The following is a 72,089-nucleotide window of genomic DNA, read 5'->3' on the forward strand; positions in this document are numbered from 1 at the left end:
ATATGACTCATTTAGGTGAGTGGGTGGATGAAAAGGATTCAAGGATATGCATCTACATTGATCTTGAGGAAAGATAGTAGAGGGAGGAACATAAGGACCCAAGATGGATGATGAATTAGGAGAGTTGGGAGGGGAAAGAGAAGGGACATAAGGATCCAAGATGAAAGGAAGACTTGAAGAATTTATTTTTGGTGGGGGAGGTCCAAGGATGGATGTGGAAGATGCAAAAGGGTAATCAATAGGTTTATCAACATTTATATGACAATTAAGGACACCAACATCTCTAGAGTGAGTACTAGGATTTTCAATAGGATCATGAACATCTTGAATAGGAGCAACTTCTTTTATAGGAGTACTTGAAGCTTCAGAAGATTTAGGAAGAGTAGAAAGTGCAAAGGAACATGGAGTGGTAGAACAAGAATATGGAAGACTTTGATCTTGACAAGGATCTTTGGATAGCATAAATGTAAAGTTTTGCTCTTGATTTTCAATAGGCTTAACATTGGAACTAACAACCCTATCTTTAATAACCTTAATGGAAGTATCATCTTTGGAAGGTTCAACCATATTAAGGTCATTTTGATTGTATATTAGATCAACGATGTAAGTAGTATCTTGATCTCTCTTAGAAGAGGACTTAAGACATGGTGGAATGAATGAGGAAGGGCATAAAGGATCAAAAGAACCATGAAATGGATCAGATACATCGTAAAAATAATTGGATGACATGGAGGGCTCTTGATCATGATCTTTCTTTATATTATTTTCTTTATCATTTTTAGCATCCTCTTGACATGAAGCCACTCCTAAGGAGAAGGAAGTATGTTGGAATCATATGGAAGACTTTTGAATAGATGATGAAGGACTAGCTGAAGTAGGCGTTATAGTGCATGAAGGCTTAGGCTCTTTAAGTTTAGCATTATCAAAATTATTTGCAGCCAAGTGAAGGTTAGCTTGAATTTCTTTGAGAGGTAGCCTTTGAGGATAACTATAGGGAACCACATAAAAAGCATTAGGATATTTGTTGGATGAAGGATTGGTATGAGATTTGAGAGAATCGAAATCTTTAGGGGATGTATGGATAGTGGATGAAGTAGAAGATGGAAGGGGAGCATCAGAAGACAAAGGTTAAAAATTAACATGATCTTTCTCAAAAGTGTAACCTTTATATTCCGTGTGAGGGTTCTTAGAAGAGGAACTCTTATGCCATTGATGTTCTATTTCAGCACACAAAAAATGCTTTGTCTTCCTCAAAAAATGTAGATTTATCATTTAGGTATTGTTCACAGAATTTATTAATGTTGTTTTCAAAATTTGAGTCATATGGATTACCATCAATATCTTTATGTGAATCATCCCCTTTAAGCACAAGCATAGGTCTAGGAGGACTTTTAGGACTCATAGGAATATAATAGTCATCATCAACATAGTTATTGTCACCATAGGCATTATAGATAGGAATATCACAAGACTTTTCATCTTGTTCATTGTGGCATGTCTCAATAAGAGGAATAAGACTCTTGGTAGAAGTCGAGGAAGAATGATATCATAAAGAAGAGGTAGGTGAAGACCTACATGAATGATATTTAGAAGAATTGTGCTAAGACTTGGAATATGAAGAATGTGAATGATATTTAGAAGAATCATGATAAGACTTAGAAGATGAAGAATCTAAATGATATTTAGAAGAATCACGATAAGAATTAGAAGATAAAGAATCTAAATGATATTTAGAAGAATCATCATAAGACTTAGAAGGTGAAGAATTTAAACAATATTTATAAGAATCATGATAAGACTTAGAAGATAAAGAATTTGAATGATATTTAGAAGAATTATGATAAGACTTAGAAGATGAAGAATGTGAATGATATTTAGAAGAATCATGATAAGACTTAGAAGATGAAGAATCTAAATGATATTTAGAAGAACCATGATAAGACTCGGAAGATAAGAAATATTTGGAAGAGGGATATTGTGATATGATATTGCATATGATCCTATTAAGAACATCTGATTTCTTCTCTTTTTCCATCATTCTTGTCACAAGGTTGGTATCCATATATCTATTGGTGTAACAAAACTTTTCAAATTCAATAAAAGGACAAGTTCATCTATGCTCAAATGATGGTCCCTAAGAAGATATTCAAGATCCATGGTTCAATAAGAAGAAGAATCAAGAATGGAAGAAGAGAAAGGATGCATAGAAGAAGGTAGACCATATGATAATAGGAGGAAAAGAATCAATAAGACATGAAGAAGAGGAAGTATGGAAATGAGAGACTATAAAGATATGAAAGATGAAAAAGAAGGAAGACCAAGAGTCATTTTGTGAAATTTGATACCATTTGAGTTCATTTGAATGTTGAGAAACATGTAATAGTTCTTGTAACCAACATGAAAGAAAATGTACTAGTTGATAGGATAACCCTAAGAAATGTTGGTACCAAACTAGGGTAGTAAAAGAACTGACTTGTCCAAGAAAGGCATGATAAGATAAAATATTGCAATAGGCATAAACCAACACTACCATAGAAGTGGCTACAACTTTGGGTGAATACCCTAGCATATATGGACAAGAAGGATGATTTATGAAAATTTTAATTAATTAAAATTGAATTTTGATGAAAGTGGATGGACACGAGATTAGTAATACTCTCCAAGCATAATAACAAAGGATCCAAAGGTATATCTTTCTCAACAAGGATGGTCTCTAACTCATCGACTCCAAATATGGTCACTCGTGAAGTCAATGATTACTAATTCAAGAGGTCAAAGCACAATAACACAAGGTGCAAACAAGCTTCTAACAATGGGGTAAGTAGTCTAATCTAAACTAGATCAACCTAAGGAGATTGGAAATAATAGGATAACAAAGCAATTTGATCTTAAAGTCGTGACTTAAGAACTCATATTTTATTCATATTAAATGTCCAACTAGGTGTATCAATAGATTTTTAATCATGAACCAGGCACACATGATAATAATCAGGGATTTCAAAAAAATGTCTTCAATCAATGAGTAGGGGACAAAGCAACCTTGAACATGAACAAGAATAGTGTCATAGTATCAATCTAATCCATAGAATTGCTACTATGTATGTTCTCAAAATGTTTTCTAATCATGCACATAGTCCTAGAAAAGAAAATTTGTTAGCACTATGATTCTTAGTAATGTTCAACTTTGCAACTTTTGCAATCTAGAGTGGGTGAAATCCAATCCTAGTGCACTAGGGTTTTGAAATATTCTGAGAATTTAATCATGCAAAGATACTAAGGAGATTTTATAACCCAAAAAAAGACTACACATATGAGGATTTCCCCCACCAAGACATTTATATAGCAATTTCTACTACCACATCAAAAATGGCTATTATCGCTTAAGGTACCATCCATATGGTTGACCCAATAAAGGGAATTTCCACTATGGTTTAATCCTCTCTAATCAAGGAAGACTCACAAAGTTGTACCACATAGAGACTTGGTTTGGATTCAAGAGTTCCAATTTTCTGATGTATCCAAGAGGGAATAGAGCATACTCCTCTAGCCTCTTCACCTTACCCAAAAAATATAGCAAACAACATTCTTTGACACACTAATTTGAAATCACCTAACCAAATTTTTGGAAAAATCCAACAACAAACACCTCCAATCTCAAAAGAGAAAGCACTAATGGATGTTGAGGACAAATCCAAATGGAATAGTGAGATAATAAAAAATACCCTTCCCTACCTACAAGGGGATCTGTCATCAAGAGGAGCTTCACATGTAAAGCAAGTGAATGAAGTTCAATCTCTCATGATTTCCCAAATAGTGTTCATAGTGCCCAATTACTATGTGAAACACAGATGTGTGATAACAAATCTAGATCCAATTTTAGAGCACCAAATGAAGTGTGAATCTATGAAAACATGTAAAAGCACTCAAGCCAAACACATGAGAGAGTTCATTTTACTTCCAAATCCAAATATTATAGAGATCCAACAAAATACCTAGTAATTATTGCAAAAAATATTTTCTTTGTTGTAGCTTTCTTTTATGCTTGAATTCTTGCTCACAACAAAGAAAGCAATAAGAAAAAGAAGCAAACACAAGATATGCAATATATATCCAACTTATGCAAAACTAGGGTTGGATCCAAAAATTTAATTTTTAAGAGTGATAATAATCAGAAAATAACCCAAATGAAAGCTCACATCATGCATTGATCCGTTGTAAAAATTAAATGCAATCTATTCATTAAATGCCCCTTTTTATTAATTTTTTGACCTAGTCATCAAGATTGGACCTATATGATATGAACTCAGATCCAAAACCCTAAATGAAAAAAGTTACACCTGTCAAAAATCAAAGAGCTTTCCAAAAATGTTAAAATTTTGAAAATATCTTTTCATTTGTGCCCTAGGGAGCTATTTTGTCAAAACAGACTAGCTTTTGCAAATCAAATTATTAAGCCCCTCTAAAATCAAAACGCAAAGAACCAAATCTATTTATAATTTAGAAAGGTTTCTAAAAATGTAGACTTTTCCAAAAAAAATTCTAATTTTCTCTTTATAATTATTTTCATTAAAAATAAAGAAAAAAATTTTTAAAAAAAAAGAAAATATGTCAAAAAAATCTAAAAATTGGACTGAAGCTTGTCTGATATGTCACCACCTTGCAAAAACAATTTCAGATCAAAATACCTAGCTGTTTGGGAGATATGATCAAATATTTTAGATTTAGGGTTTTTTTGTCTCCAAACAAATCTACACAAGGGGGATCAATCTTAAAATGTCCACAACCAGGAAGTAAAGGTGGGTTGCCCCATAGTGGGTACCAAAACTATATGCCTAAACTATGGGCACACTATTATGAGTCATTACATCCAAGATTTCTCAAAAATGACATCTCAAATGGGGGCTCATAGCTCTCTATTCATGGAGTGCAAGGGTTTTTAATGGAGGCCCTCAATTTGACCTTGTTTGTGCCCATGCAAGTACACCATGCAACAAGAGATTCAAGGATCTAAAATTCATGCAAGTGGAGATGAAAACTAGTCTATATGATAACAATGCAAAACAAAGCATGAAAGGAAATGTAATAACAATGCAATACTAATCTATTAAAAAATATGGATCTAAGCTAATATGAAAATGCAAGGATGAAACCTGATGATGGAAGCCATGGATGCATGAGAGAAGAAAACAAGAAGATAGAAGTTCTCCACAAAAAGCTCTAGCATTCAAACTCCTTCAAAAATCCCTCTCCAAACCCGCAACATAAAAATAGCATAATAATGGATGTCAAAAATAAGGAGAGGGTTCTCCCTTATAAAGAAAAATGTGGAAGTCTCAAAACCATTAACATGGGATAATAGAGTTTGATCCATGTAAGACAAACTTCCACCAGTGAGAAAAGAGGAGGAAAATTATATGAGGGAAGGAAAAAGCAATTTATTTAATTTTTATTTATCTCATTTCCTTTTTCACATGGGATTTTATTTAATTAAAAGGGAAAGTTCTTTTAATTAAATAAAAAATATTTAATTAAATTAAAAAAGGGGTTTTTCTCTTAATTAATTAAATGTGGATGAATTTAATTAAAAGAGATGTTTTCTTTTAATTAAACAGGGACTTATTTTATTTAATTAAAAGGGAGATTTTATTTTAATTAAACAAGACTTAGGATAAAATGATCAATATTAGAAAAATAAATAATTGAATTTGATCACAGAAATTGATTAAAATTGATTTAATAAAATAAAACAAATCATTGATTCAAGAAATTGATAAAATCATAAATTGAATAGTCGGGGACCATAGCTTAGGTGACCATTTTAGGGTGCATACATTAGCTTAAGCCATGATGAAAAAATTCAAGAATACTCCACTTGAATTTGACACTACTATGCCCAAGGATTTATATTCAATTGTTAAAAATAAATGGCATTATTGCCTAAACATGTAGAAGGAAATAAAAGAATCCGCATTGGCACAAGTGATGCCAAAATTGTCTAAAGTGAAAGTAACAAAGGCAAACAATAAACATGGCAAAAAGTTTTCACCAAGGTATAAGGTATTCAACATTCTTCAAAACAAGATTGAAGATGTTTTCAAGAAGTCCACTCAAATGTGGAAGCTAATATATGGGCTCACTACTACTAAGGAAGGAGAGGAGGATCCCTTTGAGGGAAGAAATAATGAAGAAGAGGAAGAGAATGACAATGAAGGGGAAGTTGAAAAAGAAAAGGTAGATAACATAGTCGAGGAGGGAACAAAAAAAAATGATGATATGGAAACTGCTGAAGAGTAACAAATAGATCAAAGTGTGCAAGACACACAATTGCCACCGTTAAACCCTCCACGTGACACCAACACACCTATAAATAAAATCAAAGTAAATGATGTTCCTAGTAGCTCAAGTTGGAAACTCAACCCACACATTGTAGAGGATCTAAAGAAGATCTTTGACCAATCAAAATTATAGGAAAAGTTCTATGACAATCCAATATTGGTCAGTGTGGATGAGTTCCAAAAAGTAGTAGCTGATCTAACTAGGGACAAGGTGACTACACAAGAACCATCTTTTGCCATCCCTATAAACTACTGGTGGAGAATCTCAAGAGAAAACATCAGCAGATACATTAGCTAAGGTTGATACCATAGTGAAAGTTTTCATGATTGAGCAGCAAACCAAAACTACCAAGGAGCCCATAAAGGAACAAATAGGATAGACATATGCTTCTATTCGTACTACACAAACTCAAGGTGCACCAAAAATAATTGTTATTGATCAAGGAGGATCATAAGAAGATAAGGAGATTCCAAAGGAAAAGGAGTAGGAAACAATTCAAATACTGCTTAATCTACCAACTACTAGAACTCCTACAAAAGTTCTTTAGAAGCCAAACACTGAAGCAGTGCCACTTCAAATTTTAGTAGCAATCTTGAGCTCTAAAAAGTTTGCAAGGGTACTTCACTATGGAGACTCAACATTAGATGACTAAATTATCATACCAAAGTATGATTATGCAACCATGAACAATGAATAGATCAATGAGATGGAGGAGGCATTAGAAAGGAAAAAGAACCAAGAGATACTTAGAAAGGAGTATAAGAAAAGGAAAGAATTACATAAAATCAAAGACATCATTCTAGATGCATTTAGCTTGCAAACACATGATGAAACCAAGTGAATATTGGAAAAATTGTCTAAAATTGTTGAACATGTGACAAATGAAGACCAGGAAACCAATGAAAACCTTATGGAATGGTATGAAAGGAAGTTCCAAGGAAAGATAAATGAAAAAATATCTAGTGTAATAGCACTATCACAAGTGGAATTGGCTAAAAATATAGAAAAGGTGAAGAAGATACTTGTGAATATATTATCACTTTACACCAAATTGTGTGATCGCACACTCTTAACACAAGAAATGAGCCAAAGGATTTTGTGTCTAGAGAGAAACTTGAAAATATATCGTATGCAATTACCACAAAACCCAACTCAAAGTGAGAAGCATTTTCATTCCATGCTTCACACACAAAAGGAACAAGTTATATTGATAGCAGAAGAGGCTAATACAAGAGCCAAGTTAGTTCAAATTCAAGGCTCCTTGACCCCAGACATGGAAATCTTACAAAAGAAATTAGCCCATGTTGAGATAGTACTCAAGAAAGATCCTAAGCTTTCAATATTAGATGTCTTAGTTCACTTTGCAGTAGAGAAAACCATCCAAATCAAATCACTAGATGTTGTAGTAGACAACAGGGATGTTGCTCTCAAAATTGTTATGGAAGTTAAGAAAAACTTCTTTGAGAAATATACACTTAGCGTATAAACCCTTTGAAATCACTATCAAAAAGGGGAGAAAAATTTATCCAAGGGGGAAACATGTAAAAGGGGGAGTTATAAATTAAATAGAGAAAAGAAAGGGGGAGCAACAAGAACAAGAAGAAAAGTAGAAATAGGGCATCATATTAGAGAAAAATAGATAAAGAGTATTAGAATTTAGAATGAAGACAAAGGAACTAGCAAAGGAAAATCTACTTAGAGAGATTTTGGATACAAAATTGACATATTAGCTTAGGGGGAGTTATAAAATTTTGAGGTATATAGTGCTTTATAGAATTTTAAACAAATTTTGAAGTTTTGCATATATGCTAAATTGGATATATATTATACTCAAGGAGATTAGATTCATCATGTATAGTTAAGTGTTTTTACCACTCATGTCCAAGGGGGAGATTTCTAGTCTCAAAATTGGTTTTGATAGTTGAGTGTCAATACACTTAAGAAATTTGCTAAGTTCTTGCAAAACTAGTAACATATGCCAAGTATAGTATGTATAGATATCAAGCTGCAATGAGTGATGAGTCATATATGTGCTGAGTAAAAAATAAGTGTCGAGGAAATAGATAGAGTTGAGAAAGTGCCAAGTGCCAAGTGAATAGACGATGTTGAGAAAGTTCAAGTGTCGAGCAAGATAGAATTATACTATGTGCTGAGCATCAGTATTAAATAAGTGTTGAGTAACACAAAATTGACTTAGTTGTTTGTGATGGCACAAATAACTATGTAAACCATTTTTGAGCCAACATATGGATAGATCTCAAAGCTTTGAAGATAAAATTGAATCTATTTGGATTTCCTATACGATCAACATGCAACCAATTAGAAAATTGGAGAGAATTGAGTGGGAGAGTTGGGTGAATCCCAATCATAGATTCATAACTAACCCTAAGCAACCAAAGTCTTTTTAAAGGGAGATGAAGCCACATCATTTAGTAATATGTGAGTGAGAGCATTAGAGAATGCATGCAAGAAGCTAATGGTAGTAGTGAAAGGGGTGAAGTGATCAGCATACATTCAAGGTGACTTAGAAGAAGGACAAAATTGTAGAATTAGTTAGTAGAATAGAGGATCAAAGTTACAACAATTTCATATCAGATCAGAGAGGATTGAGATGAACTGAATTGGGATCTAAAATTAGCAACATCAAATTGTAAGTGTATCAGATCAAAGATTCTATTGTACTTTCTAACAACTATATCAATAGGATGAAATCCTTTGTATCAAGGTTGATTTTATAGTCATTGAGAAATCCTTTAACAAGGTAGGATCTAACAATCCTTTGTAAGCCTTCAACATGATAGGCCTCTCATAGGGTAGATCATGAGAGTGGTAAAAATATATAACCTTAATAGGTGAACTTTATTGTTGTAGTAGTGAAGAATTTTAGGTGTCATCCCCACCCCAATTTTACCCTCTCATTGGAGGGTTTCTCGGTAATCATATCTGGTGTCAACAATTTATGTGGATGCATTTACTTTACATGTTATTTCAATATGTTTATACATGCATTATTTTAAAGTTGAAAGTTTTATTGGTTAGAGTTTAGTACTTTTGATTCACAACCCACCCCCACAACCCCCCCCCACAACCCCCCCCCCCCCCCCCCCCCCCCCCCCAACTCCAACTCGCAGAAGTATGCATTTCCCATTTGTAATTCCAACACTATTTTCTAGTAGGACAAGTTCTTATAAGATTGAAGTACTATCACTTAGTTGATTGATGAGGAGGATTTGATCAATAAGATGTAACAAAAGCACCTAGAGGAAAGGTTGAGTTATGATTATGTAATGAAGTACAATGATCAATTAAGACAATGATGGCATGATAAATTGATCATCTACTTAAGGCTACAAATATTGGCTACACTTAGAAAGTTTAGAAGAACAAGTCAAATGAATTTTGTTTTCCAAGCTTGACTGTGTGGATAGCAGGTGCCAAGCAAAGTTAGTGCAAGTTGATTAGAAAGTCAATTGGAGATGAGTAAAAAAAAATTCTAGTGGATGCCAAGAAAAATAGTTGATGCCAAGTAAAGTCTAGTTGATGCCAAGCATCAGTAAACTTTAGTTGATGTCGAGTGGTTTCATAGTTGATTCCTTGCAACGTAGTATATACCAAGCATCAAAAGATTGATAATGCCAAGTTGCTACATTATGATAAAATTCAAAGATTTTTTGAATCTAAGCCAACAAGTTTGTTTTCTTGAAACTTTTGAACTAAAAAGAAGAGAATGTTGATGAGTTGGTGGCATAGAATTTGATATAAACCATTTTTAGATGAATTCAAATGGATTCTAGGAGAAGTTTCTAGAAAAAGACAAGATATGGGGTATATACATTGTATCATACCTAATCCATCTAAAAACCTAATTTGGATGATGGATAATGAGATAGAAAATATTCTAATTTCCTATTTATAGGAATGTCTAGTAATAAAGAAAAAGAGGTTGGTGTGATGTGCGAGAACCTAAGGAGAAGAATGAATTAAGGGTTTTTCTTCATCAAGTGACCCAAGATAAGACTTTGCAATGGTATGTTAATAAAATAAGGCTTAAGGAGATGAATTCTTTGAACAAGCTATCAGAGCTGTAAAATATGAAAGCCAAGTAGAATTGAGGACTAAACAAAGATATGTAATCTACAAGAGAAGTTGTAAGTTGTATCAGAATAAATCTATATTGTTACTCTCTAACAATTGTATCAGAGTATGGTAAATCCTTTGGAGTAAGGTTGACCTAATAGTCATTGGTAAATCCTTTAATAGGTTGGCATTCTAAGTGAATGGCCTAAAGTCCTCTAACAAGGCTCACTTTTAATAGGGTGATTGAAATCCCTTAATCAAGTCACATTTGAAAATGTGTATTGTAACCTTTAATAGGGTTTTCCTTTCACAAAGCATCACTTTAGATGAGTGAAAAGGAGTAGCATGCTGCCAGTGGTTTTTCCCAAATTGGGTTTGCACATAAATCATTATGTCAAGTGTGTTGATGAATGTGTTGTGTTTCATGCTTTACATTTTCGTAAATTAATTTGGTAGTAACATACAAAGTTTTGGTAAATACACAATGGATTCATGCATGGACATGAATATTTTATGGGTTCACTAAGTTGTGAAAAGTTTTATTTCTACATTTGGACCTTGAATGACTGATCTACTCCCCCTCTTAGTTATTCTAAAGTAATTCCAACAAGACTTTCCTCTGTAGCTTCCTGTTCTCAATCCTTATTATCTAGATTTACATCTTTTGTTTCCACATCTTCTTCATCATCATTTTCATCATCTTCATTGTCATCTTCATAATGTTTATCACTAACATGAATAACAAAATCACTAGGTTGATGAAGATTGTAAATAGTATTCCATGTGGTTGTAGTTATCTTCACCACATATTGAATGTCTTTCATCAATATCATACATGTGTTGAATTTAAGAGTGAGCTATTCTTCATTTTTTCCAAAGACTCTATCACACCTTTTCCACTGATACTTAGAATGAGTTGCCTCAAAGTCTATTCAAATATTTTTTTTGCAATCTTATTTGTATGGTCGCATCTAGGTTTAATTTCTTGCATAAGCTTATTAGGAATTTTTTGTACAAGCTGATTAGGAGAGTATTTCTATTTTTCCAATTTTATCATCATCATGTCCTCAATCTACTTCTTCTCATTTGCATTCCTAGTTTCATATCTGAGAGATTTTAAATTTTCCATTCTAGATCCTATTTCCAATTCCTTTAACTTTTCTTAAAGTGTAGGTGGAGGCTTTTTGAAGATAATCCGCTCAACATTTTCCTCACCTAACTTCAATTTATTCCTCAATTTTGATGCCCTTCTTGAAAATATAGTAGTGGATGACTTAGTAGGTTTGGTTATGATAACCTTACCTTTCTTTCTTATAGGTTCTTCTTCCTCAAATTTAGATTCCTCATCTTCTTCTTCATACTCTTCCGCATCATCTCCTTTTCCCTCTATTAGTAGGAGAGTAGATCTTGCTTGTTTAATTTTTTCTATCCTCTTTCTTCCTTCGTTAACTACATGAGGAATCCTAATTTCAATTTCTATCCTTGCATTGGCTTCTTCATAAGTTCCAAAATATGGTAACTTAGGATCCATAGGCTCATTTAGTAGAGCCTCAATGATATGTTTTGTATCATCAATGTTAACCTCATATTCAAGAGGCTTAACACTTGCCACACTTAGTTTAACTACTTGAATGTACATTCTATCATAGTTTATCATACAAGTTTATTTGGGATCCTATATCAATTTTTCATCTTTTCTTTGAATGAATCAAAGTATTTATCCATTATACTATCAAAATTTTCACCCATCTCTAGTATGTATTCATTAAGTTGATATAGAACAGGTACATCTTAACTCCATAAAACTGTGCCTCTAGAAGGGAAACATTTTTGTACAAAGAAAAATAAAAAAGTTATGAGTGAAAAAAACTTACACATATTGGTCTTAGAACATCTAATGCTTTCCATGTTCTTATTGAACTCATTCAATAACAACTTGACAAAGTCAAATGACATGTCATTTTTCACCACCTTGAGGGCCAAATCTATTGCCTCACATGACACACTATTGAGATGACTAGAGATGTATATTTTGTAGGAAATGACACGAATATCAAACTTCAATTCCATGTATGTGATTTTACTTATCTTCATTCATCTTTGATCCCACTTAGCAAAATTTTTCTTCACCTATTTATCCCATCCAAGGGTTTTGGTTGTCTTGGCTTTGTTTAACATTGGAAAGCTTGTGATTCAATGAAGCATCCTCCTTGTGATCAAAATGGGCTGATCCAACCATAACTTCCCATTGTGAACTCTGCTTAGAATGAATCTTATCCATTTTGACTAAAAATTTCATTTGCATATGCAAAATATGCGTTAAGCCCTTTCCTTCCAAATGTCAATGCTCAGGTTTTAGAGTGACATTTACACTTAACTCATTTAATGCCTCATGCATTTCATGTGTGCCTATCGCTTGAATATTGCTTTTTTAATATGAGTGTATATTGTGTAGGAGTAATACATGGGGAGGAATTTTTAATTGTGCACCTGCTCCATCGAGTGATTTGGCAATTGTTAGATTGATTTTGAATGTTGGAAGCTCACATTTTGCTCCTCGAATTAACATTTATGTCCCTTTATTTTCTTTGTTGCTGGAAGAAGCCATTCTCAGTAGGGTCTTGTAGGGTTTTGAAAAAATTCAATAATTCCTACAACAACAAACACATAGATCACTTCGAAGCACATAAATCACTCTTCGCAAATAGCTCTCAAAAATTCATGGTAAAGAATGAATTGAATTTTCTTCCTTTTAAACAATTTTCACTTTTGAATCACCAAAAATTCATTGGTGCAATCAATTGCTCTGTGAAAGACTATCTTCCACTCAGTTTTATCTTTTAATTCTTGGAAAACATTTATAGCTTAGTAGTCTCAACATTACTTGATAGAGTCTTCAACAACATGGTGTTCACACATAATAGTTTAGTGTAACTAGACCTTGCTTGGTAGGGTCTTGTGACCTACACTAGCTCGATAAAGGTCTTGAATTTTCACAACTACTTGGTGATCCTTGTGCATCTTGAATGCTGATATGGATTTTTTCTTCTATCTAGCTAGAATTGATGAAAAATGTCTACTTCTTTGTCTTAGTTCCAATTATTCTTATGGGAGTTCAAGTCCATATGCTTGAGTAACCCAACTCTTGAGTGACATCTACTTCATTATTCAAACTTTCATTCTAAGGAGACTTTGTTATCCATTACTACTTCATTTTGGTTCTTCAAATTTTCAACTTTGGCTTTCTTTTCTTCTTCAATTCTTCTATTGTTCATATAGCTCTTGTCAAGGTGTCCACGTTCTATACAAATGAAACATCTCCTAGTGGTGTCTCTTTTCCTCATGTGATTTTTCACACAATATTCTCCAATGTGCCCAAATTCTCCATAGTAGTTTCATCTACATCATGTGTTGTAGTCCCATCCAAATATAGCTTTTACAAATTTTTCTACTAGATTCAATATCTTGGTTTTGCATTCAGAAGATTTGTGTCCTTGTTTCTTGTAATTATGACATTTACCTTCAAAATTAGGTTTCTCCTTGCATTCACTTTCTCTATGACCATGCTTATTCTAGTTGTAACACTTTCGATTTTATTTATCTTTACCATTATTCCAACATTTTTTTTGATGTATGAAAGATTACTTTCTATTTTCTAATACTGGATATGTATTTTCTAATATTATTTTGATGTATGAAAGATTACATATCTAGTATTTTCTAATACTGGATATGTATTAATATAAGATTACTTGAAGAGTATAATACTCTTCCTCAATATTTTAGGGAGAACTTTCATTTCAAAGATTACATTTAGGGATATTTGCCTAACTATGTGTCAGGGTAGCAAAAACCATGGGTGCGTTGGCTGCATTTGGGTGAATGATTATGATATTTTTTTTTTTGATGTATGACCTAACTTACCGTGCAATAATTGAAAATAGGCCTTTGATTCTTTTGAGCTCATTGCTTGGATGATTCACCCTATTCTATGTATCCTATTCATGCTTTGCCTTTTTTTCTATATTGACATATCTCATTAAACCAATTCATTCTTTCTTGAGATTTAAATATTCATTCATTGGTTTTCTTTTCAATGTTTAGATCATTATAAAGTCTTTCATTCTTTGGTCTTAGATTCATGAGTTCTTCATTTTGATTAGTGAGTTGATTAATGAGTTTTTTATCCTCAAGGGATAGATGTTGAACTTCATTGTTCTTTTCCTTTATCTCTTCATTGGCTTTGTCTTTTTCTTCCATGACTTCACGTAATCTTAGTAACTAGATTTCTTGTTCCCTTTTCAGCTTTCTAACTTCCTCTTGAAGATTGGAATTCTTTTCTCATAGGTATTTGATTGCTTCATCAACTTCATTTGAAGTTCTTTCTAGATAGATATCTTCAATTCTTTATTTAGCATGGAGATTGTCATTCATTTATACTCTAAGATCTTTCCTTCTTTTCAATTATTAAGAGAGTTTCTCCTTTTTTCGTCTTAGTTTACCAATGGCTAATTTCAAATCTGACTTTTCATTCTCAATAGCCTTATCTAGCCTATATACCTCCATTTCCTCTAATCTTTGGTAAAGTTCCTAAACTTCTTTTTTGAGAACCACAATGCTTTGATACCAATTGTTGGAAATATTAGATAGAAAAGGGTACCAAGAGGGGAGTGGTGAATCAGTAACCAATAAAAATTTAACTTATTTCACCAATTAGTCATTCACTAATATTATGATCTAATTGCATCCATGAAAGAATGAAAGGAAATTAATTTTTATAGCAATTTGACACAAGATATGGTGACCTAGAAAGCTTCCAAATATAAAGTTAAACTAGGGTGGGAATGATAACCACAAGCTTTGGTATTGTAGTATAAAGTAAGCCTATTAAGGCTTACAATTGATCACTTCTAATGATCTTCCCTATTAGGAACAATAAGGACAACTAGGTCAACCTTGTGAAAGGATTTGCAAAACATAAAATTAAGTATGCACTCAGTAGATAGATTTTTCAAAGATTGTCTAACCTATTAAAGGATTTAACTAATACACCTATTAAGATGAATTAGTCCCTGAAATTTGATCTATAACTTTGATTTTCTGGTTGAGATTCCTTTGAAATATAAAGATCACCTTGTTGTGATAGATAAATTTTTGTTGTCTCTTATATTGCTTGTAGCCTTCTTACTTCATAGTTCTACTCTTTATATTTTCTTCATACATGCTTATTTGGATAGGATACAATTCATTATATATATATATATATATATATATATATATATATATATATATATATATATATATATATATATATATATATATATATATATATATATATATATATATATATATATATATATATATATATATATATATATCAATCCAAATCATAATTCATCAAAGTTAGCTTCAACATAGGTTTCAATCAAGATCAAAAAGTTAGCTCAACCTACTAACACTCAGGTTCAAAAGACAAACTTGGTGATGTTCTAATACTCAGCAACTAATGTCAACACTTGGCATCATCATGCACATGATATACATAGAATCTTGATTCATACCAATCACTACCAAGTTGCTTGAACTCGATCAACACTCGTGTGACTTAGTGAACACATCACAACTTGACATATAAACTAAAACACTTTGTTGACACTCCATAGCTCAGTCAACACTAACATTGTGAGCTTGGTATAAATTGAATCACTTGGTTGATATTCCTTGGCTTAGTCAACACTAGATTCTCAACACTAATAATGCAAGCTTGGTAGATACTAGAGAGCATGTTTGACACTATGTAACTCGGTTAATACTTTGAAGCTCAATTAGCACTGTTACTAAAAAAGTTGGTAGTTACTATTCATCATGAACTATATAAAGATTCTAGAACTCAATAGCAATTGTAGATCCTGATAGCAACTATCTTACTTAGTAGAAACTATAGTACTTGGTAGTAACTTGGAGAGCTCAATTAACACTACAAAATGAAAGATAAGCTCAATAATAGCTTAACCAATTGACTAAGTGTCAGTCACTAATAAACAAGCATAGAACTTAATGTCAGTAGCTCTAACAATACAAAATAGTCTAGTAGCTCAAAAAAATGCAGCCTTAAGTGTTGAAGTACATCAATAACAACCCATTGTTGAAAGTGAAAAAAGTACACATGATACAACTTTTTTGAAGTTTCAAAAGGAAGAATTTACTAGAGTGAACACTTAATTTGTTAGTGATATGAACTATACCCTTCTTTTAGCTAATACAAGATCAAACAAGAGAGCCATTCAAGTAGAGTAACCACAATCTAGAAGTTAGCAAGTCCATCTTGTGATGCCAAAGGCTAAGAATGTTAATGTTTTATCTAAGGATCAACCTTTTCTATCCAAAGAGCTTGCAAAAATACCTGACATATCATTGTTAACTCATGTAAATATTCTTGTTAGGAAGGTGCATCCATGGGTGAGTTTAAATTCATTCAATATTGTGGATCAAATGAAGAAGACTCCTGTAAGTATTTCTATGGTGGATGTGTTAGAATTATCAAGACAAAAGGAGGAGATGATTGATACTTTTCCTAAGATTTTAGTATTTAGTGATCCTTAAGAGAAATTTAAAGTTCTTATTTCTATTTCACCAAAGACACAAACTAACCAACAAGCTTCTAAATTGAGGCCCCTATAATTTTACGTCATAGCAATCATTATTAAACTTCTAGTCCATAATTGCATGATAGATTTAGGTGATACTAGTTTCATCAAGAGTTTCCTAATTTTTTGATTCTTTGAGTGTACTAATTTTTCCATTCAGCAAGATATCTATGTTATTGACTCACTTTCTTTTTATCTTGTATGTTTAGGTAGATATTTTACCACTAATATTGGTTAGTATTTTTTTGTAAATTGGTGATTTTTATAGGTTACAACTAGGTATAGCAATAGTGTTCAAATCAAATATGAATCACTTGCTAAAGACCATCTTGAGCCGTTCACACCCAACCCAATAAATGATAACTTGGCATTCCATGTGCAAGACCTTGTTATCTAAGATTCTAATAACCCTACTCAAAATATACCAGATACAAATTTTGATGAGTGGGGAGTTGAGAATCAAGAAGAGGACCCCTTTAGGCATATGGAGGTGATTTGGATGGGTTCTATTATTTAATACAATTATTCAATTGTATTTTTTCATTGATGTTAAACAAATGTCACACTCTAATCGAGGTAAGTCGAGCACTAAAGAAAAATCCTATATCATCCAAGCTAAATTTAGAAGGAACAAATTCTAGTTGGTCATCAAAGAAAATTAGTATAAATCTAGTTACGTCGGTCAATGAAGGGTGTTAATATTAACTAAGTCCAGTTGGTTACCAAAGGAATTCAATATTAACTAAGTGACTCATTTCAACATTAGTTGACTCTTAGCAGATTACTTTTGTTAATTAAATGGTTAATACATGTTGAAATCGTGGATATTAAATTTTTTCTTAAAAGGGTATTCAATCCAAGTTGACATTGGGTTTGATATATATGAAAGGTCAAGTTGTGGTCTAGAATGTGGAATTGGAAGAATAGGAAAAGATGTGAAGTAAGAAGGAAATCTGATTAAAGATAGAACATCCAAACAACTAGAAAGAATATTCTAACTAGGGATGATCAAGAGGATAAACTAGAACAATGATCTGAACCTAAAAATTCATTTTCTTCAATGATTAGGTGGAATCATTATTACTCTCTAATAATTTTAGGAGTGAAGAAATATCTTAACAAAGTTGACTTAATAGTCATTTTCAAAATACTCTAAAAAGGTGGAATTTTGAGGTTGAATTGTATGAAGACCTCTAATAAGGCCACTCCTAATAGGGTGATTTAAATCATCTAACCGAGTTAGACTTAACCATGTGTTTTGTAACCTCTAATAAGGTTGTCTCTAAATAGAGCTCACTTCAAAAGAGTGAAAACTTGTAACTAGTTGCATAGATGGATTGCCAAATTGGGTTTCCATGTTAAATATTAGTGTTTCACGTGTTCATGTTATTTTATTAAATCTTTATGTTTCTACAACTAAGTTTCTAAACATTAATACAAATTAATATCATAATACTTCTTTGTTAAAAAAGTTATAGTGTGTATCTAGTTCTAACCAAGAAGTGCAAGAATTCAACTTAGTGAGAAGTTTGTATTGACATTTAATGGATTTGGAATTATTTTTGTGGTAATGTATTCATCACTCCCCTCTTTGTTACTCCTCTTATATTTTAAAAAATTAGTATTAGAGTTGTTGGTGGTTGTAGGAAAGGTTTCAAAGACCTCAGCTAAAGATTAAGATGTTTTTCAAAAGAGAGACTCCTAAGCTTAACTAAGACAACTTTTCAACATGATAGGAACCAATGAAGTGACATTTGGGATCCATTGGAGATACAAGTTTTCACTTCTTATTGAGCTAGTATGTGGCACCACCAAAGCCTTTAACTATAGATCAAATGGTAGACATGAATAATCATGATACAATGATGATTTGTATTGCTTCCTCTCTCAATTATTCTAAATTTGTTGAAGTCAAATATTTACCTACTGCCTATGATATGTGGAATAAACTAGACAAGATCTATGGAGGAGATGATAAATTGAGAAGAGCCATAGAAAAAAATCTAATAGGCTAGTTTGATTAGGTGAAGATCAAAAAAATATAGTAAGTGAATTTTTAGAAGAACTCAATGACGAATTTGTAAAGGGATTAGATATTTTAGAGGAAAATTTAGATGATGCACTGAGACAGGAAAATTGAAGCCAACAATCAAGTTTGATTTAACCAAGTTGAATTAAGCTTGTTCACAACACTAGAATCTAAAACTTCATTTAAAGATCAAGCTATGAGTAGTGAGGTTGAGAGAAGATGTATCTTGACGAGTTTGGATTTTGGCTAAGCTCACTTGTAATTTAGAGCTTATTGAAACAAGTTACAAAGAAAATAAATGTTACAATTATAATACTAAAACTTTATTCTATAGGAGAAGATGAAATCTATGTTTCTACAGAAAATTTCATGGAGCAAAGTTTTGTGGAGCATTTTTATGATGAAAGGAAGCTATGGTGAACCTCAAATAGCATTTGAAGATCGGATAGAAGATCTTGAGTAGATATTTGATTTCAAAATGAAATTAATATTTTTTTCAAAATGGAAAAGTATGCAATTAATGTAAGTTATAGCTGAATAAATAGAGTACACACTTGATTATTTCCACATTGTGAGCATCTCATAAGCTTAGAGAACCTAGAAACAAGTTAGCAAAAGTGATTTTGAGAAAAGCCCTACTTCAAAAAAGGTATTTGATCATTTTTCGCATAGAGATTCCTCAATAAATTTATATTTGGTGTAAACATGGACATGCCAATAGTTTAAAATGTTCAAAATGTTGAGAGACTGAAATTAAAGATTATCCCTATGAAACCCCTAGAGGAAAACCCTAATTTTGCTTTATCAACAACTCCAAACAATGTAGTTTACTTGGAATATGTAGGAAGCTACATGTGTAGTAAGTTTGAAACTATTGGAAGTAAGTTTATGAAGAAAGATATAGAAATTGTTTTCAATCACAATATGATTATTAAGACTAGATATGAGCATCTAAAGGATTTAGAGTTAGTCAGGTATTACTTTTATCATGAACTTGATGTAGAAGAGTGGACTCAGATTTTATTAAGAAGAATTCATAATGGAATGATTTGGATGGGAGAAGATATAGTCAACATCTCTATTGACCTTATTCATGAGGTCACTGGTCTTAGCAAACAAGGCAATGTACCTATTGGTGAGAAATTAGTTAAGAAAAAGGTTGGAAGTTATACCAAGGTAGTTTATAATGGTAAAGCAATGGTGATCAAAACCATCAACAAAATTATGTGAGATTTTTGAGTAGAACCATTGAGTATTATATTTGTACAAGTTAGAACTAAGAATGATGAGTTGTCAGCATGTTTTATCTATGGAACCTATAAGATTTGCATTGAGAAGGAGAAAGTAAATTTAATTGATATTCTGAGAGTACAACTCCTTGAGAATTTAGAGAAGATTAAGAGAACTAAGAATGGTCTATTCAAATTCTAGTCTCTGATTTAACATATTTTCTTTCATGTACTTAATATATTTTTATTTTTATTAACTACTAATATTATGAGTAGTGAAAGATGCACTATGGACAAGATAATAGATGTGTGTAGAAGGCATCCTATAGAGAAAATCTTGGACAACATATATCTCATTATGAGGAAATTTCATAATGAGATGAAATAGATATTCAAAATTGCCCTTGTAATTGTTGACAAATTTAAGAATGATATATGTTTTGTAGTGGATACAAACCTAACTTATATTGAAGTAGTATAACCTAGAGAAACATTTCTTGAGCCCTTAGGTTATGAGTTAAGTGATGATGTAGCTATAGGTTATATTGATTTAATTTTGAAATCTGAAATAGATCAAGCATCATATATATTTGGAACATATCAGGAGATAACTTAGTTAGCAAACCAAGCATCTAGAGAAAGCATCTCATAAGAAGATTGCAACTATAATGACGAAAACATTATTTGTTGCCAGTATGTCATAAGAAGAATGACACAAAGTTAGACAAACAATCTTTAGACTAGAAAAAATTGGTGGAAAAGGTGTATCTATTCTAGAAACTTCTATAGAATAGAGCATCTCATATACTATTGTATCATTTGAGCAACCAAGTGAATCTAAAAGGCAGTCAAAATGAGTTAAGCAATAAGCTACTAGACCAAAGAAAAGAAAGAAGATATTGTTGGAAATTGAAGATTCTAGTGATGAAGAAGAAGGAGATAAACAGGAAGAAAAATAGCTAGAGAAGGTTATTGTTTCCAAGCATCCAATAGGTAAAATAGGGCAACCCTAGAAACCAAAGATAGAGAATATTAACATGGTTGGTCTTGTTTTCACATCAAATTTATCTATATATATCTCTAAGTGAATGTTTTAGGTTCCTTTTATGAGAGTTAGGGTTTGGTGTTTTAAAATTTTGTTAACCCTAAAGAACCCTAATTTCTATTTCACTAAGTGTTGCCCTAGGAAGCCTTGGTTTTACATTTCCATAGTATGCCCTTTCAAAACAAGGTGTGCGCAAGAAAAATATTTTAAAGTATCCATTTTATTACATCATGAGAACCTTTTAAATTTTTTTTTACATAGTCTAATTTTTATCCTAAGTCCTCAAAATATTTTTAATCTAAGCTATCATTTTAATTTTTCATGGGTTCATGTTTTTATTTAAAAAAGTTACTGAGTAACGATAACTCTTGATCTTGTAAAGATCAAGAGTTGCTAGTTTTTCTCCATGAAAAATCACATGTCACTTATCACTAGTGACATAGTGACCAAGCCTGTAGGACCCAATCAATTAAGAAACAAGGTTTTAAAGAAAATGGCCCACACCATCAGATCTTCCCATGATCAATGGTGGTCGCAAGGTATCACCGTGGAAAACCACAACATCTTTACCTCTAAAGATGGCACCATAAATTCCCATCTCATTAACTAGATGTCAAGCTATCAGAATGCTAGACACCACAAAGGATTCACACTAAAGGAAATGTACCATTAATCTGTACTGTTAGATCTCCTCAAGATCAATGATGGTCACTTTGTCACCATGGGAAGTTGCATGAACTTTATCCTTGGTGACATAGCAACCAAGAGGAAATATCATGGGCCCACCCTATTTATAATGAAATAATTGTAAAAGTTCTACTATCTAATGCTAGGACCATTAATGATGATCGTTATGTCACCAATAGGAGTTCCTCTACTTTTACCTTTGGAGACATAGCGAGAGCATGAAATATGTCTAGAGCCACAAGGGGGTCCATTATAAGTTTCTAGCAATAAAAGAAGAGGCTTATGTGGAATGTTTCAATTGGATTGACTGCCAACTTGGAGGGTTGAAGCTGAGTCATCAAAGGTTTTATTCCTTAATCGTTAGATTTTTCAAAAGTCGATGGCTTGTTTTCAAAATTGAAAGGTGGTGCCACTTTGTTTCTTTATGACCAATTTATGATAATTAAGGCTCCCCATGTGAAGTAAAACTAGGGATATAGTATAGGATTCAAAGAATTTCTTCATGCAAATGTATTTTTAATTTTTTGAGAGATAAGAACATGTTAAAGAGCTATTTTTTGCCTAGTTAAATTGTGAAGAATTTTGTATACCATCAATTCACTATAGAAAGAAGAAAGAAGAAAATAGAGAGCCAAGTAAATATCTCAATTTGTATATCATTCAAATAATTTTGGTTATTCTGCATTAAAATATCAAACATACCCTCAAAAAAGGGTTTCTTAGGGAAAGTAGAATATGCAAGTAGAAACATACATTATGATTTCTTGAAATAATTTAGTGAATCTACAAATGAGTTAGCCCAAATGTAGAACATAGTCCTTGTAAACCCTATACTCCATATTGAACTGGTTTATATAATAAGGGGAATTGAACAAGGGATACCATAAACTCTAAAATTGAGCTCCAATTGTTCAAGAAATGGTTCTCAGAAAGGAAATTTTTTGCTCCCCATGGAGATATTTGTAAATTTGATCTAGGAATGCTAGTAGTCCCTGGGGTTTTCATGGATTCAGATCTACTCACATCTATAGCCCTAAACTATGAACTAATAGCCAAGATGGTGATGCAGGAGCATCCAAAGGTATAAGGGCAATCCTGTGTCACCCAAAAAAAAAAAGGTACTTATACTTAGTTTTTGTTTCTTGTGTTTTCATTTTTGGATACCAATTTGGGTCAAATAAAGGTTCCAACTCTCACAGTTCCACTATCAGTGTTCTAGGTTAGAGTATTTGAACACCTTGGGATACATGTAAATGTTAGAAAAATAGGAGTATGTAATTGAGCCATAATTTTGGTAAATTAGAGGGTATAAATTGGCCGAATAAATGTAATTTTAATTTATAGCATTCCAGAGAAAGAATTAGGTCAAAAGGCCTCACAGTTTGAAAGTTATTGCAGTTTTTTCAATTTTTAAAGACCTCATAAGATTGCTTCAAAGTTAGGTTAGGGGCATTAAATAACCTTGAATAGGGCCAAAAAATGGGGGATGAGTGAAGCTGGTCCATAGGGCTATAGAGCACTTCAAGAGCTTTCTGGAAATGTAAACGGTTAGTCAATCGGAGCTACGGTTCAAAAATTATGCCTCCCAGAAGTTCGATTACCATTTCTTGATTTTCCTAATTTTGTGCCCACTTCTAATGCAACTTCTGGAGCCTTCTATTTGGTCGGTGGATGCCAACTAGCACTTTCTAGAATGTATTCCTAATCCTTAACCCTCTGGGGTCTATTTAAGAACATTTCTAGCATTGTAAAAGGTAGTTCGGAGTGGAGTTTGAGAGAAGGTACTGGGAGAAGAATTTATCTCTAGATTTATGCTATTGTAAGCCCATAGGTCATGTTTTGGAGTTTGTTTCTCTGCACTAAGTGTACTAGCATATTTTTATAGTTAATAAAATTTTCCCTTTCTTGTTGCATCCATTCTGTGCTTGGGTTGTGCCCCCATCAAATGGTGAGGAGATTAGATAGGGAGTGTCTAATAAAAATCACAGAAAAATAGATTGAAGAGGAACTTTCCCTTTCCTGTTGCATCCATTCTGTGCTTGGGTTGTGCCCCCATCAAATGGTGAGGAGATTAGATAGGGAGTGTCTAATAAAAATCACAGAAAAAGAGATTGAAGAAGTTTTTGGGTTAGAGCCAACCACAAACTCTCATGAGGTCATTGAGTTTTAGGGACTAGAAAAAGAATATTTGTCTCAAATGGATCAAATTAGACAAGGTGCATTGAGAAGACACCTAGCCAAAATTGGACATTTGACCTTTGTTACAAGATCAACTAAGGAGCCTTTCAAGAAGCAATTTTTCACTACTAGTGCCATAGACATTTACATGACTTTATGTAGGGTTTTTGTATGGACAAACAAGATTTTATGACTATAAAGTTCATATATATGATGACATAGATCTCATCTTATGGTGTAGATATTAATTTTGATTTTGCATCTTATCCAGTAGAGAAATTCACATAGGCTTAGTTAGGAGATCAAAAGAGCAAAGTTGAGAAAACATTTGGTCATTATTCATTATTGATGCATATGTTCTTGTTTAAAGGGTTACTTTCTTCAAAAAAGAAATGGAATTAAATGAAAAATATGAGGTAGAGGCTCTATCGGTCTAGTTATGGAGTGCAAATATGACTTGTGATGTAGAAGAGGCTATCTTTTTGAAATTTTATATATACTTTGCATCTAGGTTGAGCAACCTCATATTAAGGGACAATCCTAGTATAGCTAAGGCACAGTTGGATTTTATTAGGCTTATGGACAACCCTACTAGTTTGAAGGAGTCCCATGATTGGGAAGACATCATACCCTAACCTATGACTATAGTTTTAGAGTATATGGATTCCAAGGGACTCCCCATGTACTTCCTTACCAAGAACCTCTGAAGGTGGAAATAGCTGAAATGCTATGGAAGATATATGAATTGGAGAAAGCACAATTTACTGGTCAGTCTAGGGGCTCAATTGTCCCAAGTTGCATTGTTTCCCATTAGTTTATAATCACCAAGGGTGGTTGGGTATTTTTATATAAATTGTTAGATAAATACAATATAGCTATCTCACATGATCTTTTCAATGATAGTGAAGGATTCTTTGATATTTTAAGAAAGAGGGCTAAGACTAGTACCAAGAAGCATCAACCCTGTCTCCCCGAAGAAATAATTAGAAATGACTTTTTTCTCCAAGAACAAGAGATTAAGAAGGAGAAGTGGAGAGTTTATTTTGGGGTCTTAAATTTCATTAGTTATTTTGATAAGGATTATAAGCCTTTGAAAGATACCAAGATAGAGGTAGATAAAATAAATAAATTGATGATCACTTTCTAGAGTTAGTGGAGGCTATGAATGAAAATATATTATTCTATATCAATTCCTATCCTAATAAGACCAAATAGGTCATGAGAAGGTTATATTTTACCCCTACATTAGGATCAAGGTAATTGATTATTTAGAGGAAGACATGCTATAATATCATAAAAATAAAGAGCCTATAGTTGATAAGGGAAAACAATGATTGAATTTGTTGGTATTTTTTTGGAAGGAAAGCCTAATGAGCCCATACCCAAGAGGTAGAAGTTAGAAGAGAAATAAGTGACCCGAATAGAGGAGTATTGACTCACCCAGTCCCTACTACATATAGGAGATAAACAACTCACTAAGGAACAAATAGAGTAGTTGGGATCCCAAGGGGGAATTTTTATTACTGCTATAGAACTAGAAGAATAGAATCCTTAAGAATCTTCCATGCCAAGTCTAGAATTAACTATTATTGACTATAGAGGAATGTATTTGGATCCTATTGTAGAATAAGCATTTCATGAATCTATTTATAATGATAATTTTATCAAATCAAGATCTTTTTATCAGTTTGCGTGGAGAAAAAATATTGAATTATATGGAAAGAGATGTAATAAGATGAAAACAAAGCATCCTAAGATAGAAGAGGCTTCCATACAAGATCAAATCAAGAGTGAGATGATGCAAGAATTTAAAAGCTTGACCCCTATAGAAGGAAGGAAGTTGATAAAATCATCCAAGGTCTTGCTTCTACCAAACTAGGACATTGCAGATGCAATGGTTTTTAATTATGTCACCAAAAATTTGAATGAAAATGATAAAATGAAAAAGGAGTTGATAGATGCCAAATTTAGTGAAGATCATGCTACATTGGTTATATCATCTATGAGGAAAGGACTCAGAGCTAGCTACTCTCAGCTTGATGATACTAATTTAATAGGAAATTTGATTGTAAAAAGGGTGGAGGATACTCCAAGTGAAGAGGTCGCATAGCTAAGTGTTGGAACAACCAACCTCACCATAGACACAACCCTAAGGGACAAAAGGGAAAGACTAGAACTACAACATAAATTTGAGAATGTTTTAGCTACTTATAATAAAGAGAATAAAACTAGAAAATAAGTTGATGGGGGCACCAAGGATAGTCTAATGGACCAAGAATAACTTACCCTCATCCACCAGTGGAGCTTTTTAAATCCACTACTCTAATTGAATTTCATAACACACCACAGAGACCTCAGTATTATACTGTAGAGGATTTTGAAGAAAAAAAAGAAAATTGTGGGCATTGCATATGGAAACTTGATATCCAATATGAGGACAAGTTGAGGAAAGCAATTGTGTTTTTGGTTCATAAAATTGGTTGGCCAACATTCTATGAGCAATTTAAAAAAGTAATAAATATGTGGAATGAGGTGAAAGAAAATGAGTATGTTTTAACTTGAAAACTTTCAATAAATTAAATAATAGGATTAAAGATGTTACTCTTTGATGCTTTTCAGTTATTAGTTTATGTTGTGAATAGATAGAAAGAATTTTGATTTGACAAATGGCCTCTCTAATTTTGATAATAAGAGAATTGCATTGCAAAGGAGAATCATAAATTATATTACCAAGTATAAGAGTAAAAAAATTGTAATTTCCCCCATTCCTTGGAGAAAAAGGATAAATTAAAAAATAAAGAAGAGTGGGCTCAGGAATTGGATCACCTATTATGTCTCAGGATGAATAGAGTCATAAATAAAAAGGGAAATACATTGTGGGAAAGTACAACTAAAGAAGTTGTAAAAGTGCAATTATTTTATGATATTTTTAGAGATGATTTTTCTAAAATTGATAAATTAGGAGAGTGTGTGATGAAGAAAAAACATGAGATTCTATGTTTTAATTGGCTAGATGACACACTTTTTGACAAGTGGATGGTAGATTTTGTTCATGCAAAATACTTGGAATTTGGTGAAACCGATGATGATGAAATGGAATAGGTTGATTTGCAAATAACTAACACATTTGTCAAAGAAGAAGAGTGCAAAGGTAAGCCGCCAATTTCAATTATCAACACTAAGGCCCAAACAACTGACTTGGTAATAAGACAATCAAATGTAACTATCAATGTATTAGTGCATGATGATGTCGATGGAGAACCTCAAGTTGAATTAAGCCTGCAAATGTTAGAACTAGATCCACCACAAGAAGGTTCATTGGTTACACCCTTAAAGGAACAACAACAACATTAAATCCAATCATGAAACACCTCAACAAATAAAAGGTGCAGAAGAAATGGTCCCACAAGAGAATATTAATGATCAAAAACATTCTATTGCACCATTTTTTGTCTTTAATGACAGTAACCTTGTATATATCTTTCAACCTTAAGGATGATTGTCAGTACTCTCTAAGCCTAAAACTTGTTGCATCTCACATTATACTCATACAATGATATTCAATTTGCATTTTCTAAGAATACATTAATTTTCCAAGATCATTGAGTCTTGTCTTGAGTTGTCTTGAGTTCTACTCCAACATTACATAATTTTCAAGGAGAACTAATACAAAGATGAATTGTCACCATATATTTTTCTCTGAATCTTGTCTCCATTGTTATTGATTGGTTATTTTGAGATTGTATGGAAAAGCTTGTTCAATTTAATGCAAACAGGATAGGTTGTATATCAGTTCACTATTGATTTTAATTCAATGGATAAAGTAATTTCTTTAGTGAATGTGATGAGATATCTAGGCAAGAATAAGGATATGCATAAGAATGGTTTTTATAGAGAATTGTTGATGATATTGATCGTAATGTAGTCAATTAGGTCAAGAAGTTGGATAGGCTCTATATCCCAATGGCTAAGGCACTAATCACTTAAGTTCAGTTTGCATGTGAAGGATCATAGATCAGCATCAAGAAAAATCTCAAAATTTAAATCAATTTTACTTTAAATATATGAGGAACATCGTAGCTAGTCTATACTTGTTTGCATTTATTCTTTAAGTTATAGTTAGCTATTGTTACTCATAATTGCTTGTAATTCTTTGAATAATTATGAACAATCTACTATAGGGGATGAATGTTGTAACAAAATATCATTGAATGAGTAAAATGTGGAGATAGTTTCAAGTCTTAAATCTTTTTATCCCTTAGGTGCACTCACCTTGGTTTTGCAGAGCTAAAAGAGTAGAACATCTTTATGATTTTGTTGATGTTGGGTCCAAATCTAAATACCATATGATTGTGTATAGGAATTAGCTAATCCTTAGGTCATTTTGATCTTCATTATCTTGGTATTAAGTATTTTGTTTCTTAGTGGTGTCAAGACACCAACAAACACAACTAATGTTAATGAAGGGAACTTTGTATAGATGAATAAGTTCTATGATTTGTATAATGACACTAAGAAATAATAGATTGATATCTCTAATATGAGATATATGATTCTTAATAGCTTGAAACTTGAAGACATTAAAGGTTTTGTCAATGAGAAATTCTATGACAGATTTATAGCAAAGAAGGCACCAGTTCATGGAACTTTAGAATTTAATGATAAGAACTATGTGCAAGACTGAAGATGATGAAGAAGAAAAGAAATTGATGGGTAAAATAGCACTCTATCTATAGACAAAAGTATAGTGTGGTCTTAGCTAACCTAACAACAATTTGTGAAAAGGAATGGTATTAATGCAAAGGATATCTTGTAAAGTTAGGTGTACATTTTATAGAGTAAGTGATGTGAAAATTATGTGACTTGAATGTGAAGTAATGTTATATGTGAATGTGAAGTTTTGTATCATATGTAGAAACAATTTTTTGATTTGAGATCAAGATAAGGTCAAAGATTAGCTGGAAAGAAGGTTTAACATCTATATACTTGAGGATTAATTACTGGCTTGGGTAGTGAGCTCTTCTTATAATTGCAAGTGCATGTTTGGGTAGTGAGCTTTTCTTGCATCCATTGTACTACAACTCCTAACAGGATTGGAATCTCATAATAGGGATTCAAAGTCTCCTAATAGGGACTCCTATGTACTGGATGCTTTTATAGCCTCTTAATAAGGTCCATCCTCTAACAAGGAATATATATTAGTACATCTTTGTGGCCGTCATTCCCACTAGGGTTTCCCTAGTTAACAAAATGTCATGTTATGAGTTCTCTTTATGCATGGTTATTTTTAATGCTCATCATTAATTTTTTATTTTGTTATGCATGGTTCAAAGTAGTAAATAATATGTAGTTTACAACAAAATTTTATAGAATATTGATTCACCCACCCTCCCCCTTGTATTTCCTATTTTAAACAATTTTATTCATAGGTCATGATGACTGATGTAAATTATTCTTTGAAGGAATGAGAAAGGAATATGAACTGTCAATGTTTGGAGACATAAAATTCTTTCCTAGTTTACAAGTTCATCAAATGAATGACATCATCTACATTACTCAGTCAAAACACATCAAGGAAATATTGAAGACCTTTGGAATGGAACAAGGCACTCAAGAGTATGGTCTATGGTACAAGAAAGGAGGAAACTTTGTGTCAAAGTCTTTTAATAATGCAGATTGGGCTACAAGAATTGATGATAGGAAAAGCACAAGTGGAGAGAATTGTTTCTTAGAAAGAGGTTAGTATCATTGACAAGCAAGAAGCAAAATTGAATCTCTTAGTTTAAAGAAGAGGCATAATATGTTGTTGTAATAGTTAATTGTTCCAACATAATTAGAATCTAGAAAGTATTTTTGAGAATGAAGGAAGAAATAAAGGACCAAGTGGTTATCTATTGTGATAACACAAGTGCAATCAACATATCAAAGAATCTAGTGATGCACACTAAGACAAAATGTTGAAAATATAAGAGTAACTAAGAGGGGAGGGGTGAATCAGTTACCACAAGGATAAAACCCAGATAGCTTAGATGTCAATATAAATAAAAAATAATGTAAACAAAACTCTATTCTAACTTGGAAAATACAAAGGCACTCAATTTACATTAAAAAATGTTGTAAATAAGTAAGCATTGAAATAACTCACCATTGAATGGTTATCATGAAAACTTTAAAATATTATCTATGATTAATCTTATATTAAATTAGTTGCATGCCAATAAAAGAAATAGTAGGAACACAATTGACACTAATATTTAACATGGAAATGCAATTTGGAAAAAACTACCAATTATAGGGTAAAAGCATAGAGCTGTGTCTCCGTTTGTGATACAAAAACCTATTTTGGTCAAATTTCTTTTCTCTATCAAAACTCATTTTTTTTCAAAAACTAAAAATACCCTTTTATAGATCTCAAATTCAATATCATCATTATATAAATTTTTGAGTGTTTTGATTAGTTATAATATGTTATAATCTCAAAATATTATAAGTTAATATTTCAACATTTTAGAAGATGCTCTCTCAAAAAATGAAAAAAAATAGTAAATCATATCAAAAAAATAAAAAAATTATATCTATCACTAGAGGAGAGAATCCTCTTCACGAATATGTAATTTTTTTTCAAGAAGGTATAGATTTGATAAGGAAGTTTTGATAGGAGGAAAAAATTGTTGGATTCTGATGAGGTCAAACTTGAGTACTTATAACTAAGAAAATATACATAAAAAATAATTGTTTCTTTTTTTATTCACTAGCTATACATGTCATCTATAAACTATTTTGAAATCAGAACAAAAAAAGATGATTTACACATACTTGTTTGACGGGAACTACATCCCATATTTTTTATAGTTAAAAAAGGGACTTCAAAATAAAATAAAATGAATAAATTCTTACTCAAAAAATTAATAAAAATTATAGGCATAAAATTTATACAATTCTACACATTTCATTAGTTTACATCATCTTCATATTTTAAACACAAATACTATTTTTTTTGTCATTAATGTTGAACTGTCACATTCTAATATCACGTTTCTTTATAAAAGGTGACACAGGTTTGTGCTTTTACCCTACAAGTACTTACCGATTTTCACTCTTCTAAAGTGAGCTCTATTAGAAGCCAACCCTACTAAAGGTTACAAAACACACTTTTAGGTGTGACCCCATTATAGGATATAATCACCCTATTAGGAATGGCCTTGTTAGAGGTCTTTAGACACTTCAATAGAAATGTCACCTTTCTATTAAGCCACATCTATCAAGAGATTCAAATCACTGCTACAATGGTTAGAGAGTAATAATGAGATGACCTAATTTCTAATGCAACTAAATTTCTAATTATAGATCTCAATTCTAGATTTTATACTTGATCCTCCTTGATTGAATATATCTTTGCATCTCAACACGCATATTCTACTTATCCTTCTAATTAGCTTCCTCTATGCAACACCAAATATTTAATATGTTTCTCTCATTCAATCCTCAACTTGACCTTATATTTATATCTTACATATTATCAAGTTGGCTTGAATAAAACTTCGTATAATTAATATTCATCTTTGTAGCTGGCTAGAACTAATAAACAATTCAATTGAACTCAATATGCCAAAAGAAGAAAGATCCTTCATTAGGTGACCATGGTCATTAGATAGTAACTCAAAGCAATTTTCCTATGTTAACCAAGTGAACTTGGTCAACATTGCATATTCACAAAGGTAACCAAGTGAGTTTGGTTAACACTAGTTCCATCCAACATTTCCTTCATTAACTAAGTGAGCATGGTTAACTCTCAACTTCTATGAACTTTACTTTGTCACCTGGTGAACTTGGTAGACATTATCTTCTAAACTAGGCAAACTCTGGAATGCTTGGCTAACACAAGAAACTATCTCTAATGCTTGAGTGAGCTCAATATAAACTAACTAGAAATGATATGACATTTTGTGTAACATCAAAGATAATACACAATAAATCAATTGTTACCAGCAATATCCTCTTTGAAATTGATGGAAACACAACATGTCATAATGTAATGAATTTTTTTGGGCAAAAATAAAATAAGGTACATATCCTTAATTTAATTTTGGTTCTCATCCATGAGAACTCCCTCTATTAGTGTGAACTGCTTCTACCTTCAGTTTCTCCCCTTTTCAGCAAAACTCTATCTTTAACATCTTCTAATAAAAAACTTTGTCTTTTATATTAGACCAAGTTCATTCTCCCTCTTTGACATTTCTTTCTGTTTATCTTTATAAAAATTTATATGGGATATGATAGTAAACTTCTCCCTCTTTGACATCTCATGCCAAAGACAATGTTCAATGAATATCATTATACCTCATATGCCAATTCATTTGCAATGTGCCTTTGTCAATACTACATCAACTGATTGATCTCCAACATGCTTTGGATGATTCATCACTAAACTTCATTTAGTGAGATTCAGATAGGGGAATGACCCCTAACTTACCTCTTAGATAAAATAATGCATCCTTCAATAATGGCATAGCAAATATACCTGCAATTTATTCTTTAGTATTGACATATTCTAATCTTACCTATTTATATTGTACCAATTCTCTCAAAAATTGATATTTTATAGAAATGTGTTTTGTTTTGGTATGTGTCATAGAATTATTTGATATATTAATTGTACTAGTGTTATCATCGAGGATAACCATTGGATCCTTGATTTCTAGTTTCATACATACCAATATTTGTTTGAACTAAACAACATTCGAACAATTAAATATATATTGCTATCACATATTCTGCCTCTACTATGGACTGATAAATACAATTTTGTTTCTTTCTTGTCCAAGACTAATATCTTACCAAGAAATGATGTTCCACCATTGGTTCTCTTTCTTTCATCAATACTTCTTGCCTAATTAGCATTTTTGAAGCTTTCATATGCAAATTTCCTCTTTTTTCGTACCATAATCCATAGGCTTTAGTACCTTTAAGATATCTTATGATTCTCTTGATTTCCATCATGTGATTTTGTTTGGGATTTACTAAGAATATTTCCACCATGTAAATGTTGGAAATATAAGAGTAACTAAGAGGAGAGGTGTGAATCAGTTACCACTAAAATAAATCCCAGATCCCTTAGATGTTAGTACAAAATACAAACTAAAAATTGAATATTGTTGAAGCTCAGTAAACACATACAAAAAGTTCTAACTCAATAAATGCTTGACATATAAACCTTAGATGTTATCTATGATTACCGCTAGTTTAACTTACTTGAAAACACATAAAAGAAAATGCCTTGAACACATTTGACACCAAGATTTAATGTGGAACTCAAATTTGGGAAAAACTTCCAATTGTAACTAGTTATTATTTTTCACTCTTTTGAAGTGAGCCCTGTTAGGAGCCAACCCTATTAATGCTTAAAAAAAAAAATGATAGGTGTGATTCTGTTAAAGGATTTAATAACCCTATTAGGAGTGGCCTTGTTAGAGGTCTTTAAGACAATTCAATAGAACTACCACCTTGTTAGTGTTGATCAAATAAATAAAGATTGACAAATGAGTGTCAACACACTTAACCATACATGTTGAATACACAATGGGAGCTGAGCTAGAATTTTTTTATTTTCCGAGTTAGTGGAAGTGCTGAGAAAAATACATTTGTTGCTGAGCAAAACACATTTTAGTATATGTCAAGCTATACAGAATTCAACATATGCCGAGTAGATCAGAAGACAGTGTGTGTCAAGCACTGCCAATACATGTGTCGAGCATCAGTATTACCTCATGTGCCAAGCAACGCAGGATTAGCATAAGAGTTTGTGCCAATACAAACCAAGATGTAAAATGGTTATGAATGATCAATGATAGGATAAGGAGATAAGATCAAATCCTTCCACTTACCTATGCAATCCTCATCCAGCCAACCAAAAAATTGGAATTGCATGCAGCCAATGGGTAAATTTTAAGGGTTTGAGCTGGAACACTTTATCCAAGGATGCATAACGATCCACTAATATTTATAAGGGAGTCTTGATGCCATTGAAAGAGTGTTGTAGACAAGAAGGAATTGCAGTGTCTTTTTAAGGTTTTTACAAAGCTTTGGTATTAAAAGAATTAAGTGGACATGACAACAGTTAGACATTCAGTTGATCAGAACAAAGCAAGGGACACGAACGAATATTAGATCTTAGGAGATCAAGATTAGGGAAAGAAGATTAGGTGCCTATATTCAAAAATCAAGGATTGTAAGCTATCAAATTTATTATACTAATACTCTTTAGCCATTGTATTAGAAAGGAAACCCTATGTTGATAGGTTAGCTTAACAACTATCTTGTAGATCCTTTAACAAGGTGATTAAATCCTTTAACAGGGTAACACTTCATGTAAAGTGTTTGTAAATCCTTTAACTAGGTCACTATTGAGACAATATAAAGCCTTTAACAAGACATGCCTCTAATAGGGAAAACCATCAGAAGTTGTTGAAATCAATTGCTGTTGTAATTTTGTGGGTATCATCCTCAGCCTAGTTTTACCTTCTTATTCCTGGAGGGTTTCTGGGTCACCAAAATCTCAAGTGTTATGTGATGATGAATGTTTGTTTGACATGATTGTTTAATGTTATATGCATACATGTTAATTTTAGTTCTATGAGTTTAAAAGTTGTTAAAAGACCAATACTTCTAATTCACTCCCCCCCCCCACCCCTCTCAGAAGATATCTTCCCATTAAGACATTCCAACAGTTAGAGGATTTGCAAATAGCTATTAAGCCAACTCTATTAAGAGATTTAGATAATTGCTAAAATGGTTAGAGAGTAACAATAAGATGACCTAATTTGTTTGAAACTTCTTTTCTAATTACAGATCTTTGTTATGGCTTGTACTCGATCTTTCCTAATTAGATATGGTTTTTCTGCTTCATAAGCATACTCTTCTTGTCCTTCAAATTTTCTTCCTCTTCATATCATTAGATCTTCAATAACATCTTCATGCTTTTCTCACACACACTTTGAAATCACAACTTGACCTTATACTTATATCTTCCACTTTGTCAAGTTAGCTCAAATATAACTTAGAATAATTAATATTTGTCACTTTAGTCAATAGAAATCAATAGATAAATTAATTAATCTTAACATGCCAAAATAAGAAAATCCTTCATTAGCTGACCCAGCTTGGTAGAAACTAACTTAGAAACAATTTCCTTTGTTAACCAATAGGAGCTTGGTTAGCACTGCAAACTCACAAAAATCCTTTGTCAACTGAGTGAGCTTAGTTAGCACTAGCTCCATCCAACTTTCCTTCATTAACTGAGTGATCTTAGTTAACACTCATCTTCTACATGTTTTCCTTTGATGCCCAAGTGACCTTGGTAGACATTGCCTTCTGAACTAGGTAAACACAAGAATGCTTGGTAGACACACAAAACTATCTTCATGGCCTGAGTGAGCTCGACCTATACCAACTTAGAGTGATATAACATTATTGTAACATCAAAGACAACACAAAATTAATAAATTTTATCCAACAACCAATTGCTAATGCAATATCAGACCATATGTGCACTACAAACTAGAATTTTTTAATCATTAATCTATATGTGGTATGATCTACCTCCTTTGAATCATCATTTTTGGAAAGCCTATTTCTAGGAGACATAGGACTTCCAACTGGTGTTGAATCTTCCATTCCCAAACTTATCTAGTATCTCCTTGATATATTTAGATGGAGTAATGTAGATACCATCTTTCTTCTCCTAGATCTGCAATCCAACAATGAATTTTATCTCTCCAAACATAGACATCTCAAATTCTTTACTGATTTCTTCTAAAATTATTCATACAAGTCATCATTTCCTATAAATAAAGTTTCATCCACAAATATTTCTTCCACCACACTCTTCTTGTATGGTCCTTCTTTGATGTATAGATCATTGTTATCATGTGTTCTTTGAAAACTAATCTTTATCAACTAGTTATGAAGTATTTCATACCAAGCTCTATGAGCTTTCTTGAGACCATACAATGCTTTATGTAATTTGAAAACCATATCTCTTTTGCTAGGATCTACAAAACCTTCAAGTTGTTCTATGTAGACTCCCTCAACAAGAATTCCATTTAGGAATGCATATTTTACATCCATTTGATAAAATTTAAATCCTCTATGACCTGCATATGCTACTTAAGTTCTAGAACCTTCTAATAATGAAAAAAGTTATTTTTTTTTTACCATAATCAATACCTTGTTCTTGAGAATAACCTTTACATGATAACCTGGTTTTGTTTCTTAGAAACTTCTCCATCTTCATTTAGCATATTCATGAATACAAAATTTATGTCAATTACATATTTATCCTTAGGTCTAGTAACATGAGTCCGAGTCTTATTCTTCTCTATCTATTCTATTTACTCATTCATATGTTCAATCCAACTTTCATTATCCAAAGCATCTTAAACATTTATAGGTTCAAATTCAGCAAGCAAACATGTACCTTTCAATTTATTTCTTGTCATTATTTCATCTGACTTATCTCCAAAGATCTGATCAGGTACATGATTCCTTCTGACATATCTTTCTAATAGATGTACTTTGGATTTGGTGTTTTTTCTATTGATCTATTCATTATATTCTATATTAAGCTTGGATCCCATAGTCTATGACTTAGGTCTATCAGACTCAGTTTTCTCTTGCAAAAAATTAGTAGATTCTGATTGTGCCTCGGGTCCTTCAAGCTATGACTCAAGTTACACTGGTTGCAACTCAGTACCTTTTGGAGACTTTGGGGATTCAGAAGGTGAAGCTTTCTAATGTCTAGATAGATTTAGAAATGTATCAGGTTCATAATATGCAAGCCTTCTATAATCCTCAAGTTCTTTGTCTCTTTCATCTACACTCTTTTTACAAATTCATTAATTGTCACATGTGCACTTTGTATGATTTTTTGAGTAGATAAATTCAAACATATTTATATTTTACTTTTGTAGGAGTATCCTAGGAATATGCCTTCATCACCTTTGACATCAAATTTACCTTCCTTGGATTCTTTCAAGATATAACATTTTCTACCAAATACTTTCACATAACTTACATTAGGTTTGTAGTCATACCATAGGTCATGAGAAAATTTATTTGAGTCTTTCTTCACTATACTCTATTCAAGGTATGCACTGTAGTATTGATTGCTTCCTTTCAATATTTTATTGCATCATTCTTTTCTATCATCAATGTCCTTGCACAATACATGATGGATTTGTTCCTTCTATTTGCTATAACATTATATTGAGGTGTACCACAGGATGATATCTATCATTTAATTAATTTTTCTATGTAGAATTCATTGAACTCATTGGAAATGAATTCATCACCTCTATCTAATCTCAAACATTTTAGGTTATTTCTAGTTTCTTTCTCTACTCTTGCCAAATACCACTTAAATTTTTGAAGAGCTTCATACTTTTCTTTTAGATACATTATAGTGATCATTATAGAATAATAATCAACAAAAGAATGAAGAAATTATATCCATAGTTCTTTCTTTTGAAACTAGTTTTTCCCATCTTACCAATTTGACATTTTTTGCATAGATCCATATTAGGTTTCCTCAAGCTAGGAATACATCTTATTATTAATTTTTTTTTCTTTTTTTCGCTAGATTATCAAAGTTCACATAACATAATATTTTGTGTCATAACCAGCATTCTTCTACTTGAGCGATAAAACATGAACTTTCACTAAGATCTAGGTAGAATAGATTACCTTTTGTTTGTTTTCTAGACCCCACTAGATTACATTTTCCATCAATTAGTTTGGCCTTCCCATTCATGAATTCTATCTTGAATCCAATGTGATTCATATGTGCCACACTTACTAGATTATGCTTTATTCTTCAACCCAATAAGCATTGTCACCTCTAAGTTCATTGGTTAATGATCTACACCCTTTTCCTTTTATGCAACAAGGTTCATTGTTTCCAAATCTCACACTACCACCATCATAATGTTCCATGTGTTAAAATTTTGTTTTGTCTCCACTCATATGATGCAAGCAGATAATATCGATAATCCAAGTATCATTTTTGCTAACATAAGAGATAAGCTTCATTTATCTGCTTCATCATCAGATTCATCTTTTATAGTAATATATACCATTTCATCATCACTGTTATTAGAATCTTTAGCCATAAAAAAAGATTTTTTACCTCTATCCTTGTAGTCCTTGTAGTTCTTGAATTCCTTCTTGCCTTTGAACTTATTGGTTTTCTTTTCATCTTTTTCTTTCCTATTAGGGCACCTTGCAACAATGTGACCAACTTATTCACAAGAAAACAAGATTAGAGGAATTTTACCTTTGTACTTTTCTCTACCCTTAGAATATTCCCCTATAAGAAAAGCTCCAACAACTTTAAGATACTATCTAAAATTCCTTCCACTTCATCACTTTCTGATTGATTGGATTTTGATTTCTTACCCATTTTCCTGAGTGAAAGCTTGGCTTCAAATGTAGACTCAATATATTTTGAACTAAGGACATAGTTATCATAGATATCCAACTCAAAAGCTATCAATCTTCCGACTAGAGAATTCAAAGTTATATTGCTATTTGGATAACATCTAATTTCTTAAATAGAAAATACTCTAATTTGATAGAGAGGAAGAAGGATTTTGTGTACCTTTCTTACAACTATTTTTTCATCAATGTCTCCTCTAGATGTTTTGATTGTGCTCAGACTTGCTTTAATTCACTCAAAATATTTTGTAATGTTTTCATCTTCTCTCATCCTAATTAGATCAAATTGTCCTGTGAGACTCTCAACATTATCTCTTCTTATATTATCATAAGTACATATCATAAGTTGTAGTGCAAATTTTGACTTTATCAAATTCAACATAATTAAGAAAAGATGCAATATCAATCATCATGATGATATGATTTTTGTTTTTAGAAATTTCTTCAACTAATAACATTTTAGTAGGAGTCTTGTATTCACAATCAAGATATTTACAACCTGAATCACTAATATTTTCCACATATAACCTCATAAGTCCTTCCCATGTTGTAGATTTGTCTTGGTTCAACTTGGGAATCTCTCTTTCGTAAGATATCTTGATCTTTAGCTTAGGCCCTTGAAACGTTCTCTGCAAGCACCAAAAGCTCTGATACCAATTGTTGAAAATACAAGAGAAGAAACTAAGAGGGGAGGGGTGAATCAGTTACCACAAAAATATAACTATGATTCCTTAGATGTCAATAAAAATTAAAACATAGTGTAAACAAAGTTTTTCTATAACTCGGCAAATAGATAGACACTTACTTTATACTAACAAATGTTGTAACTTGGTAAACATTGAAATAACTTGGCAAATGACTATCATGAAAATATTAAGATATATATCTTGAGATTGATCTTACTTTAACTTAGTTACATACACATAAAAGAAATAACATGAACATATTTGAACAGAATATTTAACACTGAAACCCAATTTTGGAAAAACCACCAATTGCAACTATTTACCAATTTTCACTCTTCTAAAGTGAGCCTTGTTAGGAGCCAACCATGTTAAAGGTTACAAAACACACTATTAAGTGTGACCCTATTAGAAGATTTAATCACCTTCTTAGGAGTGGCCTTGTTAGAGATCTTTAGATACTTCAATAGAAATGCCACCTTGTTAGAGAATTTACAAATAGTTCTTAAGCCAAGTCTATTAAGAGATTTAGATCACTACTACAATGGTTAGAGAGTAATAATGAGATGACCTAATTTGTGATGCAACTAAATTACTAATTACATATCTCAATTTTGGTTTCTATGCTTGATCCTTCCTTATTGAATGTATCTTTGCATCTCAACAAGGATATTGTTTGAATCCTTCTAATTTGCTTCCTATAAGCATCATCAAATCTTGAATATGTTTTTCTCATTCATTCCTCAACTTGACCTAATATTTATATCTATAACTTACACATTGTCAAGTTGGCTTGAATATAACTTAGACTAATTAATATTCACCTTCTCAATTAGCTAGAAATAACAAAAAATTCAATTGAACTGAATATGCCAAAACAAGAAAGATCCTTTATTAGTTGACCCTGCTCAGTAGGTACTAACTCAAAATGATATTCTTGTGTCAACCAAGTGAGCTCACTCAACACTACATATTCACAAAGTTCCTTTGGTAATTGAGTGAGCTTAGTTAACATTGGTTCCATCAAATGTTTCCTTCATTAAATGAGTGAGCTAAGTTAACATGCAATTTCTGTAAACTTTACTTTGTTGCTTGAGTGAACTCGGTAGACACTATCTTTTGAACTAGGCAAGCTCTAGAATGCTCAGTATATGCAAGAAAATGTCTTCAATTCCTAAGTGAGCTTAAAATACATTGACTAGAAATTTATATGACATTTTGTGTAACATCAAATAAAATTCAAAATTAATCAATTATAACCAACACAAAACGCATTGCAATCAAGTATCATTTTTTGATAGAATTAGTTTAAGAAAAAGAAGTAAGGTTGGAATATGTTAACACAAAGGAGTAGGTTGGTAACATATTCACCAAGCCATTACCTAAGGATATAATTTTGTATCTATGAGGTAAAATAGGGGTCATTCCCTATTTGATGCTCATTAGAGTACAAATTAGTGATCTATCAACAAAGAATCATTGAAAAACTATCAAGTTGATGCAAGAATTTCATAACACATTGCATAAAAATTAGTACATCAGTTACATTGTAAATTAATTTTATAAATTCTTTCGGATTTGATGCCAAAAAGGGAGAGATCAATTTATGTCTTATCAAAGAATCAGAGGAAGAGATTTTTATAAGAGGAAGAGGGAGGGTTTGATCATATATATTCTACAGATAAGATGTCAAAGGGAGAATCTTAGATAGAGTTCTTGTGGATGAAGAATCAGAATGAAACTAAGGATATTATAAAATCTTGTAAAAATAATTTTGTTTCTCTAAGTATTCTTTTCATAATTACATGTTGTGTTTCCATCAATGCCAATGATAGATATTGTTGAAAAAGTTTATTCAATTGCATATATTCATTGATGCTACATAAATGTTACACTCTAACTATGAACAACTAGTGTTGACCAAGCTCAGCTAGGCCCTAAAGAAGAGTCGAGTATCAGTTGAGTTGAATTTAGAATGATCCAAGTTTAGTTGGTCATCAATGAAATTAGTGTATACTAAGTTAGGTTGGTTAATGTGTAGTGCCTACCCTCGTTCACATCTTTTCTAGACTTATTGTTGCTATTATTATTAGACTTTGATGGACTAGTTTTATGTTGATGGTTTAGTGGTGTTGTTTTGACACTATCAGATATTATAATAGGGATTTAGTTGATATATGATGAGATCATTTAAACTTTACATTTCATGTATGTATGATAATCATTACATTGTTTTTAGTTATTAATGATGATTAGTTAGATGGTTTATTATCTCATGTGTTTTATTATGGTTACTTACCCCATACTTGCATGTGTATGGTGTGCATGTTTTCTTATTGTATGGCATTTCTGATGTGGTTAAGGAAGGGAGTCATAGTCACTTGCTTAGTCAGGATCTACACAATGCACCACTTCCTGCCATTGTCTGTTTAGCTTAGCATTATATATATTGTATGTACATGCATGGTTTTTTCTACAGGTTGCAGGTACCGGGTATCGAATTTCCTAAATTGTCAAGATGAGCGTACCCTATTATACTATCTCAATGATAAGAGAAGGGAGATAAATTCTCAAGTCCAAATCCCAAACCTGAAAAAAAATGATTTGTCCTAGTGAGTTAGGACAAGTATCAGAGCTGAATACCCACCGAATGTGTCAGATGACATATTTCATGATTTTTAACCCTTTAGATTGATTTTGTATGATTGTTCTATGATGGGTTTTCATATTTTATCTTGAAGGTCTATGGTCAATTTTCCATTAATTAAGTCTTAAATAGATTTAATTAATAAATTATTTATTTGAGAAAATTAATAAAATATCATGATCTTTGATATTTTGATTCTGATTAATTAAATGTGAATTATTGGGGAAAGGAATTAAATAAAAGAAAACTAGAAATTAAAATTAATAATAATTATAAAATAATAATAAAGTAATAAATAAAATAATAATAATAAAAGTTATAAAAATTAAAATGAAAATTATAAAATTTAAATAGAAATTATTGGAGTTATAAGCTTGCATGGGAATTAACACGTGTCAACAACACGGGGGTTAGTGCATCAATTAAGCACAAGGTGTCTACAACTCTATGACTCACCAAAAAGGTGGGAAAAGACTCATGCTTAGTTGGTGACACCTTTCAGCGATTTCAAGAAGCATTCCAAAGGTTTCTTGAGAGCTCTTTATATTTAGGCATTCATAGAAGCTTAGGGAGAGAGCGTGGAGAGCAATTGGAGCATTGGAAGACTCAAGAACTTTGAAGAAGGGAGCTTGCTCTGCGGGTTTTCTGAGGAAAAGAGAATTAGCATCAGAATCCAGGTAGATTCTTGTGATTTTTCTTATGCTATTTCCACATCATGCATTCCTGTCTTCTTCATGTCTTCCATATGTCTTCTGAGGAATTTCATATTTTTATTGTATGCATTTTCAGTTTGGGCAATTAAATTTATTTGAGAATTTTATATGCACGGATTTTAAAAAAAAAAGAGAAAACGGGGCTAGGGTTAATTCATAGCCAAACCCATTAGATTAATTATTGGATAAATTTGAGATCAAAGTTTATAGGAAATTTCTGAAAATTAGAATTTCTAAATAAACCATGTATATACATGTTTATATTTTTTTAATCTGCATACACATATACATATATAGATATATGCAATTATATATATAAATATGTATACATGATTATATGTTGTGATGTTTTTTTTAATTCTGTAAGTATATATATATACACATATATATATACATACATATGCATATATAATGTATAAATTTAATTTTTTTTTTAAAGAATATCATTAATCGAAAACATTTTTTGAAAAACGTTGAACTTTATTTAAAAATTGAATCGCATACTCGTGAATGGAAAACGCATAAGCGATTTTTTTTTAAAAAAAAAGAAATTTAATGCAAATTGAGGTGGGCGGGGAGGGCCGAGCCTGTACCCCCACCCCACTACGTATATGTGTCAGAGGATGGCGGCACTGCTGCCGTAGGCCTGCGACAGCAGGCCCGCACGGTACCTCCTCTATGCAGTGATATAGATATATATGAATTGACTTCCAAGGTTGTGACACAATTTTGCAATTTGTGATTTGCGATTTGCGATTTGCGGTTTGATTATTATATTTTGTTTTATGAAATTTCATTTTTTTTATATGTATAGATGTATATATATATATATATATATATAAGTATATATGTATATATATATTATTAACTATAAATGATTATTATAAAGTTCTCAATTAATGGATCACTCTTTTAATAATTAAAATATTGCTATTAAACTTGTCAATTATGAAGAGATATTAACAATTAATTTAATTAAACTTAGTTTTTTCTAAAGATTAATTATTAGAATATATAATCGAAGTTTTTGATTCATTGAGAATGTCAATTTTCAAACAATGTCATATAAATCAATTAGAAAACTAAGTCTAATGGAGAAACTTTCATCTATCAAATGAATACTTGGGTTAGGAAAAACGTGAAATTTCTCCAATTGATATAATTTGGAAAAATGTAAACTGAGACTTTTAAAATTCAAAAACTTAGCAAAACCAAAACATGTGTTTACATTGTGTATTCCTTATGCTATTGTTTTGGGTTTTGGGTTGACTAGTGTTGACCAGTATAGGATGTCTACCAGAGGCTTGGGGGTTATGTGACTGTGATGCCATGATGATGTTTTAATCTCGATCTTATATCCCAACCATGGTTATGTGATGGAATGCTCTGTGTATTGGATGTGAATACTGATTGTTATAGTTGAGATTCTTATTTATGAGACTTAACCATTATTTTTGGTCATCGATCAGTTATCCTTGGTTATTTTCTAGTCCCCATGATGGGACTGAAATGTGGATTTATTCTCAATGATTTCATGTTGTGACATGTTTGACTCAACCATTTTTTGTAGTCTTCGATCAGTGTGTTTGAGATATATTGTTGGTAATTGAGAACCCTTGGATACTTTTGATTATCAACGATGCTTCAGTTGCCAATAAAGAGCTGTTGTGGTCATGATTTTGTATGGATGTTTGCTCATGGAGATTTGATGATTTTATTATGAATTATTTTTGTGATTTTGAGATTTATGATTCCATGAGCATTAGGGTAGGATATTTGCATGTAGTGATGGGAAGTGGCTTCCAATGGGGACTAGGGCCCTAAGAGGCTGCCAGGGTAACTCATTGTAAGTTGGATTAATAAGTGATAACATTCACACCTAATACTAACTGAATGAACCTAAAAAGATAAGTGTTTTGTTCTCACCCATGCCTTGAGTGCTTGTATAGGCTAGGATGGGAGTAGTGAGAACACATGGTTACGACCTTGCATTCCATAGTATGCCTTGTCAGTATGAGAGGATACTAGTGGCCGCATAAGATCAGTATGGACCCGTGGAGTTTAGCTAACTGCTAGGGTAACTTGTATGTGATAAATGCGATGACACTTTCCCGCTTGCATAGTAGGTTCCTACATGTCATTGTGTCCCTCTGGGATTAGATGTCAGTTTGTGATTGGAACCTTTGAGTTAGTATACTTTTAGGATTCTTGGATTTTAGAGATTTATGCTATGTGATTGGGACTTGAGATTATCTCCTCAGCACGGTGGGGGTGGACCACTTAGGTACCACACAGTCGGGTGGTAGTGTATTTTCGACTCTTATCATTTTGAGATTCATTGAGACATCGTGGCTAATGCGTCCTTCGTGATGGTGGATATGTATCCTTTCATTGATGATTAGCATATGTTAGATGATGTTATCTTATTCTTATATTTTCATGTTAGATTAATTTCTACATATGATGTTGTATATGTTAGGAGTGACATTCCTACTATGTTAATACCGATGATCTCTTCGGTGATTTGGGATGTTACGCATGGAGGGACGGCTAGGGCCCACGATGGTCTAATGATGCTATTAACGGTTGGGAGGAACCGTGCACTTAGTTAGTTATGTTTGATCTTACGATGGATGTATATGTATTCTATGATGATGTATCATGTGTATCATGTGATTGTCTTTGATGTATCATTGATTAGAATAGGATGATGTACCTTATTTCACATATGTATATTCTTTTAAGCCTTCATACCCTGTGACATGTACAGTGGATGATTGAGCATTTGGAAATGTAATGTATGAACATTGGACTTATCATTATTATTTCATGTGGATGTTGTACTAGATGGAGTCATGTATGTTAGTTAATTTAGATGTAACTCAACGTTAAGGGATTCTTAAAGAATGAAATCGGTTATGTATGTTATGTTTACTTTTAGATGGACATTGCTATTGCTTCCGTTATTATGTACAAGTTATATGTGGTATTTACTTCCATGTTTTTTTTTTTTTTTTTTTTTTATTAAAATGTGTTACCAAACTTAGTGAAATTCTAGATTAATTCTTTGGATCCCTTGGCAGGGCATTACATAATGAAGGGTGATAGTCTTAACTGAGTTAGGTCAGTTACTAAAATAATTCAATATTAACTAAGTGACTCATTTTAGTGTTAGCTAACTATTAGAAAAAATTTATTATTTTTAATTAAATGGTTAATACAAACTGACTTAGTGGATCTTAAATGTTTGTTTTAAAGGGTGTTCAAATAGACTTGACATTGGGTTTCATATATATGAAGGGTCAAGTTGTGGATTAGACTATGGAGTTGGAAGAATATGAAAAAATGTGAATTAAAAAGGTTGTATGATTAAAAACAGAGCACCCAAGGAGCTAAAAAGAATATTCTCATCAAGGAGGATCAAGAGGATAAACCAAAATAGTGATCTAAATATCAAAAGTTAGTTGCTTCAATAATTAGGTGGAATCATTTTTGCTCTCAAACAATTATAGCAGTAAAGAAATATCTTAACAAAGTTGACTTAATAGTCATTTTGAAAATCCTTTAACAAGTTGAAATTTCTAGATTTATTTTTCTAAAGACCTCTAATAAGGCCACTCCTAATAGGCTCAAAATTAACCATGTATTTTATAACCTTTAATAGGGTTGGCACCTAATAGGGATCACTTCAGAAGAGTGAAATGTTGTAACTATTTGTATTGGTTATTTTCCCAAATTGGATTATTACATTAAATATTGGTGACTCATGTGTTCATGTTATATTCTCAATGCTTTATTTTTTTGCAACTAAGATATTAAAGGTTAATCACATTAATATCTTAACAATGTTGTTATCTAAATCTGTAAAGTTGCTTCAATAATTAGGTCAAATCATTATTACTCTCAAATAATTATAATAGTAAAGAAATATCTTAATAGAGTTGACTAAACAACCATTTCAAAAATCCTCTAACAAGGTGGAATTTCTGGATTTAAGTGTCTAAAGACCTCTAACAAGGTGACATTTTAAGATTTAATTGTTTAAAGACCTCTAACAAGGCTACTCCTAACAAGGTGATTCAAATCCTCTAATAGGCTCACACTTAACTATTTATTTTATAACTTTAATAGGGTTGGCACCTAATAGGGCTCACTTTAGAAGAGTGAAATGTTGTAACTATTTGCATTGGTGGTTTCCCAATTTTCATTTTTACATTGAATCTTGGTGACTCATCTGTTCATGTATATTAGTAATGCTTTATGTTTTTCAAAACTAAGCTACTAAAGGTTAATACACATTAATATCTTACTATTGTATTAATCAAGTTACAATGTTCATCTAGTTGTAGCTGAATAATACAAGGATTTGGCTTAGGGAGAATTTTTTATTGACATCTAAAGGATTTGGAATTATTTTTGTAGTAACCAATTCACCCCTTCCCTCTCAGTTACTCCTCTTATATTTAAAATAGTTTACATCAAGCACGAGTAACAAACTTTTATTCCTAACTAGGTCAAAGAAGAGATGCAAGAGGATAGAAATCAACATGTGGTTTATGGTAGTTGTTCACTAAAAACGCAAGGAGCAAGGTAGGTTTTGGCAGCGATACAACACTAAGTTCACCTAAGGAGAAGATCTATTACTCTACCATTATTTTTTATTTTAAGCTATATAAATAGTACTATAGAGTATGAGGTAGTTATGGATGGCCTAGAATGGGCTAGGAAGAAAGGTATTAAATGTTTGTGAGTTTTCAAAGATAGCTAATTGATTGTTAATCAAGTTCACAACACAAATACCACTAAAAATGATGTTCTTAAGATAATCAAGAAAAGGGTGTGGGACTTGATATAATATTTTGATGCTTTTGATCTCATTTATGTCTATAGAAATCAAAATAAGAATGTAGATAATTTGGATACAATAGGATGTAAGTTAGACATTCCTTGGAGGTAAAATAAAGTGGAGCACAAGAAAATGTGAAGCTAGTTGTAAGACATTCGATTTTAGATAACTAGGTTAGTTAGCAAGTCTGTGGAAATTGATGAAGGGTTCTCCCCTTAATACTCCAACAAACAACACAAATAGAGAACATAAAAAATAGAGAGAACAAAATATGGGCTTCTTATTATTTCATAAAATTCTGAATGAGAAACTTTAAATATCAAATACCACATGTGTGGCTTCCTTACAATAATTTTCATGACAGAGCTATGACTATCACCCATAACTTCCCTAGAAAATGTATGTGCCTTCCTTATATAGACACTTTTAACTTCTCGGGAAGGTTCTATACACTAAGCTATAACACTTTAGGAATACCAACCTCATAATATATTATTCCATTAGAATTATTGCATATGATTTACTCAAAATAATTTATGAATTATATTTTTAGATGGGTTTACTTCTAGAGACCATAACTAGCAAAATGTTGACCTAATGAGATATTAAAACCCCATTTTTGGATCATTGGCTAGTGATTTATAATGGATAATCATATGCATATTCATTAGTTGAGGTTTATCCTTTTTTTGGAGTCATTTAGGCCTACATTACTAGACCTAAAGTTTGAATAGCCAAAATTCATACCAAAAAATGCATTAATAACACCAATACATATGATATAGCAATAAAACTTATCAAACAAGATGATATTGTTGGAAGTATAAGAGTAACTAAGAGGAGAGGGGTGAATCAATTACTACAAAAATAAATCCTAGATCCCTTACATGTCAATACAAATCAAAACTCTAATTAAACTATATTCTATTATAACTTGGTAAACACACATGCACTTAGTTTACACTAGTAAATGTTGTAACTTAGAAAATACTAAAAATCAACTTTAACTTGGCAATAATTGAATATACTTATTTTAATGTGATTAACCTTAACTTTAACTTAGTTTCATACACATAAAGAAGTAGCATGAACACAATTGACACCAAGGTTTAACGTGAAAAACCAATTTGGGAAAAACCACCAATTGCAACTAGTTACTTATTTTCACTCTTCTAAAGTTAGCCCTGTTAGGAGCCAACCCTTAAAATTACAAAACACACTGGTAGGTGTGACCCTATTAGAGGATTTGATCACCTTCTTAGGAGTGGCCTTGTTAGAGGTCATTAGAAATTTCAATCTAGAAATGCCACCTTGTTAAAGGATTTACAAATAGCTATTAGGCCAACTCTGTTAAAAGATTTAGATCACTTCTACAATGGTTAGAAAGTAACAATGAAATGACCTGATTTATGATGCAACTGAATTGCTAATTATAGATCTCAATTTTGGCTTGTATACTTAATCCTTCTTGATCAAATGTATCTTTTAAACTCAACAAGGATATTCTGCTTATCTTTCTAATACACTTCATTTAAGTATCTTCAAATATTTTGTTATATTCCACACACACACACACACACACACACACACACACACACATACACAGACATATTATACATTATGAAGTTGGCTTCAATACAACTTAGAATGCTTGATATTCATATCCTTAGTTGGCTAGAACCAACAAACAAATTAATTGAACTCAATATGCCAAAAAAAGAAAATCCTTGATTAGTCGACCCTGCTTAGTAGACACTAATTCAAAAATGATTTTCCAGTGTTAGCCAAGTGAATTCAATTAACACCGAATCTTCACAAAGTTTGTTTGGTAACTGAGTGAGATTGATTAACATGAGTTCCATCCCATATTTTCATCTTTAACCAAGTGAGCTCTATTAACAATCAACTTTTGCAAACTTCTCTTTGTTGCCTGAGTGAACTCGATAGATACTATCTTTTGAACTTGGAAAACTCTAGAATGCTCAATAGACATAGGAAACTATCTTCAATGCCTGAGTGAGCTTGGCATACACTAACTAGAAATGATATGACTTTTTATATAACATCAAAGCGAATACCCAATTACTCAATTGTTTTCACCAATCTCTCTCTTTGGCATTGATGGAAATGCAACATGTCATAATACAATGAATTTTTTAGAGCAATAATAAAGTAAGGAACATATCATTAGTTTCATTTTGATTCTCATCCATGAGAACTCTCTCTATTAGTTTGAACGCCTTCTTCCTTCAGTTTCTCCCTCTATTAGCAAAAGCTCTATCTTCAATCTATTCTTCTAATAGAAAAATTTCCTTCTTTGATATCAAACCAACTTCTCCCTCTTTGACATCTCTAGAAATATATACTCTCCCTCTTTATAAAAGTCATGTGAGATGTGACAACAAGCTTTGCTCTCTTTGAAATCTTATGCCAAAGACAATACTCAGTGAATTTCAATGTATCTTATGTATTGATTCATATGCAATGTGCCCTCTAAAATACTACATCAACTAATTGATCTTCAACATGCTCTAGTTGATACATCAGTAAAATTCATTTTAGTGAGCTTTAGATAGTAGAATGACCCCTAACTGACCTCCTAGACACAAAAATGCATCCTTATGTAATGGCTTAGTGAATATGTCTACAATTGTTCTTTAGTAGTTACATATTCCAATTTTACCTCTTTATCTTGTACCAATTCTATTAAAATATGATATTTTATAGCAATGTGTTTGGTTTTGATATCCATCACAAGATTCTTTGATATATTAATTACACTGGTGTTATCACAGAATATAACCAATGGATCCTTGATTTCTATCTTCATACCTGCCAATAGTTTCTTGAGCGAAATAATATTTGAAAAATTAACTACTACTACCACATATTCTGCATCATCTATGGACTACAAAATATAATTTTACTTCTTTCTTGTCCAATACACTAGCCTTTTACCATGGAAGAATTCTCCACCATTGGTTCTCTTTTTGTCATCAATGCTTCCTATCTAATCAACATCTCTAAATCCTTTCAAATCTAAATTTCCTCCCTTTTTATACCATAATCCATATTCTTTAGTACCTTTCAGATGTAGAAGTTGATGAAAGCCAATTTCATAGCTTGCCAAGATCACCTACATGTAAATAACCTATTGAAGGGAAACCAAAGAAGGAAGAGGTAGAGCTTGAAAAAACTAAATAGACTGAGAGAAAAGATATTGCAAATAATGAAAATAAAATTGCTATACAATATTCCTTTAAATTTAGTTATGAGTTGAGAAAAAACAATGAGAGAGCCCAAATATAAAGGCCTTAAGGCAGCTTGTAAAACAAGCTGGAAAGTGCTTGAAGATAACGTTGAAAAATAAGCATACGTCTACAAAAGGTGGAATATCCTTGATCAAGGTGAAGAGATAAGTATAACTTAGATAAGAACAAACTCCTATGTTGTCAAAAACTCCTAGACTAGAACTAATAAATAAATGCATTTAGCTAAATAAACTTAAGTAAAAGAATAAATAAATAATTATTAATTATTTACTCCAACACCCCCCTTAAGTGCAACTTAGGGGAATGCCTTAAGCTCACAAAAAACTAAGATAAAATGCATAATGGGTCCCGACAACTAGGCCATGTTAGGTGCCTATGTACAATGCAAAGAAATACAACCTCTGAAAATGGAGAAAGAGAGAAAACCACATGGGAAAAACCCTCCCCCAAAAAGAGGTAAGAAAACCTAGTGAAGGACTAAGGAAGCCTCCAACTAGAGGAATGTCCCATAAAATAGAAATAAAGAGAATATCATGAAGAGCATCACTGAAGCATGAAGAAGCCATAAACTCGGTCATCAAAAAGAAACTATTGATCTAAAGAATCTTCATGGAAGAAGAAGGCACACACTGAGCATGTCTATATAGTAGATGATCCATCTCACTAAAATGCATAGGTAACCAACCACTACAATCATCAAGTATATAGGATCAATTACAAAATACATAGTTCACACTATCGAACCATCAAACCAAGGAAGAATTAGAACAATAGATTAAGCTCCCTTAATGCAGATGGGGTGAGATGATGGGCAACTATAAAAGTGGGAAAAAATTCTCTGCAAAAAGAACCAAGAACAACGAGAGAGTTGAAGAGGTACAAACACCTATAAAGACGTGGTCACCGACTCTATATGGGGAAAAAAAGGAAGAAGGCACAAAAGTGGCAACCAATTATCCCTCCACGATGCTTTATAAAATAGTGCAAGTACAACTATCTCAAAACAACATTCATGAATCCAAAATGCAAGAGTGGCACTTTATCTCAGTGAATTTGCATAAAGATACTTACACATGATAGCTACAATAATGAAAAAAAGAAAAAAGTTCATACGAAAGATAGTACAACCCAAACCAAAAAATCCCATGCCATGAAAATGATCCTTAGACTTGGAACACTCAATATATCCACCATAGAGTGATAGAAAGAGCATGGGGTAGAATCTGAAGGAAATGATAGCATTTTTGAAAAAATGACAAAAACCCACTTTCCAAAAATATAACATTTTCAAAAAATAGAGATACAATGCGAAAGAGATACTTGTCAAAGTCAAAAATAAAATTGTGGACTTTGACTATAAAAATGAGCCACAAAATTGCATCAAAACCTAAAAATAACTATACCAATGTTTATCTCTTAGAACTAGTTGTTTGGTTCTTCTTTCGGATAAAAAAAATACCTCAGTATGTTTAAGTTATGGCCAAAAAATTGTGTATAGGTCAAAAAGGGACCTAGAGTGCTAGCAAGGGTGCTGATGTAGGGTGACATCATGCTATTATCAACAAACAACTATGTTAAAATTGATGGCCTTGTAGCTATTGCAGCAAAAATAGAGGCCACATGGCATGACACATGGTAGTGCCATGTGGCAACCATATGGCAAGAAGTTGATGTGGCATGTGACATGGTAGAGGCCATGTAGTAGATGCCAACATAGCACCTATGCCACATGTACACCAGAGACTATACCAACTATCCAAAAAAGGGCCATGTATGTAAGGTGAGTTGGTAGGTGGAGTGAAGCAGTCCTAGGCAACGAGCTAGAGATCCCCGTCGGTAGTGCTGGCCATAGGGGTAGCTTTCACTAGTGTCACCGTAGCGAAGAAGGTGGGGTAGCTGCACCAGGGTGGTTGCAAAGTAGTAGTTGTAGGTGGGATGCACTACAGGGACTGTACATTGCCATACTAGTGGAGGAGGTCATGTAGCAGCACAAGAGTAGTGTCAGAATGGTGCACTCGTGGTCACCTGATGCTACAACTGAAAACAATTTTTTTATTTCTTCAAATGAAATCATCTGTATGGTTACCTATAGGGGCTAAAAAAAAATTCCTAGATGCCCAAAAGCCAAAATAAAAAAAAATTATATGAATTTTGACTATAATTGGCCTGCTAAACTCAATGGTAGCGTCCATTTAGGCCCAAAGTACTCTGAAAAAATATTCTTCCCCTTAATTGAAGAAAAATTCACAAATAAACTAGGGTTTGTGTCTCTAAATTGTGGCTTCAAAAATCCTTTAGCCAAGAAGTAGGATAGAGGCTCTGATACCATGTAGAACTTGATAAAAGCCAACTTCATAGCTTGCCAAGATCACCTACACTCAAATAACCTATCGAAGGGAAACCAAAGAAGGAAGAGGTGAAGCTTGGAAAAACTAAACAGACTGAGAGAGCAAATATTACAAACAATGAAAATTAAATTGATATACAATATGCCTTGAAAATGAATTAATATGAGTTGAAAAAATAATGAGAGACTCGAATACAAAGACCTCAATGAAGCTTGTATAACAAGCTAGAAAGTGTTAGAAGATAAGTTTTACAACTAAGCATACATCCACAACAGGTGGAATATCCTCGATCAAGGTGAGGAGATAAGTATGACTTAGATAGGAACAAACTTCTGTATTGTCAACAACTCCTAGACTATGACTAATAAATACATGCTTTTAACTAAGTAAACTTAAGTAAAAGAATAAATAATTATTAAATAATTATTTACTCTAACATCATATACTTCATGGTTCTCTTGATTTCCATGATATGATTTTATTTTAGATTTTCTAAGAATCTTGCCACCATACCAACTATTAATACAATATTAGACCTTGTGTGCACTATTTATTGTAATTTTGAAATCATTGATCTATATGTGGTTTTATCTACCTCCTTGGAATCGTCATTTTTGGAAAGCTTAAGTCTAGTAGACATAGGTGTTCCAATTGGTCTTGAATCTTCCATTCCAAACTCTTTTAGTATCATCTTGATATATTTGTATTGATTAATGTAGATATCATCTTTCTCCTACTGAATCTTTAATCCAACAAAGAATTTTATCTCTTCAAACATGGACATCTCAAATTATTTACTAATATCTTCCAAAAATGCCTTGCATAAGTCATCATTTCCTATATAAATAAAGTGTCATTCATAAAGATTTTTGCCAATGCAATCTTCTTATTTGGTCCTTCTTTGATATAGAGAATGTTGTTATCATTTGGTCTTTGACAACCAATTTTTATCAAGTAGTTATGAAGTCTTTCATACCAATCTTTGGGAGCTTGCTTGAGACCATACACTTCTTTTTCTAATTTGTAGACGATATCCTTTTTTCTAGGATCCAAAAAACCTTTAGGTTTCTCTATGTAAACCTCCTCTTCAAGAATGTAGATTTTACATCCATTTGATGTAGTGCCTGCCCCTAGTTCGCATTTTGTTATCATTGCTAAACTCTTTTGGAGCTAGTTTTATGTTGATGGTTAGCAGCATTGATATGAGATTAACGGATATTGTGCTATGGATTCAGTTTATTATGTGATGAGATTACTTAGATTTTACATTTCATGTATGTATGATGGTTATTTTTAGTGTTCGCAATTATTGATGGTGATTATTACATTGCTTTCAGTTATTAATGAGGATTAGTAAGATGATTTATTATCATATGTGTTTTATTATGGATACTTACCCCATACTTGCATGTGTATGGCGTGTCTGATGTGGTAAGGAAGGGAGTCGTAGTCACCTGCTAGTTGGGATCTACACGATGCACCACTTCCTGTCATTGCCTGTTTAGTTTAGTATATGTTGTGCTTGTACATGCATGGTTTTTATGCAGGTTGCAGGTACCAGGTATTGACTTCCCTGAATTGCCAGGATGAGAGTACCCTATCACACTATCTCAATGATAAGAGAGGGGAGATAAATTCTCAAGTCCAAATCCCAACCCTTTAAGCCAACAAGTATCTGAGTTAAGTACCCTCCGAATACGTTGGATAACGTAATTCATGATATTAACCCTTGGTTTGATTTTGTATGTATTTTGGCTATAATGGGTTTTCATATTTTTACCTTATGAGTCTTTGATTTATTTTCTATTGATTAAGCCTAATTAAAAGATTTAATTAATGATTTAATTTAATGAAAAATTAATATGGTATTTTAATATTTATTTTATTTAATTAATTGAGAAATTAATTAAATAAAATAATTAAATTTGAAGATAAAAGTTAAAAGTTTAAATTTGGAATGTGACAATATTTATTTTAATAATAATATATTCGGAGTTCATTTTTAAATAAATGACTAAATAATATTATTATTAAAGCTTATAAATATTTTAACAATTAAGTTTTGGAAAATGAAATTTAAAAGTGGAAGATATATTTTAAATTAATAAAAGATTCTAAATCTCATGTGATTAAAATATAAATATATTAAGATTGCAAAGTGGAATTATTAAAGTTTGTGCATGAGATTTAATAGATAAATTAATTAAATTGAAAAGAGTAAATTAAATATTATATTAATTAATGTGCATTATTTTTAATATTTTCTCACATAGGAGTTGGCAAATTCTCGAGAGATGTCATGTAGACAACACTGGAGTTTGCACTCTAAGAATGCACTAGTCGTCTACACTTAGGAGTTAGCATTTTTATTTGAGCACATGGTGTCTAAAACTTTAAGACTTATCTAGAAGGTTGGAGAAGGCTCATGCTTGGTTGTCATGCTTATCTTCTAGTTGTCTCTAGAGACACTCTAGATGCATCTTAGAGGCCTTTAAATAGAGGCTCTCCTAGTGTGTTTGGACAAGCTGAAGTAGAAGCTTAATGGAAGCTACAAGCTACAAGATCATATTCTTCTTCATGCTCATATGCTTCTATATGCTTCCGTGCTTCTTCTAGCATTTTTAGTCACTTAGAGATTCTCGGTTGGCTTGGATCTTGGAAGAATTGCGAATGATGGAGAAGGAAAGGATTTTCTATGGACTTCTGAGGCATGGTGGATTAGCATCAGTGTCCAGGTGCACTCGTATTTGCACTATTTCCCTTTTTGTCTTCATCATGTCTATTTTATGTGTTTGAATACTCTTGTGTTAGAATCTACAATTAAATTGGAATCTAGATATTTTATTTGGTTAAGAAGAAAACATTAGAAAACCCTAGATCCAAATTAAGAGACATTAGATCTAAGCGGGTTTGGGTTCGAATTAGAATTAAATTGAGAAAGGTGATTTCAAATTTATAGTTAAACCCATTGGATGAATTAATGGATATGTTTAGAAAACAATTATTTAAAGGGAAGAATTCTTGTTTAAGCCTTTAAATTTGAGTATATATTTCCCTTTATAAATCTGCATATAAATAATTATATATATATTTTAAATGCAGTAATAATTGATAGCAATAGTGTCTATATATATATATATATACATATATACATATATATATATATATGTATATATATACATATATACATATATATATATATATGTATATATATATATATGTATATATCTCTATATATATATATATATATACATATATATATACATATATATATATATATATATACATATACATATATACATATACATATACATATACATATATACATATATATATATATATACATATATACATATATATATATATATGTATATATATATATATATGTATATATGTATATGTATATGTATATGTATATATGTATATGTATATGTATATGTATATATGTATATCTATATGTATATGTATATATGTATATATATATACATATATATATACATATATACATATATATATATACATATATATATATATACATATACATATACATATATATATATATATATACATATATATTTACATATATACATATATGTATATATATCTGTGTAAAGTCGAAATGGAAAACTTTATTTAATAAATCTGAATCGCATGTCTTAGCGCACAATAGTAAACGTTACTACAAACATTTTATAAAATGAAATTATATATATGTGGGTGGGGGGGGTTTAAACCACCGCACCCCCCCTTCATCCCTTTACGGGTGGCAGCATCGGATGCAGGCTCTGCGTGATCGTAGAGTACCTGCGTCATCGCAGGGTACCTGCGATCAACAGGCCTCAATCATTTAAAGGCCCACTATGTATGTATGATTGGCCACGGCTTTAAAGCCTGCGCCATGCCTTTAAAAAATGTGGATTCGGTACTTTCATACATCCGTTTGTTATGTGATGCGATTCGATTTTTATTAATTGTAATGTGTTGTTGTAAATGTGTGTATATATATATATATATACATATATATATATATATACATATATATATATATACATATACATATATATATATATACATATACATATATATATGTATATAATATTAATTGTTATATATATGTATATACATAATATAATATTAATGAGATTTGAATACTCAAGCTAATTAAATTTTCAGATAATTAATACAGTTTTATATTGAAAATTAATGTATGTTTTTACATCAATGCTATAAAAAATATATATATAGCAATGAGTTATAATTGATTATGAATTATTAATTAATAACAATTTGTTGATGTAGAAAGAGATATTGATATGGAGGATTTGATATTCTTTGACTGGTTGATTAAATGAACGAAGATATGATTCAAATATTAATCGCTATAATATTGGAATGATCATTTATTAATAATTGTTAAGATTAACAAACTAATAATAAATGATAAGTATAGTTAGTTTGAGATTGATTAATAATTAGAGTATAGTAATAAGCCTTAGATCAATTTCAATTATGGAATGGTTATCGATAATTCCATTAAGTGCTTCAAATTTTGATAATATTTCATCAAGTCCTAATTGAGTTATTAATATAATAATCTGATTGTAAATGGTGAGCTACATGTTTATATGAATTAACTTAGGGAGTCATTGTTATATCATAACAATGCTATGGATTGAATTAATATGCTATTCTTAATTCGTTATGTAAATTATTGATACACCTTAATGGTGTTAAGATTTAGTTAGATATTAACTGATGAAGTTTATGCAAGGTTTCTCCAGATAGATTAATTATAGTTATCATTTATTAATGTTTGTTGGGTCTACAAACTATTAATAAATAATAGTATAAATGGCTAATTCAATTAGAACTAATCTAGAAGAGATTATTTAACGATTGAAGTCTTGTAAAGACATTAGTTTTTGGATTTGGATTATAAATTGATTAATGAGTTGTCAATATAATTAAATGTGATAGAGATTTAACTAGGAAATGATTATCATAAATACGAAATCATTAAGAAGGATGAAAGTAGTCATTATGGATAAGATTTCCAAAATAACTTGTTAATATTATTATTATTAAAATATTAATATTTGTGTATTGGATTGAAGTTGACTTTGACGTACAAACTATTGTTAGTCAACTAATACTCATTGAGTTGATGGTTTGGTTGTGAAATTATTAATTAAATCAATTAATTAGAGTTAATTGGATTTAATACTTAAGTTATGTAATGGAGATTTAATTAATATAAATCTTTTGATGAGATTGTAAATTATCTATATTGAGGTTGACAAGTCTTATGACTTGAATTATGATTTTAGATATTATATGATTGTCAATGATGATAACGATTGAATTAAAGGCTTAAGTTTTAATATTATTTAATTAAGTCTTAATTAAGAATTATTAGAATGATAATAGGTCATAGATGGTGTGCCTATGTTAGTTGATGGATTTAATTGATCATTCTAATTAAGTTAAGATATCTTATTTGAAGAATGATAATTTGGTTCTCTTATAATTTAACGATTAATGATCCTTGATTTATGTGAAAAGTTGAAGTAACATTAAAGAAGAGTTAATTAATTAAAATATGGATCATGGTTAAATATAAATGACAATTTAATTAAAGGTCAATGATGATCATTTTAATGAGTAAATAATTATCCTTAAGTTATTCTTAGGATAATGCTATTGGGGAACAATTCGGTTGACTTGTAGGTCAAATGATGAAACTTAGACATTTGAAGTATACTTGAAAATGGAAACTGAAACCCCTACACTTGAAAATGGAAAAAGAAACTCCACACATTATTCAACTATGAGATTTTAGTAAACCAAAACATGTGTCTGCATCATGTATTCTATATGCTTCTTGTTTGGAGTTTTTGGGTTGACTAGTGTTGACCAGTCCTAGGTTGTTACTAGAGGCTCGGGAGTTATGAGATGTGATGGCATGTTGATCTTATTTGGTCTCGATATTTATAAGCCCAACCATGGTTATGTGATCATATTCTCTATGAAATGTTTGTATTTGTTCATCAGTCTTCATGTGTGATGCTGAGATGTATATGTATCTAAGACACTTGAGCTAATCATTTTTGAGTCATCGATCAATTATCCTTGGATTATTTTCTAGTCACCATGATGGGACTAAAGTGTTGATTTATTTCCTGATGATGTCATGTTGTGACATGTTTGACTCAACCATTTTGGAGTCTTCGATCAATATGATTTTGAGATATTCTTGGTTGCTTGTTGAAGAACCAATGGATTTTGAGATTTTGAGATATTTGATCAGTATGATTTTGAGATATTCTTGGTTGCTTGTTGAAGAACCAATGGATATGGTGATTATTTTGAGATATATTTTGGTTATTGAGAACCAATGGATACTTGTGATTATTAGTGATGCCTTTAGTTTCCAATAGAGAACTGTTGTGGTCATGATTTTCTATGGATGTTTTTCCAGATGCTCATGGAGATTTTGATGATTCCTATCTTAGAGATTTGATGATTCTTATGGGTATTTGATGCTTATATTACGGATATTTGATGATTCTTTTTATGGATTATCTTTTGGATTTTATTTACAGTCGCTTGTACAGGACTGTGGTAATTTATGATTCCATGAGCATTAGGGTAGGTTATCTACTTGTAGTGTCGAGAAGTGGCTTGCAATGGGGGTCGGGGCCCTAAGTGGCTGGCAGGGTAACTCATTGTAAGTTTGGTTAATAAGTGATAACATTTAGACACTAAATGGGGATCAAATGAACCTAAAAAGATAATTTTTTTGGTTCTCGCCCATGCCTTGAGTGCTTGTATAGGCTAGGATGGGAGTAGTGAGAACGCATGGTTGCGACCTTGCATTCCATGGTATGCCTTGTCAGTATGAGAGGATACTAGTGGCCGCGTGAGATCTGTATGGACCCGTGGTGTTTAGCTAACTGCCAGGGTAACTTGTATGAGATAAATACGATGACACTTTCCCGCTTACAGAGTAGGTTTCCTACAAGTCATTGTGTGCCTCTGGGAAGTAGATGTTTGTTTTGTGATTGGAACCTTTGAGTAGTATACTTTTTAGGATTCCTTGACTTAGAGATTTATGCTTTGTGATTTGGATAGCCTGTTTGGGACTTGAGATTATCTCCTCAGCACGGTGGGAGTGGACCACTTAGGTACCACGAGGTCGGGTGGTAGTGTTTTATCACTCTTATCATTTGAGATCTGTTTGAGACACCGTGGCTGGAGCATTCTTGATTGATATTTATCTTCATTATGTTCTTGGAGAATTATGATAGATGATATACTCTATGATGGATGTATTTACTAGTATGTTTCTTATGTTGATGATTTGCATGTGTTAGATGATGGTATCCTATGCTTTACTTTGCATGTTAGTAGGATGTTTTAGGAGTGACATTCCTACTATGTTTATAGCCGATGATCTCTTTGGTGCTTTGGAATGTTATGGACGGAGGGATGGCTAGGATCCACAATGGTCTAATGATGCTATTTACGGTTAGGAGGAACCGTGCACTTAGTTAGTTATGTTTGTGATATATGGTTATCTTTTTATGATGGATTAATATTGGATGATGATGTACTTTATTTACATGGATGTATATTCTTTTAAGCTTTTCATACCTTGTAACATGAACAGTAGATGATTGAGCAATCTAAAATGTACACTTGTATATGGTTTAAGAACATTGGATGTATCCTTTTTATTTCATTGTTAAGGATGTAATGTTAGATGAATAAGATATGATTAGAATTAATTCAACGTTAATGGATCTTTAAAGAATGTAATCTATTATGCGATGTTATTTTTAGTTGGATGTTACTACTACTTCCGCAAGTGTTGTGTATGGTTTTACTTTCATGTTTTAAAAAAAAAATTATTTGGTAAACTTAGTGAAATTCTTTGGATTCCTTGGCGGGGCATTACATTTGGTAAACTTTAAATCCTTTATGTGTTGCGTATGCTACTAAAATTATAAAACCTTCTAATATTGCAATAAGACAAAAAATTTCACCATAATCAATACCTTCTTCTTGAGAATAACCTTTACAAACTAACCTTGCTTTGTTCCTGGAAACTTCTCTATCTTCATTTAGCTTATTTCTAAAAACCCATTTTGTGCCAATTACATTTTTATCCTTTGGTCTAGGAATAAAATTCCAAGTCTTATTCCTTTATATCTATTCAATTTATTGATTCATAGCTTCAATCCAACTTTCATTATCCAAAGGATCTTTCACTAATCTTGATTCAAATTCAGCAAGCAAACATGTACCTTTTAATTTGTTTCTTGTCATTGTTCCATCTAACTTGTTTCTGATGATCTACTTAGGTGCATGGTGCCTTCTAACATATATTTCTAACATAGGTACTTTGGATTTGGAATTCATCCCACTAACCTCTTCATGATCTTCTATATCAATCTCGGGTCCCACTATCTGTGACTTGGGTTCAAAAGACTTGGTTTTCTCTGACAACAACATGGTAGCTTTTGACTGTAGCTTGGGTCCTTCAGATAGTGACTTGGATTTCACTTGTTTCAACTCAGTAGCTTTTGTAGATTTTGGGGACTTGGGAGGTGAGGTCTCCTGACTTCCAAATAGATTTAGAGATGTATCAGGTTCATAATAAAAAAATGTTCCATAATCATCAAGTTTTTTGTTGTTTTCTTCTTCACTCTTTTTTGCAAATTCATCAATTCTCACATGTGCACTTTCTATGATTTTATGAGTGGATAAATTCAAACATGTGTATACTTTACTTCTACAAGAGTATCATAGGAATATTCCTTCATCACCTTTGACAATAAATTTACCTTTCCTAGATTCCTTCAACATATGACATTTGCTATCAAATACTTTCAAGTAACTTACATTATGTTTGTAGCCATATGATAGTTCATAAGGAGATTGATTTGAGTCTTTCTTCAATTGTAATTTATTCAAGGTATGCATTGTAGTACTGATTACTTGCTTCTAGTATTTGATTGCAACATTCTTTTCTATCATCAAAGTTCTTGCACAATCTGTAATGAATATGTTCCTCCTTTCTGCTATACCATTGTGTTGAGGTATACTAGGGGCTGATACTTGTCTCTTAATTCCTTTTTTAATGCATAATTTATTGAATTCATTTGAAATGAATTCACCATATCTGTCTAATCTTAAACATTTTATGTTCTTTCTAGCTTCCTTCTCTACTCTTTCTAGATACCACTTAAATGTTTGAAATTATTTAGACTTTTCTTTTAGATATATTACAATCATCATTATGTAATAATCATCAATAAAAAAAAAATTATTTATCTCCATTGTAACTCTCTATTCACAATAGGTCCACATAAGTCTATATGACCTAGCTCCAAGGCTTCTTCTGAATGATAGTCATTGCTTTTAAAACTTATCTTTCCCATCTTATTAGTTTGACAATTTTCACATAGGCCCATATTTGGTTTCTTCAGGCTAGGAAAACCTCTTATTCTTTTCTTCTTTCTTAACTTGACTACATTATCAAATTTTACATGACATAACCTTTTATGCCACAACTATATTTCTTCTACTTCAGCAATAAAACATAAACTTTCACTAAGATATATGTAAAATAGATTACCTTTTGTTTGTTTACTAGATCCAACTAGATTTCCTTTTCCATCCTGTAGTTTGACCTTCCCATTTGTGAGTTCTACCTTGAATCCAATGTTATTCAACTGTTCGACACTCAATAGATTATGCTTTAGTCATTCCACCCAATAAGAATTATCACATCTAGGTTCATTGGTTAGTGAGATACAATTGTTTCCCTTTATGCAATAAGGTTCATTGTTTCCAAATCTCACACTACCACCATTATAATATTCCATGTGTTCAAATTTTTTTTTAATACTACTTGTATGATGTGAGTAGCCACTATCAATAATGCATGTAACATTCTTGCTAATATGAGAGATAAGTGCCATTTTATCCCCTTCATTATCAAATTCATCTTTTACAACAATATATACCATTTCATCATCTTCACTACTATCTAAATCTTTGGCTATAAAACAAGATTTCTTACCTTTGCCCTTATAGTGCTTGAAGTTCTTGAAATTCTTCTTTCCTTTGTACTTATTAAGCTTCTTTTAATCTTTGTCTTCTTTCTTTGGTCATCTTGCAACAATGTGTCCAACTTCTTCACAAGAGAAATAGACTAATGTAATTTTACATTTATATTTTCCTTTGCATTTGGGATATATTCTTACAAGTAATGCTTCAATGGCTTCAATATCACTGTCAGAATTATCTCCATCTTCACTTTTAGATTGTTCCTTTTTAGAATTTTTAGCTTTCTTCTTGAGTAATACCTTGACTTTTAATGCATACTTAAGATTTATAGAACTAGGAGTGTAATTATCATAGTTATCTAGTTCAAATCTTATCAACCTTCCAATGAGAGCATCTAAAGTTATCTTATTATTTGGATCACATGTCATCTCATGAATAGAAGACACTTTAATTGTGTAGATAGGAAGAAGGGTTCTAAGTAATTTTCTTACCAGTATTACAACTTTAATTGTTGCTCTAGAGTATTTGATAGCACTGACATTTGCTTTGATTCTCTCAACATATTTTGCAATATTTTCATCCTCTCTCATTCTTATCTAATAAAACTAGCCTCTTAAGCTTTATACATTGTCTCTTTTAATATTATCATCACCTACATAGATATCCTTGAGTTTTGTTCAGATGTCATGAGTAGTAGCACATCCTTTGACCTCATCAAATTTAGCATAGTTAAGAGATGATGCTATATCAATCATCATGATCTTATGATTTTTTTTTGTAGTAATTTCTTCTATAGTCACTATGGAAGTAGGAGCTGTATAAGTAGTGTTTTTGTATTCTGAACTTGAATCACTTATGGTTGCTAGATGCAACTTTATAAGGTCTTGCCATGCTGAAAAGTTGTCTCTATTAAAATTGGAATTCTCTCTTCTATAAGATATCATGATCTTTAGCTTAGGTCCTTGAAAACTTCTCTACAAGAAATAAAGGATCAGATACCAATTGTTGAAAATATAATAGGATCAAAAAAGAGGGTAAGGGTGAATTAGTTACTACAAATATAAATCCTAGATCCCTTAGATGTCAATACAAATTCAAAACTTTGATTAAATTGTATTTTGTATTAACTTGGCAAACACACATGCAACCATTTTACACTAGAAAATGTTGTAACTTAAAAAATACTAAGTATCAACTTTAACATGGAAATAATTTAATATACTTATCTTAATGAGATTAACATGAAATTTAACTTAGTTTCATGCATATAAAAGAAATAGAATAAACACAATTGACACCAAGATTTAATGTGGAAATTCAATTTGGGAAAAAAAACTAATTGCAGCTAGTTACAAATTTTCACTCTTCTAATGTGAGCCCTATTAGGAGCCAACCCTGGTAATGGTTACTAAACAAAATATTAGGTTTGACCCTATTAGAGGATTTGATCACCTTGTTAAGAGTGGCCTTGTTAGAAGTCTTTATACAATTTAATCTAGAAATGCCACCTTGTTAGAGGATATACAAATAGCTATTAACCCAACTCTATTAAGAGATTTAGAACATTGATGCAATGGTTAGAAAGTAACAATGAGATGACCTGATTTCTTATGCAACTAAATTTCTCAATATAGATCTCAATTCAGGCTTGTATACTTGATACTTCCTGATTGAATGTATCTTTGTAGTTCAACTAGTAGATTCTTCTTATCCTTCTAATTTGTTTCCTCTAAGCATCTTAAAATATTTTGTTATATTCCACACATTAAATCCTTAACTTAACCTTACACACACACACACACACACACACACATATGTGTGTGTGTGTGTGTGTGTGTGTGTGTGTGTGTGTGTGTGATCGCGTGCATGTGTGTATATGTATATATATGTATATATCTTACACATTATCAAGTTGGCTTGAATACAACTTAGAATACTTAATATTCATCTTCTCAATTGGCTAGAACCAATAGACAAATTAATTTAACTCAATATTCATAAACAAGAAAATCATTTGTTAGTTGATTGTGCTTGGTAGACACTAACTTAGAAATGATTTTCCTATGTTAAACAAGTGAATTCAATTAACACTTCATATTCACAAAGTTCCTTTGGTAATCAAGTGAGCTTGGTTTAAAACATTGGTTCTATCCAACATTTTCTTAATCAATCAAGTGATCTTGGTAGACACTATCTTATGAACTTGTAAAACTATGGAATACACGATAGACACGGGAAATTGTCTTCAATGCCCAAGTGAGCTAGGCATACATTGACTAGAAATGATATGACATTTTGTGTAACATCAATGATAATACATAATTAATTAATTATTTTCAACAAATATGTCTTAGATCAACCTCTATATATAAAATTATAACAATAGGTAAAAATAATATGAACTTTCTCAAATTAGAGAGCTACCTCAAATAGAAACACTATAGAGGAATAACTCTTATTAAAAACACAAAAATTGGAAATTTGGAAATATAAATATTGGTGGGCAATGAAAGATCTCCCTTACACCTAGGATGCTCCTGCATCAGACACCTATGGAAATTTTAGGAGTGACCCTATCACATCTTAGGTAGTTAGATGAAACCAAGAAGGTTAGCCTCCTCCTATGGTAGCCATGATGAATCCTCCATTGGCCTTCCTTTTTTATGTAGGGTGTTCACCTTAATACCATAAACTCATAAGAAAAGCATAGAAACAATGGAAAATGTGAGAACAAAATATGAAATTGTTATTTGCTCCATAAATATAGAATTATAGAATTCATAAATACAAAATGCTAATCCACATGGGTGCCTTCAATACAACAAATTGCAAGACAAGCTACGAACTATCACCTAGAGCTCCCCTAAACAATGTTAGGGCTTTTCTTAAATAGACAATTTTATGCTACCTAGGAAGGTTCTATATGCTCAAGCTTAATACCTAAGGCCGAAAGATCCTAACAATACACATAGAGTCAGTCAAATACATATTTTACAAATTATTTTAGAAATTTTGGTAGCCCAGCTTCTAAAGGTCATAACTCACAAACCATTCCTTCCATTGGCTATTATAACCACTTTTTGGAAATGCTAGCTCCTAATGTATAGGCTTGGAACTATGCTAGTGCCCTTTCATTGAGTTTTTGGACCTCATTTGGGCACTCTAAGGCCACCAACAATGAGCCTACAGATTTTTCTACAAAATTTTCCACCGAAAATTTGCAATAACATCTTTGATACTTAAGTTGGAGCAATGAAATTGTTATGGTAGGCCGAGATCTCTAAAATGAACCCTTCTCTAGAAAATGGGAACATTTCAAACTCATATAAAAAACTTACTAGAAATAGTAAGTTCCCATAAATAGAAACCACCTTGTCTACTAGCCCTTATTAAAATATAAAAGACTGAAAATAAAATATTTTTGGGTGATGTAAGATTTCCCTTGCACCTAGGGTGCTCCTGCATTACACACCTAGGGTAATTTGAGAAGTGACCCTATCACATAATAGGTGTTCAAAGAAAAACCAAGATGGTTGACCTCCTCCTTTGCTAGCCATGATGAATCCTCAACTGATCTCCCTTTCCATTTGACCAAATATTCCTCATAAGTTCTATTTCTGGTAGTTTTTTCAACATGACTATCTAGTATCTCCTCAATCTCCTTTGTAGCCAAACTAGCTACTAGAATGCTCCACTGTGCTTTTGCCACTTCATCTCCATCACTTCTTTCATATTTCTCTATCAAATCTATAATATTAAATATTGGTGAAATATTCAATTCAGTAAGCAACTCTATTTCATACACATTGCTAGAATCATGCCTCTTCACTCTCTTGCACCTAAACATCTTCATCTTTAACTTATTATATGTACCCACTAGAGAATGCTCCTTTTTCAAATCAACAATGGCTTCATCTCCAATCTAAATTCCTTATATCTCCTTTTCACATCTACCTTAGCCTTATATTGTGTCTTCATCTTTATGATGTGCTTTCTCACCTCCTCATGGATGTTCTTCAAATGTTCAACAAAATCTTCTACTTCAACACTACTTATCTCTCCTTTATCCAACTTCCTCACTTCAAAAGAATTTTTGTGGCTACTCTGATATACAATCTAGAATGGTGATTTACCAACACTCCTTTATCTCATCCTTTTGGTTTATCTGCAACGAAGCATCTCAACAAATTTCCCAAACTATGATTCATAGCTTCTATATATCTATTAGTCTATAGATGATGGGATGAACTAAATTTCAAATCTACCTTCAACTTCTTAAACAATGTGCACTAGAAATACGCAACAAATTTGGTATCTCAATCTAAAACTATACTCTTTAGCAGCCCATGTAATCTCACCACTTCTCTAAAAAACAACTCTGCTACATGAACAACATCACTAGTCTTCTTGCAAGGAATAAAATGTGTCATGTTTGAAAGCATATTAACCACCACAAAAATAGAATTATGCCTACACTATGTCCTTGGTAATCCAAGGATAAAATCCATGCTAATATCCTCCCATAGCTTCTTTGGTATAGGTAATGGTTGGTACAACCCTATATTCTGCTTCACTCCTTTTGCCATTTGATATAATCTGCAATTTTGTACAAACTGTAGACACCTAAAAATCCTTTAGAAAATAAAGTATTTTTATTTTCTGAAAAATTCCCGATGACATCATCATTAATTAATTAATTAATTAATTAATTTTTATGCCATTAAATACTTTTATCTTAATTAAAAATATTTAATTAAGGAATCCCTCCCAAAAATGTTTAAATCTTATTTAAACATTATTTCCTTATTTATTAATTATTTAATTAATAAATTGACCAAAAATCCTAAAATAAATTAAAAAATTATTTTTTTCCCAAAAGTTGGCCAATTTTCTTATAACCAATAACCTCTTCCAAAATCTTCTAATCCTTCTTTAATTTTGATTAAAGGCTAATCCCATCATTTCCTACCCCTAATCCCAACTCAAAATATTTAATTAAAGTTAACTATTAATCCTCATGTTTATTAAAAAAGTTTTAATAAATATCTCCTCAACCCAAACCTTTGAAATAAATAAAACTTTATTTATTTTCTAAAAATCTAATTTATCCTCACCCTAAGAAGTTCTAGACTCTTCTAGAAAGTCTTCATCCTCATCTTAGGAAATTCTAGACTATTCTAGAAAGTCTTTATCCTCATCCAAAATCTAGACTCTTCTAGAAGATGTCTTTAAACCTAATCCTAATCCCCTCCTAACCTTGTCACATTCCCTAAACATGGGTTAAAACTTACTAACCCAAGACAAAGTTAACAAATATCTCCTCCTTCACCCACCCTCATTAAATGCCATCCACTTGCCTATCCCTAAGCTAATCCTAAACCATCCTAATCCATCCTCTAATCATTTGCACAAGCCTAAGCAAGCTTAAAACCTTCCTAATCAAGTCCAAGTCGAATTTTCTCTCATCACCCTCAAAATATCTCAACCATAAAACTTTATGAAGTCCACTAGGTCATAAATGACTCTTACAAGCCCTTTTATTGCTCTTACAAGTCATTATGAGGGTCTTTATGAAGATTTTATCTCTTGTGCCTCCTTTTTTGACTCATCCTTGCCCTTTCCTCCATCCTCTCACCATGTGACATGTGTCACTCCTTGATTGGCTATAAGGAAGCACAATCCATGTGCTCTCCTCTCATGCAATCTGAGCCTTCCATAAGCTTTTTCCCATCCTTGCATCTTAGCCCTCAATCCCTCAAGCCTCTTGCCTATAAATTGGATCCTTCCCCTTTACAAAATAACACAATCCATGAAGTAAAGTTATAATGCTATTTTGAGAGCCAAATCCATACTAAAGCCATCTATCCACACCAAAAATCCACAATCATCCATTGAAGCCCTTTTTGAAGCATAAAGCTTGAGCATACATCCTATCTATTTAGACAAAGCTACTCAACAAGAGAGCTTCTTATTGAGAGAGCCCATTAATGGCTCATATTCTCAATTAAGAGCTCATCTTAGTCTATCTTGAAGTTTATGAATTTTGTTTAGTTTGTAGAAGCTTTATTTATATTTGGTTTCTATTAGCATACTAACATTGCTCATATACATTTTGGCACGCCCGGTGGGACGAATGTAATTGAACCAAGAGGGTAGATTATAGATGGTGGAATACCTTGGATAGGTGGTAAGATGGAAGCATGGAGCAGGGGAGATGGAAGGATAGGATCTTGATGTAGCTATTGGGATGACAAGATATCTTGTAGTGGAGGAGATATGGCTCGAGGTTTTGGAGATGGAGGAGATGGTGACTGCACTATGGATGGAAGACATGGTACGATGATATCTTCATTTATGCTTTGGGGGATGGCAACATGCTTTTGGGCAGGATCTTGATAGGATTGGTTTGGAGTGGATGGTCCGATAGAATGTGAAGGGATGGATTCTTCAAAGGCAGCGGATGGATAGATGGGAGATTCAGTAGTGGAGATGGGTGAGTAGAAGATGGATGCATAAGGGTCATTACGAGAGATTTGGGAAATGCTTGGAGGTGATGTGGATAGGATTTGGAGGGATTTGACAGGTGGTGGGATTTTGATGCTTGCGGGAAGTGGAAGGATTTTAAGCAATTTGATGGATGGTATGGGGATGATAGCTATGGGAGATGGAGGTGATATTATAGATGGGAAAGCTTCATCAGTGACTACTTCACATGGTTGGATTAGATGACATGGCTTATCGACTGTTGGAGGAAACTTTTCTTGTATTTCCTCTAGGAGATTCCTTGGAGACTCGTGTGTTAGAGGTGGAGGTAGATTGACAGGAATAGCTAGTGTGATGGGGGTGGAAGATTGGAAGCTTGGTTGATTGGGTGATGGAGGGGAAGCTGGAATATCAGATGGCATGACTAGATAGTTTGGAATAACTCTTGGATTTTGGGGGATGCTTGGGGGAATGTTTCTAAGGCTTTCAATATACCCATCATAGTCAACAAGATTTTCATCATCATTGGAATAGGAGGTGGCGGGAGCAAGGACAATGCGACCAAACACATCATGATAGGATTGGTACTTCATGTTTTGATGATGAGTTTGATGGGGATGGGGTGTTGCATATGGATGAACACGGAAGCTCATGATTGGATTTGGATTAAGCACAGATTTTGGATTGGCTGATGAAAGATTTCCTAGGGAGAGTCAAAGCTGTATGACAGACCTAAGGAGGATTGGCTGGAGATTTTTGGCTTTCTTGTGGGTGGAAGACTTCAAGGGTATGCTATCAAAAAGTGAGAGTTTTGCTTTCCTATGTGCAGGATTCGTGGTGATTGTGTCAACTTAAGGATAGACTAGTGATCCTATGGCATGACACGAGATTGACCACTTGTGGATCCCAACCTTTAGCTCAAGGTGATGAGGGATACAAGTGACAAAGCTGGATTACCCTAGACAATGCTCTGTCAAAAGGATTAACCTTGGTGAGATTGGTTGATTGGTAGGATTGATTGGATAGAAAAATCTAGCAAAGTGACAACAACTCTTTAAAGGCTTGGGTGATTTTGGATTGGGTTGCTAGCTGGCTAGGGGGATGATTTGGATGAACTTTGGATTTGAGATTGTTCTAAGGCAAAGAACTAGATAGATTCGGTTGCAACGGGGGAGCTTGGATGATTTTCTGATTAGGCAGTGACTATGCTAAGTATGCCTTGAGCTGGGAGATTTTTGCTTTTTTGGGATTTTGACCAAAGTTGGCAAACATTCATTCAAAAGCTATGAACAAACAAGCAGACAAAATTTTGGAGCAAGCACGTCAAACACACCAACATCCTAGGAAGCTTTCTACAAGGATGAAATTTGTTATAGCTAGGGTGTCCTCGATATACGCAAGGTATGTGAGGCCCAAATCCGTAGATGAAACCAAAAAGATGTCACACAGCCGAGAGGAGCGGTAACCCACTTCTCCTCTTTCACTTCTCAAGGGTATAAAGTTCCTTGAGGCTTAGCCCGAGTGACAAAATTTTGATCCCAAGAGAGGTGTCTTTGGATTCACCTCCCAATCTTTATACTCTGTCAGAATGTTGGAGTTGAGGTCGTCCCAAGGGGTGATGAAATCCCCAAGCAGGCCTCCTAAAAAGCTAAGACAAGATTTTGGATCCTAATCTTATGCACCCAAGATGGCCTGGAAAGACGACAAGGGGAGAGAAGACTTGGATGATCTTGGGCTAAAAAGCATGCTTGTTCTTTTACCAACTGACGCTTAAGTTTTCTGATCTAGACTTTGCAAGCACTCATGTTTAAGATACAATGTTTATTCCAACTTTGAAGCGTCGACAAAAATAAAATTGATCGAAGAATGCGAGCAAGAAGAAGAGTTAGGGTCAACAAAAGAAAACTTGTGCGCCCGGAGGCCCTCCATGTCAAGTATCGATTAATTTCCTTTAAAGCATTCAAGAGTTGGTGTGATTTTGTTTTAAGCCCAAAGCAAAGGTGTGTGAGATTCGATTTCAAGCGCGCGCCCGGAGGCCCTCCACGTCAAGATTTGTCCGATTTTTATGCCCAAATGAAGTGTTTGATATTGCAATGGTTAATTGATCCTTGGAATTCAAGATTGGATTTGTTATTTTAATCATGCATTGAAGGAAAATTTGATTTTAATCCATAGCATTCAAGAGTGTGTTTAGCAACATGCATTCAAAGACAAGTGATTAAACATTCAAGTTTTTTTCCTTTGAGCATTCAAGATTGAGATTTTGTGTGTTTGTTTTAAGAAATTTGAAATGCTTTGTTTTAAC

This window comes from Cupressus sempervirens, chromosome 4 (genome assembly GCF_028749045.1).
Source record: "Cupressus sempervirens isolate cs-2001-9-10 chromosome 4, ASM2874904v1, whole genome shotgun sequence".
Taxonomy (NCBI): Eukaryota; Viridiplantae; Streptophyta; class Pinopsida; order Cupressales; family Cupressaceae; genus Cupressus; species Cupressus sempervirens.